The 72,089-nt window shown below is 32.6% G+C and overlaps 3 protein-coding genes, 1 long non-coding RNA gene, 1 other non-coding gene and 3 pseudogenes across 10 annotated transcripts; 3 read left to right on the top strand and 5 right to left on the bottom strand.

Moving 5' to 3' along the window:
• Positions 1–30,917: 30,917 nt before the first annotated feature.
• LOC120144331 lies at positions 30,918–31,678 on the bottom strand. The gene has a single exon (XM_039158425.1). It carries the CDS (start codon positions 31,655–31,657, stop codon positions 30,920–30,922), a length of 738 nt encoding a protein of 245 aa, XP_039014356.1. The 5' UTR covers positions 31,658–31,678; the 3' UTR covers positions 30,918–30,919.
• Positions 31,679–43,109: 11,431 nt separating this feature from the next.
• LOC120144322 lies at positions 43,110–48,356 on the top strand (annotated as a pseudogene).
• Positions 48,357–49,354: 998 nt separating this feature from the next.
• On the bottom strand, positions 49,355–49,454 carry LOC120144344. The gene has a single exon (XR_005518027.1). It is a non-coding gene; the product is annotated as a small nucleolar RNA snoR1 (small nucleolar RNA).
• A 588-nt stretch (positions 49,455–50,042) lies between these two features.
• Positions 50,043–51,353, top strand: LOC120144321 (universal stress protein A-like protein). The gene is made up of 4 exons (XM_039158414.1): positions 50,043–50,289; positions 50,827–50,948; positions 51,046–51,164; positions 51,245–51,353. Exons 1-4 carry the CDS (start codon positions 50,043–50,045, stop codon positions 51,351–51,353), a joined length of 597 nt encoding a protein of 198 aa, XP_039014345.1.
• Positions 51,354–51,941: 588 nt separating this feature from the next.
• Positions 51,942–52,822, bottom strand: LOC120144320 (annotated as a pseudogene).
• Positions 52,823–64,368: 11,546 nt separating this feature from the next.
• LOC120144336 lies at positions 64,369–66,971 on the bottom strand (annotated as a pseudogene).
• Positions 66,502–67,135, top strand: LOC120144337. The gene is made up of 2 exons (XR_005518026.1): positions 66,502–66,593; positions 66,700–67,135. It is a non-coding gene; the product is annotated as an uncharacterized LOC120144337 (long non-coding RNA).
• Positions 67,136–68,506: 1,371 nt separating this feature from the next.
• On the bottom strand, positions 68,507–71,026 carry LOC120144329 (ADP-ribosylation factor 1-like). Of its 6 annotated transcripts, none has more exons than XM_039158417.1 (7): positions 70,872–70,970; positions 70,455–70,619; positions 69,751–69,821; positions 69,376–69,495; positions 69,140–69,258; positions 68,970–69,051; positions 68,507–68,777 (listed from the first exon to the last, which is right to left on the bottom strand). In XM_039158417.1, the coding sequence occupies exons 2-7, from the start codon at positions 70,549–70,551 to the stop codon at positions 68,772–68,774; spliced, it is 495 nt and encodes a 164-aa protein (XP_039014348.1). In that variant the 5' UTR covers positions 70,552–70,619; positions 70,872–70,970; the 3' UTR covers positions 68,507–68,771. The 6 variants fall into 6 exon arrangements, with proteins under 6 accessions (XP_039014348.1, XP_039014349.1, XP_039014351.1 ...); XM_039158418.1 differs by having other exon boundaries at positions 70,936–70,953; XM_039158420.1 differs by lacking the exon at positions 70,455–70,619 and having other exon boundaries at positions 70,936–71,026.
• Positions 71,027–72,089: the final 1,063 nt, after the last annotated feature.

Genomic DNA, 72,089 nt, shown 5'->3' with positions numbered 1-72,089 from the left:
TAGTATTTGTCTTTGTCTTTGTTCTGTCTTTTGGTTGAAGTAATGCAATCCATTCAAGTTTCAATTTGCAGAAGAGTCGCAACGAGATAAATGAAAATCGCAACGAGAGAATGACTGTCGCAACGAGAGAAATGAAAATCGCAACGAGAGAATCGCAACGCGAAATGAAAATCGCAACGAGAGAATCGCAACGCGAAACCAAAATCGCATTGCGATTTTCATTTCGCGTTGCGATTCTCTCGTTGCGATTTCATTTCGCGTTGCGATTCTCTCGTTGCGATTGTCATTTCGCGTTGCGATTCTCTCGTTGCGATTTTCATTTCAACCAAAAGACAAAACAGTGTTGCAAATTTTAGTTTCAAGAATAAACTACTACTTTTTATGTTTATTGTTTTGGTATATCTTCACAGTGTAGTTTTTGGTATATCTAACTTGGTATGTTTATTGTTTTTGTAGAAATTTTTTTCGGCTCAATGACCTTGAGAAATAAAGTCAGCCTGGCCACTACAATTGCTTCGAAGCTTTCACCTGCTCAAAGACAATTGTTTGAGGAAACCTGCTTCGGGCCATGGCTGAGAGTACAGCATCCGGGTGGAGATGCTAATTTGACCCATTTGTGGCTTCAGACCATGACATCAAATCTACCCGACAGTATACACGTGGTGAGGAAGAGATATGGTTTCATTTTCCACCAGCGTATACTTGTTTGGGCGGAAGGAGTTCTGCTTAATCACTGGTCTACGATTCGGACACGATGATGTAGGCCGGTACACTCGTCATATCGCCCGCCCATCATGGTTATCCCGGGTTTTTCCGGATGAGTCAATGGAGAAGCCGAACCTACATGTCGACGACCTGAAGAAATTGTTTAATAAGAAAGCTGGTTTCACTCGGATGGATGACGTCGATATTGTCCGAGTATGCCTTATACTACTTGTGTATGCCGGCTTTTTAGGCAGAGAGGCCAGACAACCTATTCATCGGGAGCTAATAATATTGGTAGAGGACCTGAATGCATGGAATCTGTTTCCGTGGGGTTCGTATATATGGAAAGCTACCTGGACTAAGTTGTCGTCTGCCTTTGATGACCGCAAAAGTTTGCGGGGCGATGGGTCCAAATACACTTTGTCAGGCTTTGTTTGGGCCTTTAAGGTAAGAATTTCTATATAATGTTTCTAAAATTATAATTAATTATTTAACAATTACTAATTTTGTTATTATATTGTTTGTAGATTTGGATATTCGAGGCTTTCCCCAGCATGCGTACATATGCAATAAAAACGTCAAATGATATTCCCAGGGCTATTTCCTGGAAGAGGAAAACTCTGTTGGATTGGGAAGACTTAATACCATATGCGACAATAAATAATGTAAGTTAACACAAATACTTTCATATAATATATAAACAAGTTATTAATAGTAGACGTTTAACTTTGTTTGAGTTTTTATATTTTAGGAGGCCAACATTCCATTACAAAGACTGACACCCACGGAGGAAGAGCTTGCCACTGATTGGTGGTAAGCTAGTCAGAGTTTTTTTGATGGCACGGATGATGAGCAGCATCCACTTCCTCCAATTCGAGAGCCATCACCTCACCTAGAGCCATCACCCGATCGACCCGACTATACACCTCTAGAACGAGAGCCATCACCTATCCCGTCACATCATCGAGCCTCTTCTCCACCATCACCTCATGATAGGCGACCGACAAAGATGCCACGACTCCTATCTCCCTGTTCTCCACCTCCACCTCCACGGGATGAGTCAAGGGAGTTACGTGATGAGGTCAATGCCTTGCGTGAGGAGATCGGTACTCTACGCGATAACGATGGTGCATGGCGTGTGGAGGTGTCAACTTTACGTGGTGAGGTTGCCGCTCTACGTGAGATGATAGTATCGTTGCAGAATGAGGTTCATACTCTACGCAACGAGTAAGTTTAAGATTTTCCATATTTAACTTAATGATAAATTTACTCGTAATTTCACTTAGATTAGCCATTTCACTTAGATTGCTTAGTAAATTTATTCGGTTGCTGCCAATTCTGCTAAACTGTGTATTCTTTAACACTGTGAAATAGTATTTGTCTTTGTTTTGTCTTTTGGTTGAAAGTAAATTTGTTCGGTTGCTGCCAATTCTGCTAAACTGTGTATTCTTTAACACTGTGAAATAGTATTTGTCTTTGTTTTGTCTTTTGGTTGAAAGTAAATTTGTTCGGTTGCTGCCAATTCTGCTAAACTGTGTATTCTTTAACACTGTGAAATAGTATTTGTCTTTGTTTTGTCTTTTGGTTGAAAGTAAATTTGTTCGGTTGCTGCCAATTCTGCTAAACTGTGTATTCTTTAACACTGTGAAATAGTATTTGTCTTTGTTTTGTCTTTTGGTTGAAGTAATGCAATCCATTCAAGTTTCAATTTGCAGAAGAAGAAATAGTTTACTTTCGCAACACGAAACTTAAAATCGCAACGCGAAACCAAAATCGCAACGCGAAATGAAAATCGCAACGACAGAATCGCAACGCGAAACCAAAATCGCAACGACAAGATCGCAACGCGAAACCAAAATCGCATTGCGATTTTCATTTCGCGTTGCGATTCTTTCGTTGCGATTTTCATTTCGCATTGCGATTCTGTCGTTGCGATTTTCATTTCGCGTTGCGATTTTGGTTTCGCGTTGCGATTTTAAGTTTCGTGTTGCGAAAGTAAACTATTTCTTCTTCTGCAAATTGAAACTTGAATGGATTGCATTACTTCAACCAATAGACAAAACAAAGACAAATACTAACTTCAGGGTATTAGTTTGAAACATATTTTTCTTTGTTATCTGATGCATTTTGTGAACTATGATAGAATAATGACTTGGGTGAATACAATGCAAGTTTGAAACATATTTGTCTTTGTTTTCACTATTTAAATATCATGTATGTTTATTTACTGATTTTTGTATTTAATTATTTAGCGGCCCGATAGAGTGGATGCTTTACGTCGGGTTATGCTTGCACGACGGAGTTCACGCATCAGACAGCGTGCACGTGCTATTAAGTCTCCGTACACCCCAATAGTGCGAAGACACCGCAAGAAGAAGCCCGACTCGCCTGTCATCCCTCAAGAGTCCACTCCTATCGTTGAAGAGGCCCCCCCTATCATTCCTCGAGAGTCCCCTCCCACCGTTCAAGAGGCCACTGTCATCATTGAAGAGGTCCCTCCCACCATTCAAGAGCCCGATTCACATGGCGTCATATGTAGGCTTCTTGAGAAACCCTCTGACATGCCGGACATGATGGATTCAAGTTGGCTCTCGTATGAGTTACCGGCCAGTACCATACCGGTATCTGAAGAGGAGAGGGAACAACTACCGGACACAATTCTGGATAACACCCTTTGGGCTAAGACCGCTGTTGATTTTTATCTACATGAGCGGAGCCAGGGGTGTTTCACTGACATATGCAAGCTCACCGATGATATCTATTTGTTGCTTGATCGGTCTTGGTGGGGCGTATTATTAGGGGTCGAAGACAATGGCTATTTCGATGGGGGGGTAAGTCTTATATTTTTCTTATATTTCAATTTGATTAATTTTTTTTTTAAATTTATGTAAGTCACTAATATATGTCTTTTTTTGTAAAACAGCATATCGATGTGTGGGTGACACGTCTTCTAATAATAAGAAAACTTAAGAAAAATAAAAATATACGATATACAATTATGCCGACGTCTTTTCACGCCGTTCACTTGAAGAATGCACGAGATGAATCATTTGATTTGGGCAATGGACAAGCTAAACTTTATCCTGCATGGTGGGAGGTCGATAAGGTTAGTATTTATTTTAGATTGAGTTTAAAGGTTTTATGAAATAAGTGCGCAAATGAATGAATTATTACTTATGATTGCAGGTGTTTATCCCTGTTTGGAACGTAAACATTGGATTCTCGTCGAGCTTCAGCTCCCATCCCTTAAGACAATAGTGTATGACAGCATGATAAATTACATATCATTGGCTGATTTAAGAGATGTTATTAAGGGATGGAGCTCTCATTTGGCTAAATTCTTGGATGCGATCAATTATTGGACTCGTTCTGGAAACAAGAAGCCAAAGAAGCTCAATATTACAGTTATTAGAGACGAGACCGCGCCACAACAAACGAGCGGAGCCAGAGGAGATTGTGGTCCTCTCGTATGCTTGGCGTTGGAGCGTTTGACGACGGGAAGCATCAAGTATCTACCTCCCACCGATAGAGATAGAGATGCAGTAGGCTTGTGGTTTCGGCATTATATGGCTAAATCGATATACGAGACGCTGCCTACCTGCATCCGCGTTATAAAAATGTCCATAAACAATTGGTAAGTTTATATACTTTTGGTTTGAAAATGTTTGGTTAAGTACCTAGAATTCAATAATTTGCTGTTTGTAGGTTTTAGATGTGTAGAAAGTGTTGTTTGAGCAAATGTTTGGTTTCTGCAGGTTAATCTCAGAAGTGAACTGCGTGAAAATGATGTATGGCTGCAAAAGTTGATTCAATAGTTTAATTGATTGTTTTTGATTGTTTAATTGATTTGTAAAAGTTGATTCAATAGTATATGATTGGAAATAAGAATTATTGCTTATTTTTGATTGTTTAATTGATTTGTAAAAGATGATTTGTAAAAGTTGATTTGTGTAATTGATGCGAACATAATTCTTATTTGTGCTTGTTTAATTGATTGAAATGTAATGGTTGATTTTGTTGATTTCAATCTGCATTATGTTGAAGGCAAAAATGACTATCGCAATGCGAAATGAAAATCGCAACGAGAGAATCGCAATGCGAAATGAAAATCGCAATGCGGAAATGAAAATCGCAACGAGAGAATCGCAATGCGTTTTAATTTCGCATTGCGATTCTCTCGTTGCGATTTTCATTTCGCATTGCGATTTTCATTTCGCATTGCGATTCTCTCGTTGCGATTTTCATTTCGCATTGCGATTTCATTTCGCATTGCGATTCTCTCGTTGCGATTTTCATTTCGCATTGCGATTTTCATTTCGCATTGCGATTCTCTCGTTGCGATTTTCATTTCGCATTGCGATTTTCATTTCGCATTGCGATTCTCTCGTTGCGATTTTCATTTCCGCATTGCGATTTTCATGTTGGGATTTCATTTCGCATTGCGATTCTCTCGTTGCGATTGTAATTTCCGTGTTGCGATAGTCAAATGCATGCCTAATAGTGATAACAACTGAATAACAAGAGTTGGTTAAGTCAAAATGGTTGGCCTGAGTCATTAATTCAACTGAAAATGTTAAAAGTTCACACATAAAATCCACATAATACAACGTTTGCATTTAAAAATCACCTAAGTTAATAGTCCCAAAAGGTGAAGCCAATTGTGATTGGGATTTTAAAGATGATTGCCTTTTGCTTGACACCATATGAGCTTTGGATTTTGATGAGGATCCATATTTTGGTAGAGGAAAAGATGATTTTGATGGCACTGGTGATCCACATGTCAACCTTGTATGTCCACTTTCCTTGCACCGACTACATGTCGATCTCTTCTTCTCTTCACCCTTAGACGGTATACGATCGTGACTTTTTGGTCGGCCAGGTAGCCTTCTGTCCATGGCTGGTGGCAAAACTGTTTGTAAGTCATCTGGTATGTCCCACTCAGAAGGATGTGGAATAGGGTAGACAATCTCGGCATAAGTCTGTCGATAAACTTCTGTAGTGTAGCAATCCATAGCGTATGCGCTTGAATCATCTTGGTTTAAATGAAGAGCAACTTTTATAACATGGCTACACGGATAACCAGATGTTTTCCATTTCATACAACTACACGTCTTTGCATTTAGATCGACTAGCGCATTTAAGTTATTATCCAGTACTTGAAACAAAGTGTTTGAACATGGTTCAACTCTCCATGACGTTGACTTCACAACACGTTTCGTTATCTTTTTTTCAGTCCATGGTGTAACACGATGTTCCAATGTTCCTGTAAATTTAAATAAACAATACTTAGTAAAATATATAAATATGATAAGTTACGAATTCAAAGAAATAATACCTGCATGGTTTCTTTTCTTGTAGTACCACTGTTGAATAGAGGCTCGAAAAAACTCCATTAACATAGTAATGGGTAATTTCCGGGAATGACGACTTAGAGCGTTGATTGATTCTGCACTATTAGACGTCATGAAACCATATCTTGCTCCAAGTTGATGTACTCTTGACCATCTTTCAAACCCGACATCTTCTAGTGTTTGAGCACACTGAGGCAAAACACGTCTTAAACAATTTATATGCTTATTGAAATCCACTTCCCGATAAGCTTTTACAGCCTTCCAGTATGTCCATTTGTGCTTTTTTATACCAGCAGACCTTGATTTTAGATTTCTATACAAATGAACACCACAAAGTCCATGAAAAGCATCTGGGAAACACCTTCTAACAGCGTTGTCAATTGAGTTTGCCCTATCGGATATGATTGTCAGATTGCTAATAGGACCTATGCAATCCCTAAGATGCCCCATAAACCATGTCCATGAATCAGAGGTTTCAGATTTGCCAACCCCGTAAGCTATTGGCAATATCCCATTGTTAGCATCCATGGCTACTGCTAATAAGTTTACTCCAAGGTATCGACCTTTCAAATGTGCTCCGTCAACTATAATAACTGGGCGCATGCAAGTAATAAACGAACGAATCTACAAAATAATATACACAAGAAATATAATCATTTAAATGTGAAATGCATGTAACTAACAAAAATGAGTCAACAAAATTATATTGATTTACTAACCGTAGCACCAATGGCGATAAACAGCAACTCAAAGCGTCCATCTATCTGTTTTGATATGAGTTACCGACCCAGGATTTTTCAGCTTTAAATTGTGACAATAAGCCGGCAGTTGGGCAAACGATGCTTCTGGCGACCCCCTCAACAATTCCAAGGCATAACATTTGGCTCTCCAAGCTTGAGAATATGATATACTAATCTTGAACCGAGCATTCATGTCAGTCATAATTTCATGTCCCCGATATACCCTGCCATTCAAAAACATTAACTCAGCCAGAAAACCACCCAACACCTTTTTGTTTGCCTGTCTATGGTGAGGAAAAACTTGGGTTCTTGAACATGTATGTTTATCAATAAAAGTCCTAACTTGAAACATTTTGCAATCTTTTATTCTCTTTGCAATCATACGCCACGTACAGTTTTTGTCAATCATACACCTTGTTTCGAAACGATCTTTGCTTGATTTGTTAACTTTTAGTTGATAGCCATCTTCCACATTTCGTATATAAAGCTATCTTCAAGTCTTCCTTTGTATCAAAACAATCATCTTTCTTGATACGAATAACTTTTGTGTAACAATCAACTGCTTTCTTTATCAACTCTTCTTCCGGTATCTGAAGTAATTCTGGCATATTCCAGTTATACGCCCGTGGCATTTTCTTTTCTTCGGGGACTTTTTCTTCTTCTTTTTCTTCTTCAGGATTATATGAATTACAGAATGGATGTTCAACATGTTCATTCACAGTCGTAACTTCCTCCTCATTATCATCAACAATACATTCTTCGGCAACGGCTGTTTCATCATCAAAATTCGGGTATTGACCAATATCAATATCATTACACGCATGGTCTGTTTCTTCTTCTGAAACATCATCAAAATCCGTGTATTGACCAATATCAAAGTCCGGATATTGACCAAGACCAAATTTCGAATACTGACTAGTACTCACAATTTTTTCTGTTGGCTCATCATCGTCTAACTGGTCAATACGAAAACCGGAATTTGGTGCTGAAAGTTGATTGGGATTGGATTAGAGAAAGGTTGTGGGTTTTGAGAAAAACTTAGTTGATTACTACCCGCTACTGACCCAACAATACTACTTCTAGGTTCAACAACATACATGTAACATCATCTTGTGAAACACTAATGTAAGCAATGAATCGTTCAACATCTTCATTGTCGGTTAACAAATAAACTTTACCATTTCTCTGATAAGATAGCCTAAATCCACTTAGGGGCTCTAAATTCAATTTATTTGAAACACGTAGCATTAGAGTTTCATAAGTTAACTTTTGTAAAGACAATTTTAGTTGAAGATTCATGGGTAAAGGCATATATTGTAAAACACCATGAACATTATCCCATGACCCTCCAAAACACAAATCTATCCAAACATGATCAACATTAGATGATTTCATGGTTGTAAATTAATTTACTAAACAGACGAGCTGCGAAACTAAAACCTGTTGCCGGATTGGGAAGGATGTCGTTGGATATAGGAACGGATGTCACCGGAGAGAGTGATAGATGGAGATGGAATGAGTTGCGATTTAGGGATTTAGTTTATGATTTCAGTGTTATATACCCAAAATTTCAGTGTTGTGATTTACAGATTCTCGTTGCGATTTACGGATTATCGTTGCGATTTACAGATTCTCGTTGCGATTTACGGATTATCGTTGCGATTTACGGATACGCGTTGCGATATACGGATACGCATTGCGATTTACCCATACGCGTTGCGATTTACGGATACACGTTGCGATTTACGGATACGCGTTGCGATTTATGTGTTCGCGTTGCGATTTTAATATTCGCGTTGCGATTTTGGAAACTGATTTGCGATTCTGGGGATCGCGTTGCGATTTTTATTTCGCGTTGCGATTTTGTTGGTCATTTTGGCAAATCCAAAAAAAGTTGGTTAAAATCGTATATTATAACTTTTTTTTTGTCACTGAGGCGATTTTCTCTTTTCAAATTACAATGACAGAATCTCTTATCTCTTTTTCTCTTGTTTTTCTCCCAAAAAATGTGCTCCCTTATAAAGGATGAATGTCTATTTATAGGCTCCCAAAAATTTTAAAAGAAAAAATTTTAGTATATTTTTACTAATGCTAGATACATTAATTAAAAAAAACATAAAATAATAAAAAAATCTCAAATTACCATAAATAAATTATGTATAGTATAAAGCTAAATTTAATTGAAAATATTTAATAAAATTATTGAAAATTCGTAATAAATTAAAATTTTCATATTGGGTCCGTATACAATTTTCTGTATTCAATGTCTTCACTAAAATAAGCATATCTTGACTTACCGATGTCGGATTGAGACATTTCAAAATGCGTTAGAAAGTTAACGGAAAGTCGATCATATTTTAAGAAGACATCATGCCTTGGAAATGCATGAATCTTACATGAAAATTTGTTGCAAGTCGGTTGATGTTTGATGCTTTAAAATCAGCTTCAATAAAAATATTTGCGTCTTGGAAAAAGTAGGACGAACGAAAATTGAATATTGCACTAGAATACCAATTTTAATCATATTAAATAAAATACATGATCTATTTAGAGGTAACATGTTAAATATTACGAAAGAGAAGGTGATATACACTAATGTCACTAAAAGTAGGTTGTAGAAATTAAATCTTTCCTAGTTCTTTTTCTAACTAGATGAAAGAAAAGAGATGATTTTTCTTAGGAGTTGTGCTGAAATTTCTTGTTTTAAACTTCACACTTTTTTTCTCATTATTAGGAAAATTTGAAAACTCTTCATAAATATTTGTATAGTATCCCTAAACACTTCTTATGAAGAACTATAAAAATTAAAATTCCTTTTGAATGAGAAAAAGTTATGATTGACTATTGATGAGATATAAGGAATCTCATAATCATTTGAGATTATACATACTAATCTTACTAATTAGTAATATCTCAAAACTTTGAGAATATAATGAATGTGTAAATAAAATTTGAGTTTGTTAAAGCATAGTTTCATGGTTAAAACTCATAACAAATTTTACTCTATTATGATTATGTATAAGAGAATTTGTTTACACATTGTTCAAGATACTTATGAATTTATTTTTATCATAAATATTAGAAATGTAGGGGTATCTTAAAAGATGATCAAAGTGAGAGAGGAACTTAGTTGATCCATTTACCAATGGTTAAAGTCGAAAGTTGATTCTTGATTCGTCGAGAGGGATGAGTTTAAAGCCCATTGGTTGAGGAATTCATTTTGCATACCCAACTTAATTTCTAAGTTAAATGTGGTCAAACAAAGCCATGGAAAGATTCATAATGTACTTTTCTATTGGCATAATGCAAACAAATACCCCTAACGTTTGACAATATATGCAATTTTGCCCATATTTGTTTTGGAACATTTGACCCCTCAACGTTTCATTTTGGGTCAAAAAGCACCCTCGTTGGATTAAAACCATTAGTCAACTGACGGTCAATGCCTGAAGCTGACTCAGCAAGAACATGTGGAGGGAGATGCTAACATGGCATGTTCATATCATAATAGATGATGACATGGCACATCCACGTAGACTAAATGCTGACGTGGCATGTCCACTTGTGATGCCACGTCAGTAATTTTTTTTAAAAATTTAATTAATAATAAAAAAATTATTTTTTACTAAATTAATAGCAACCAATCAGATGTTGTCACGTGACACATAGATTTTTTTATTAAATTAAGAAAGGAGTGATTAAACCTCCACAAAATTTTGACGCTTAACCACCAGGACAAATCACTTGGTTGTTATTAAATGGCTAATAGCATCACTTAAAGTATATTGTTGCCATCAAAACCACCACTAACACAAGCACCTTTTTTTTAAAATCTAGTTAAATTTATATTGTTAGAATTATTTGAGTCAATTTAAATTCATATTTAAAATTTTAAATTTATAAACTTTAAAAAAATAAAATGATTTAATCTCTAATTTTAAGTTTATTTTTTTATTAAATTTAAATCACATACTCTCTAATTACAAATATATTTCTTTTATAATTTAATCTCTTAATTTTATTTATTTTAGTCTTATGACTAAATGATTAAATCGTTTTATTTTTTTATAAACTTAACACAAGCATTTTTTTAATTCTAGTTAAATTTAAATTGTTAGAATTATTTGAGTCAATTTAAATTCATATTTAAAATTTTAATTAATTTTAAATTTATAAAATTTAAATAAAAAAGTACTTGTGTTAGTGGTGGTTTTGATGACTACAATATACTTTAAATTCATATTGGACCCAAATAATTCTAACAATTTAAATTTAACTAGATTAAAAAAAGTGATTGTGTTAGTGGTGGTTTTGATGGCAACAATATACTTTAAATGATGTTATTAGCCATTCCATAACAACCAAGTGACTATAAGCACCATTTTTTCAGACCCGTTACAACAAACCTCAGCCCACTAGGGTGACCCGGTTCCAGGTCCAAGGATCGACCCGACCCAAAGGGGGATCCGACCCGGCCCAGACCCAATTTCTGTCTATGCCCATACCCTGTTGATGCACACCAACACGTCCACCATTCCTAACCTAACAACCCCATACCTCATGACCATACCTTGCCACCAACAGAGCAGTGATCCACAACATCAAACAATTTTTTTTTTTTTTTGCATTTAGCTTGTAAGGGTATATAACCCGAAGAAGATAAGAATGTAAGGGGAGGATTTTTATCAATAAGAACGAAAAACAAATTTTTTTCAGCAATCCAAAACTAGAATCGAAAGCAAAATATTCAAAGGTATTCTAGCTTTTTACATGCTTTGTTTATTGGTTAATATCTTGGAATGTAACCAAAATATAGTCTAGATTGTAATTTTGTTCTTTATTTTCATGCATTTTTACGGTTTCTAAAACAAAATAAATAAAGGAAATGGGAGAAAGTACCTTGCTACCTTTGGGTTTCGTCAGGGTAACAGTGTCGACGAGGAGGGGTTGAATGGGCGGTGTTGATTTGTGGTTGAATGACCACCACGTAGTGTGGTCCGATGCTTGTTTCTCGGTCGAAGAAAGGAGGGCTAGGAAGGAGATGAGGGGTTGTCTTCGTGTGTTCCCTACACCTTGGAGGGCCCTATCGAAGTTAGAATGACCACCCTATAACGAAGGCTGCTCCGGTTCGTTGGTGAGCCGATCGCCGTGGAGGTAGTGAGAAAAGGGGAAGAAAAGAGTGATTGAAGGCTAGGGATTTATAAATATCGGGCAGAATGAAGAAAAAAGGGGGAGAAGGTTTCTTATATTTATATTTTGGGAAAATCACACTAAAGTCCCCATACCTTTAGCGTGTTTTGAGTTTAGGTCGCTAAATAGTGGGTTTATCACGTATATGTCCTCTCTGTTTAACGTGTTTCACGTTTTAGTAATTAGATTTAGGGTCAAATCACCCCTAAGTCCCCTTAGTCTAGTATTGTTTTCATATTATGGTCACTAGGTGCATTTGTTTTTATTTTGAACTCTATATTTTACTTATTTTTAATTTAGTCATTAAACTGCCATGTTTTTATTTGAATTTAGTTACTTCTTTTTACATTTATTCATTTTCAGTCACTGCTTGTGTTATGTTATTATTTGATTATGATTTTGATGTGATATTTGTATTTTTATGTTTTAGTCATTATTTTATTGATGATTTGTTCACTGTTTTTATATTTTATTATGTTTTAATATTTTATTTTCCAGCTTTATTTATTGTTGTTTTGGACTATATATTTTGTTTTTATTTTAATTAGGTCACTATAATTATTATTTGATTTTAACTATGCATTTTATAATTAGTTTTAATTTGGTTATATTATGTCTATTAATTGCCTTTAATTTATTTGATTTGCCTTTTAATTTAGTTTAATTTCAATCCTTTAATTTTATTACTTTAATTTTATTTTTTATTCTTGTCCTTCATTTTTAATACTTTAAATTTAGTCTTTTGATTAGTGTATTTTATTCTTTTTTTATTTTATTTTAATCCCATGAGTATATATATGCATGTTTCATATTTTATTATATTAAATTTCTTATTTTGCTATCTTGCATTTTGATCCATATGTTATTTATGATTTTATATTATATAAGCACTTATATTTGTGTGATACATATTTTTTGAGTCTTTGCTTTTTATTGTGTTTATATTTTCGTCATTCAAGTTTAAACTTTCATCATCTAGCGTGATTAATTAAATTAGTTCAAATTGGCTTAATTTCTTTCTTTGGTCGAATAAAATTATTTTAATCTTGAATTCTTGGGAGAAATTGTTATATTCATTTTATTTTAGTTGGAAAGAGAAATATTCGACCTAAAGTATTTTAGGGATTATTTTCTCTTCGCTTGGAAATATTGGAATATTTTCTATTTATCCTTAGAATTTTTCGTTCAATAAAATTGCATGGTTGAATTTGGAATAATGGGATCGTAATTTAAATTTATATTCGAATTCTTAGATTTCCACTATTAAAGACAATTTATAATCGATAGGATACCAATTTTGGGCGTTGTGGGGGTGCTTATCCTTCTCCACACGTAATCGATCCTCGAACCTCTTTTTTATTTCAAAAAAGAATGAATCTCTATTGCACGTAGACAGGTTTATCTTTAAAATGTTGTTTTCTTAAAAACTCTTTTAAAAGAAATTTTTTAAGTATTCGACCTACCTGACCCAGAAGGTCGATGGCGACTCCAAAACATTTCAAAACATTTTCAAAGAAAACTTCCCAAGTTGGTATCGGTCTTTCCCCGCCTGGGCAAAAAACGGTGTCGACAGCTTGATGACTCTGCTGAGGACTTAGTGGATCAAGCCCTAAATCGATTATGTATTGTCTTTATAGTTGAATATTGAGAATTCAGTTTTATTTAATTCACGATTCTTTTGATTTCTTTAAAATTTTATTTTATTTCATATCTTTGTATATTAATTTTTGTATTTGATTGATCTTCATATATTGAAATTTTGGATTCATTTTAGCTCAATCTTAGTGTGGTTATTGGTCAAAGATTTGAAAATTTCTCCTCATACACAACACGTGCATTACATAACATAAGCTCTATAATCGAGCTCTTTCCGCTTTATGTGGGAGTGAAAGCGACGTCTTCGTGAGAATTTATTCTCCGTGTCAGACCTAGCAAGTAGCTTCTGGGGTTCATATGCCCTATGTCTTCGTGAGGATTTATTCTCCGTGTCAGGCATAGGGAAACGTGCCCCCTCGAATTGAACTCGATCCGCTTAAGCCTATAATAGGTGAGAATTGAGGGTTTGGCTCTCCCAAGAGGCACCAACAAGGAAAATTCAAGTACCTTTACTCCTAGAACAAAACTCTGTATATAATAAACTGTAGAAACCCACCTGATTTAAGACCATGCTAAAACCCTGTCCATAGGTACCCAAATAAGTGTAAACAAAGGAGAAATGAACTCTAACCTTCGTCTTGTAATTTATTTGATAGATTCTTTTTGAATAATTGCATGTGAACTAGAAATTATGCGGTTAGGGTGTTTTAATTTCCTATGTGTTTTATTCATTGTATTTTATGGTTCATTTACCAATTAAATTTAATCTTTTCATATTTCACTAACATACATTTCCTCTTTTTGATTATTATTTTTGCTAACATTTTTCCTTGTCCTGTTGCTTTATTTTATGCATAAACATGTTATTAATACCCGAGTTGTTTATCAAAATTATAAGGCTTTAAAACGACAACACCACACGAAGGGGAAAATATTTTATCTGCTTTGACATGTTGGGACGTTGTGAGTTCTTTGAAAGTTGTTCTAGGATAATTACCTTGAAATTAACACATGTTTCATACATGTCATGTCATAGAATGTATTGATTCCCAAATTAATAGTTACATTAGAAGGCTTTCATTATGACAATGTCATTTGAAGAGGTAGAATAGAAATGAAAAAACACATCAATGGTCCAGAAGGGTGCTCAAGGAAACAACTGAAGAGGTACATCAAGCTGGAATATAAGAAGCTCAAATGATGTAGTAAAACAAGCTTTTCAATGTTGCTACGACGATGTTGATACAACTAGCCGAAAAGAAATAATATGTTTGAAGTCTTCAAGCAACAATGATAGCCAACACGAGACAGTGGATGATATTAGTCCCATATAGTCGCTCAACAAATGCAATTATGGAAAAAGAAGTCGAAGCTTTGGAATTTTCCATCAAGCCAAGGATAAAAGAATATTTTTTTCTTGCATTTTCGATCAAAATTGAAGAATTCGAGCAATATGACGTGATTTGTAGTTTTCATCTGCCTCGGTGTATTAAGACATTGTGTGTTCTTTGGAAATTGTTTTATGGCTATTACTTTGGGATCAATTCTTTTGTTGCATTTACTTTTTGCATTTTGCATTCCCATTTTTTCATCTTTGCATTAGCATGTATACATTGTGCACTACATGGTATACATTGCATCTCAACGTGCTTTAATCACAGATCCTATGATTTACTTGCGGAGAATCTCGTGATAAAAGTTTTCAAGGTAAGAAGAGGTCACCTCATTCGTACCTAAAAAAGAATTGAGAGCTATGGAAGTGATGTTATTACTGTCTGAAGTTCGAGCCACATCATCAAGATCCGAGGGGCATTGAGAAGCAAGACCCATATTTTGTTTGACCCAGGGGTATTGACCTATAACATGTCATGAGACATTCTAATGCCGATTAGAAAAAATTTCTTCCATTCACAGTGAAACCATATTGCACCGGCATTGTCCTGTTTGAACGTGTTTTTGTTTTTTCTTTGTATACTCAATAAATATTTTGTTTATTGAACTTGTGTCGTTTTCCAAGGTTATGAGCAATAAATCAAGTTTTAATATCATAATTCTGTGAATATCAAATGAATTAATCATTACTTGGTTACTTACATGAAATAACAGAGACTGAAACTTGACATCACTTCCCTTTGAAACAATAAAGTCATGCCATTATCCTTCCCGAGGCACCAAAATCCGTACTTTTACCTTCCCATACGGAGCTAACCTTTCCATAACATTATCTTTTTCAGAATTATGACTTTAAAGTCACACATTTCCCTTCCTAGAAATAGAACTAGCATTCTTTTCCCAACTTTAATAAAACCTGGAGGCATAAATTACTAGATGACTGCGTGTATGAGGACCATTCTTACAAAAAATATAAGATTGAGTGTTACAAATTAAGTTTTTGCAAGAGAAATCAAATAATTAGGGCATACCAGGGGCAAATGGAAGAAGAAGAAAATAAAGGGAATCATTGAAAATAATTATATCATGTGTTAATTACATTATTTTCATGTAAATAAGGTTAATCATGAATACTCGTCCCCATGGGGATACCTTTTTTACAAGGACTTCCATATATGAGATGATGAACGACTTTGTTTCATTTATCCTTTCAAAAATATGTATGTATGTGTGCGTGTATATATATATATATATACCTTGTTGTCCCCTTTTGAGTCTATAATAATTTTCTTTTGATTCAACCCTAACCAATGATCACCCTCCACACTGGGAGCAAAGGTGAATGACATCTGCTCACATGAGTGAAGATCATCAATCCAGATTTTGCTACAGAAGCAAGTCATGATGATATAAAGTGAGAAATAACAAGATACCGTGAGGAATACCAAATACAAAACGCTCGAAGATCAAATCATGTTGACGACACAGAGAGAAAGAAGAAAATATATAGCAAAAAAGGATATAAAAAGAAAAAAAGAAGAGAGAAAGAAAAAAAGAATAAAAAACATAAGAAAGAATAAAAAAGAAAAAGAAAAAAGAGAGAAAAAAAAGAGAAAAAAAGAAAAGAAAGAAAACCGATCAAATACTTCAAGATGAGCGGTTCAAAGATCTAGAACCAATTATCCAGAAGATCAGAGGACAACAAAAGAAAAAAATAATAAAAAGGCTCATGAGCATATTCAAGGCGAGCAAGATAAGATTGAAGACAACAGAACGAACTGATCCTTGGTTCAATAACCCTTAAAACACTTACTTGGGCTCATTTATCCATTTCTTTCATAACCACGAGCCCTAGCCTACGTTACGTGCCTGAAAAGTCCATTCTAATCATACATAGATTTCTAAGTGGAAAGATTATCTTCAGATTTCATTCCGCCCGTCAGGGTTAATTTTATTTGCAAAATTAGTTTTCTAATATTTTTAATGCATGATAGAGAAAAAAATAAAAAGAATAATAAAATGAGGATTCAAGACGTAAAATTTTACATGACGTCTTAAAACCAAAGGAGAATTTGAGTTGAAAACCTGAAAATGCGACTCGAATACGAAGATTGTCAACCACTGTACAGAAGACGATCTTATACATTTTGATAAAGTGTTGCACAGTCCAAAGGCGCTCACGAGGGCTGAGAACCAATGAATATTTCCAGAAGAGAAGCATGACGGCTACTGCATCATATCAATAAACACCAGAATCAAGGAGCAAGAAGCCAACCTGAAACACATTACCTCCCCAAATTAACCTGAAACACATTACTTCCCCAAATTAACCTGAAACACATTACCTTCCCAAGGCATCCTAAGCCTTATATCAACATTAATCTTTACACTTTTCAAATGTATATAATTTTTTAAGGATTAAAAGAGTATTTGATTTATTTGATATTCAATGAACTATTGTGTTACAATTTGTTTTGATTGTAAGCCTGAAGAAAATGACATCATTTTTTAAATTTATTCATCATTTTTTTCACTTTTCTAAAATTGAAAGAATAAGAGAAATATTTTTCAAATAGAACAATCTCAAGTGAAAAAGGTCCTTGAAGCTGGTAAGGCTCATTATGCCTCAATCAGAGAAAAAAAACAAACAATGTTAGAGTAATGAAGCATTTCACAATCTTGAAAGAAAATAGTCTGAGATATCAAAAGAATTGGAGGATAGAACTTTTAACATTTCCTTGTGACATCGTCAGTAATCCATCAAGAAGTAGATGATCGTATTAGTCGAAAGGGGCACATATATCAGCCAATGGCAAAGATTCAAGATATTTCTGTTAGAAGAATTGACCCCTTCTTAAATGTCTATATAATTGTGTCATAATAACAAGAATACCTCAAGTTATTTGATAACATTGATGTTTGGTGACACCAGAGTGAGACCATTCGAGATTAAGATCTTAGCACGAAAAGAGCCATGAGTACCCACGTTGGGGCATTACCAAAACCAGATCTTGTTGAGATAACAAGATTCAAATCAAACAGATATGGTGAATGAGCTTTGTCGTTTGGAATGCCAATGGCAAAATATGAGGACAAGAAGAGTTTACTTCAAAACGTTCCTGATAAAACCATTAAATTAGGGCCAGAAAAGGCATCAAGACCGTATTACTGACTACATGAGAGCATTTCTTCTAAAACTAATGAAAAAACCAAATATAGAAGACAGAAAGACATGATTACACAAGATAATCATATTACTCTTCAGAAGATGCAAGCTTAAGCTGACAAGTTGCCATTGAGACAAAATCCATTCAAAGATGATCAAGTGAAGGAAGATTGAGTTCTCCACTTTGACCCTAAAGAAAAATTGATGATTATTATTTTTGTATTCAAGAATCTCATATTGTACATATATATACATATTTATTGCATTGACACTTCATGGATCAAGGCATATTTTACATATTTTCCAAGAAAAGAAGAGAAAGAAAACTTATGACTCAAGCCTTAAATGAAGGGAGTTATATTTCAAGTGGTAGAACCTCATGAATTGAGGAACCCAATCCAAGAAGAATTATTACTTTGACATGGGGCACGTTACCCAAACAACATGATATTTTCAAAGCAATTTTAAAAGAAGCTAAGCTTAATTTTTAGGGGTTTCTTGATGTTTTCAAATGAGTTTTTAGAAATTAAGCCTGATTTTTAGGGGTTTATTAATGATGATTTTCAATGAGTTTCTAAAAGGAATCCAAGCCTAATTTTTAGGGGTTATTTGACAACTAAGAAACTAAGCTTGATTTTCAAGGGTTCCTTGATGAGTAAGTCCTTCGGGCCATCAGTAAGTCTTTCGAGCATGATGCTTAAATCATTCGGGTCATCTATAAGTCTTTTGAGCAAGATGATAAGTCATTTGGGCCATCCATAAGACCTTCAGGTAGGATGTTTTCAAATGAGTTTTTAGAAACTAAGCCTGGCTTTCAGGGGTTTCTTGATGATTATCTCCAAAGAGTTTTTAAAAAAGGAAGCTAAGCCTAATTTTTAGGGGTTCCTTGACAATTAAAAAACTAAGCTTTATTTTCAAGGGTTTCTTGATGAGTAAGTCCTTCGGGCCATCAGTAAGTCTTTCGAGCATGATGCTTAAATCATTCGGGTCATCTATAAGTATTTCGAGCAAGATGATAAGTCCTTCGGGCTATCCATAAGACCTTTGGGCAGGATGTTTTCAAATGAGTTTTTAGAAAGTAAGCCTGATTTTTAGGGGTTTCTTGATGATTATCTCCAAAGAATTTTTAAAGGGCTAAGCCTAATTTTTAGGGGTTACTTGATGATAACTGAAATGAAAGATTTTAGAAACTAAGCCTGATTTTCAGGGGTTTCTTGATGTTTTTAAATGAAATTTTGAAAGAAACTAAGCCTAATTTTAGGGGTTTCTTGATAACTGTAAATGAATCTTTTTGAAGAAGGTAAATTTATCAACAACAAAAAAAATTACTGGGGCATGATACGCCCATTCACAAGTTAAGAATCACAAGAATAACTCAGGTGTGGCAGATAAAGAAGACAATCAAACCAGGAAAGGAATAAAGATCGCTTTAGTAATGAAGATCAGTATTGCAACAATTTCCAATAGACCAAGAAAACCTTCATGCATACATGAATTTGCATATTTGCATCATACATTTGATCATTTTATACACATGATAAATTTTGATTTCCCTCTCATGAGGAGGCCTGTAAAGTTTATTTTGAAAAACTATTTTGTCCTTCTTAGGATCATTTTTCTAAAGAATTGTTTGAGTCCGTCTTAGGATCGTTTTTCTGGGATGTCACTTGAGTCTTTCTTAAGATTTTTCCCTAGAAGCATTTTCAATAACGTCTTTCTTCAAAATTGACTTTTCTAGGTCACTTCAATGAGAATGAGAAGTGTCGTTTCCAAGATGGAACCAACAAAGACAAAAATTCAGCAATTTGCAACATTAAGGAATTCAAAGAGCCAACAAATATGTCATTTCACGACTTCAATAGAGAATCAATCCATATTTTTCACCATTTAAAGAAATGGATCTCAGTAAAATTCGAGGACCTTTGGGTCAATACCTTCGGGAGCTTCAAACACAATTATTATTGCACATGATAACCTTTTGCAGGTTTAAAACTCTTCAAAGAGAGGGTAAACCAATCAAAATTTCCACTTGAGAGTTCATAATGAGAAGAACTCATCCGATAGAGGGAGAAGAAGTTTATAATGAGAAGAGCTTGTTCGACCTATCACTCGATTCACGACATTTTGAATCAGTGACGCCTCGCTTGAGGGGTTGATATTTAAAATGGAGGGTTCATAATGAGAAGAACTCATTCGACAGAGGGAGAAGAAGTTCATAATGAGAAGAGCTTGTTCGACCTATCGTTCGATTCACAGCATTTCAAATCAGCAACACCTCACTCGAGGGATCAATATTTCCAATTGAGAGTTCATAATGAGAAGAACTCATCTGATAAGGGAGAAGGAGTTCATAATGAGAATAACTTGTTCGACCTTAGCTTTCGTCCATCACATAAGGAGTTGGATCAACATCATCGTTTCGCTCGTCCATCACATAAGGAGTTGGATTAGCATCGCCTTGGATCAATAATCACAGAAGGAGGTGGATCAACATTTCCAGTGGAGAGTTTATAATGAGAAGAACTCATCCGACGAGGGAGAAGAAGTTCATAATAAGAAGTACTTGTTCAACCTTGGTGATTTCATCACAGAAGGAAGTGGATTGACATCCCCAACGAAGAGTTCATAATTAGAAGAACTCGCTTGATCATAAGAAATTGGAGCTCAAGATTTTAGCAGTTCAGGTTAGATAAAAAAATGGTGCATACTATCCTTGCTCTATTCCTGTTCCACAGCAATGATCAAAGAAGGGCAACTGTAAGTACCATTTTTTAAAACCCATTACAACAAACCTCAGCCCACTGGGGTGACCCGTTTCCAGGCCCAAGATTCGACCCGACCTAAAGGGGATCCAACTCGGTCCAGACCCAGTTTCTATCTATGCCCATACCCTATTGTTCCATACCAACACATCTACCATTCCCAACCGAACAATCCCATAACTCGTGACCATACCCTGCCACCAACAGAGCAGTGATCCACAACAACAAACAATTTTATTTTTTTTGCATTTGGCTTGTAAGGGTATATAACCCGAAGAAGATAAGAATGTAAGGGGAGGATTTTTATCAATAAGAATAAAAAATAAAACTTTTTTCTGCAATCCAAAACTATAATAGAAAGCAAAATATTCAAAGGTATTCTAGCTTTTTACATGCTTTGTTTATTTGTTAATATCTTGGAATGTAACCAAAATATAGTCTAAATTTTATTTTTTTTCTTTATTTTCATGCATTTTTTACGGTTTCTAAAACAAAATAAATAAAGGAAAGGGGAGAGAGTACCTTGCTGTCATTGGGTTTCGTCGTGGTAGTAGTGTCATCGGGGAGGGGTCGAATGCCCGATGTTGATTTGTGGTTGAAGGACCACCGCGTAGGGTGGTCTGATACTTGTTTCTCGGATGAAGAAAGAAGGGCTAGAAAGGAGATGAGGGGCTATCTTTGTGTGTTCCCTACACCTTGGAGAGCCCTATCGGAGTTAGAATGGCCACCTATGTAGGGTGACCGAGGCAACGAATGTGCTCTGGTTCGTTGGTGAGCCGGTCGCCGTGGAGATAGTGAGCAAAGGGGAAGGGAAGCGTGATTGAAAGCTAGGGATTTAGAAATATCGGGCAGAATGAAGAAAAAAGAGGAGTAGTTTTCTTATCTTTAGATTTTGGGAAAATCACCCTAAGGTCCCTAGATCTTTATCTTGTTTTGCAGTTAGGTCACTAAATAGTGGGTTTATCACGTATAAGTCCTCTATGTTTAGCGTGTTTCATGTTTTAGTCATTAGATTTAGGGTCAAATCACTCCTAAGTCCCCTAGTCTAGCCTTGTTTTCATATTATGGTCACTAGGTGCATTTGTTTTTATTTTGAACACTATATTTTACTTAGTTTTAATTTAGTCATTAAACTGCCATGTTTTTTATTTGAATCTAGTTACTGCTTTTTACATTTATTCATTTTCAGTCATTGCTAGTGTTCTTTTATTATTTTATTATGATTTTGATGTGATATTTGTAATTTTTATGTTTTAGCCACTGCTTTATTTATGATTTGTTCACTGTTTTTATATTTTATTATGTTTTAATCCTTTAATTTCCATCTTTATTTATTGTTGTTTTGGACTATATATTTCGTTTTTATTTTAAGTAGGTCACTATAATTATTATTTGATTTTAACTATGCATTTTATAATTAGTTTTAATTTGGTTATATTATGTCTATTAATTGCCTTTAATTTATTTGATTTGCCTTTTAATTTAGTTTAATTTCAATCCTTTAATTTTATTACTTTAATTTTATTTTTTATTTTTGTCCTTCATTTTTAATATTTTAATTTTAGTCTTCTGATTAGTGTATTTTATTCTCTGTTTATTTTATTTTAACCCCATGAGTATATATATGCATGTTTCATATTTTATTATATTAAATTCCTTATTTTTGTATCTTGCATTTTGATCTTTATGTTATTTATGATTTTATTTTATTTAAGCACTTATATTTGTGTGATACGTATTTTTTGAGTCTTTTCTTTTTATTGTGTTTATATTTTTGTCATTCAAGTTTAAACTTTCATCATCTAGCATGATTAATTAAATTAGTTCAAATTGGCTTAATTTCTTTCTTTGGTCGAATAAAATTATTTTAATCTTGAATTTTTGGGAGAAATTGTTATATTCCTTTTATTTCAGTTGGAAATAGAAATATTCATCCCAAAGTATTTTAGGTATTATTTTCTCTTCGATTGGAAATATTGGAATATTTTATATTTATCCTTAGAATATTTCGTTCAATAAAATTGCATGGTTGAATTTGGAATAATGGGACCGTAATTTAAATTTATATTTGAATTCTTAGATTTCCACTATTAAAGATAATTTATAATCGATTGGTACTAATTTTGGGCGTTGTGGGGGTGTTTATCCTTCCCCACACATAATCAATCTCTGAACCCCTTTTTTATTTCAAAAAAGAATGAATCTCTGGTTACACGTAGGTTTATCTTTTAAAATGATGTTTTCCCAAAAACTCTTTTAAAAGAAAATTTTTAGGTATTCAACCTACCAAACCCAAAAGGTCGATGGCAACTCCAAAACATTTCAAAACATTTTCAAAGAAAACCCCCAAGTAGGTATCGGTCTTTCCCCACTCGGGCGAAAAACGATGTCGACAGTGACTTATCCTAATGGTTAGGTGTCAAGTCTTTCATCCCCAAGGAGGTTTAATCCCTCTTTTCTTAATTCAATAAAAAAAATCTCATGTGCCACGTGGTAACATCTAATTGGTTGCTATTAATTTAGTGAAAAATAATTATTTATTATTAATTAATTATTTTTAAAAAAAATTACCGATGTGACATCACATGTGGACATGTTGCGTCAACATTTAGTCTACGTGGATCTGCCACATCATCATCTACTATGATATGGACATGTCACGCCAGCATCTCCCTCCACATGTTCTTGTTGAGTCAGTTACAGGCGTTAATCGTCAATTGACTAACGGTTTTCATCCAACGAGGGTACTTTTTGACCCAAAATAAAACGTGAGGGGGTCAAATGTTCCACACACAAAAAGCAGTAGGTAGTCTTGTCCCTATGACAAATAAATGCACATGATGAACTTAATTGATCTTAATAAATTTATAGCTTTGATTTTAGGTGGTCTTAGTGAGAAAGACTTATGGATTTACCTATTTTGGTTGAATATATATTCTTACTAGGTTTATAACCTAATGTTAAGTGGGTAGTCCTGATTGCAAATGAATAAGTAAACTTACCCCTACAGAGGATGAATTTTCTTAAAACTTTTAATGAATTCAAACCCAAGAGTTTGGGTGATCCTAGCGAGAAATACATACTGAATTCACCGATTAACGAGGTTAAATATTTATTCTTAATGATTTCTAATCCTAAAATTCAGGCGGATCATTTAATAAGAACTTGAAGAAATTCACCTTGCCTATTGTGAGGATGAGTTATAGTAAAAGCTCTCAATTATTTCATAACTCAATTTGGGTACATTATATTGTGATAAATCTGATGAAATAACCTACGTAAATGAGAAGGGGTAGCAATCTTCTTTCAAACCCAAGAGTTTGGGTGATCCTAGCGAGAAATACATACTGAATTCACCGATTAACGAGGTTAAATATTTATTCTTAATGATTTCTAATCCTAAAATTCAGGCGGATCATTTAATAAGAACTTGAAGAAATTCACCTTGCCTATTGTGAGGATGAGTTATAGTAAAAGCTCTCAATTATTTCATAACTCACTTTGGGTACATTATATTGTGATAAATCTGATGAAATAACCTACATAAATGAGAAGGGGTAGCAATCTTCTATGAAAACCATTGGGCTATTTTTCTAGTAAACTTACTAGAATCCTAAGGAAAGATGGCTATATATATATATATACACACACACACATTTGTATAGATACTTTGTAGACATATCGAGGACTTCAATGAATGAAGAGGTTAGTTATATGTTATGAGTTTATCCTAATCTTAGAAAGTTCAAAATTTATTCAGTTATCTAAGAGAAAAATTACTCATTATCACTACATACTAGTTCAAAATACGTTTACTAGTGCTTAAGCAATTAATCTCACTATTACTCTTCTTGTGTTTTAACTTTACTACTCTCATTTTTACTAAAGAATTATTTCGCATTAGCAAGAGAATGTGTTAAATGCTCAAAATAGTAAATGTCATTTGCTTTGAAACTCTCTTTGATTTTCATAAACTTATCTGAGGGTTGTTTTGAGTTTTGAGAAAATAGTACCACCAAAGTCCCCTCCATCTTTCGAGTGTATGAAATTTAGAGAATTTTACTAACTTCGGAGGGTTATTCGTCCTTTATAGCGATTACACACATCAGGACGAATTCACTTCTAATGAAGTAGCTAATACCACAACACAATTATCGTTATGATTAATTATTTTATTTTATATTTTCCAATCAATGCTAACGTATCATTTTGCAACATTAATTTTTCCAACAGAGTTCGCTCAATAAATACTTCTCATTAAAATCAAAACTGCTGTCAATTGAGTTATTCAAATTTATTTATAAGATAGATGGTGTATCGTATCAATTCAATTTTTTTCTACCAATTTATTGAGTTAAATAATTTTAATTTCTTGTTTTATGCTTACGTCTTCAACAATTCTAATTACTTTATTTCTCTTCATTGTCCAATAAAATCATTCAGATATTCTAAAAACCAAAAAATATAAATGTATCAAATCTTATATATTATAAATAATATATTTTAAAAATTCACGATAAATACAATTATGTGTGAAAACTGTCAAGGGACCGAGTTAGAACATGTATAGGAGAATCTTGATGTCTCTAATTTTTTAGTACAATAATAATTTAGATTCTTAAATATTTAAATTTTAAATAAATTAAATTTTGTCTTTAATTTTATATGTAATATATTAAATAAATCTTTGTAATTTTAAATTAAATAATTTAATTTATCTCATTATTTTATCTTATTTCTGTCTCTAAGAATACATGGCGAGTCTATAGCGCACGTCGCACACCACAACATACCACTAAAACGACGTATCGAAACGTAACACTAACTAAATTGTTTTTATTAAGTAAATATTAAAAGGATAAATTATAGGTTTAGTACTTATTTACACTTTATTTTTATTTCATTTTAGTACCTAAACTTTATTTCTTTTCAAAACCAATAATGATAATGTGATGTGGCATGACATGTCAATTTCTTTTATTTTTTTTAATTTCCACATCATTTTTAATACCTAACTGGTTGAATAAAATTAATTACAAAATCCTGACAAATAAAAAAATATGATATGGTAATTAAAAAAAATCGACATGTCATGTCACATAAGTATTACCGTTAATATTTAAAAAAATAAAGTTTAAATACCAAAATTAAATAAAAATGATAATTTGGGTACAAAACTATAATTTATCCTTTTAAATAATTATTTAATAAGAATAATTTAATTAATGATATATTTTAGTACGTTACTTTAATAATATATTGCAGTATGCGACATGCGAGTAGAATTTTCAAAAAATAAATATATCATAACTAACGTGACAGAATTGACATCGCATGAATAATCATGTAATTGAGAGCTGCCTCTTTCTCCTTAGGGGAGCTAAATAAATGAGGATAAATTACATCAAACATCAGTAAATTTTAGGTTTATATTACTTTTGCTATTAAAATTTAAATTAATTCAATTATAGTATTAGATTTTAGTTTAGAAGTAACTCATTAATAATTTTATTTTTGAAAATAGAAGTAACTAATTTTATTAAGAAAATGAAAATATCTAAAATTGCAATAAAGTTATATTACAAAAATTATAAACTAAGCACATACTTGAAACATTCTCCTAAAATCATTAAGAAATTAGTTACTCAAGATCATATCATAATCATACAAGAAAAATATGAATTCAACAAGAAAAATTCGAACAATATGTAAATACAAACATATCTGAAACTACGACAAACAAATCACAACAAGAGATTTAGCTATTGAAAAACTACTGACAAAATGCAAATCAGAGTCGAATGTCGTGAGATAACTATCTACGATCGTGGGTTGTGTATTGTAATCTAATTTGAGGGTCCAAAGTAAGAAATATCAGTGGTATAACAAATGAAAGTCATCTTGATTAGTCGTGGTAACATCAGATATAACCGTGAGAAAATAAACGACAAACGATTGAAAAAATTAAAACAAATATGTCAAAAGAAAAAAAATAATATATATAAAAGCAGAAAAATCATGTCACACAAATAGATTTATTAGAAATATAAAGAAAAGAAAACTACGAAATAAAAAATTATCCATAATTAAAATCAACATTAAAGTTTGTATCCTCATCAAAATATAAAAAAAAAAAAAAGGAAAGAGAGAAAGGACAAGGGCGGGTAGAGAAAGTGAGAAGCAAGCACTAGGGTTAACTGAATGTCTCGTTAATTATTGAATGACAATGACATAGTAATTTGATACTTACATCTGTTAATGTGTGTTGATATGAAAGTAAAGAAACATCATCTTTTTTATTAAAATTAGGCTTAATAAAAAAATATTTAAATTATACTTCATTTTTTATTTAGGTGTTTAATTTTTTTAATTAATATATACGTCTAGCGTCTTCAACATCATTATTTAAGTGCATTTGTTGTAATGATCGTTAAAAAATTCAGTCAACTAATTAATATTTGACACATATTTATTTTTATTCCAAAAAAATCATCAATTATAAAAAAACCTAACTTTTTTTCCCAAAAAATCCTTCAAAACTTTTAATTCTAATGTCGATCATCACATTCGACAATCACCCACTCACTTTTCAATTGGAATTTAGAGATTTGTGCTTTTTATTTAGAGATTTTAGGAGATTAAAGTCATGAGTAATGATCGACGATGGGTGACTAGGCGGCTATCAATAGGTGGCAACGGTGGGGGATTAAAGATTTTGACGCTTTTTGAGTTTTTAGAGAAATTATAATTTTTTTCCTCAAAAAAATAATAATAATTTTAAGTTTTTTAAATTATTTTTTAATTTAAAAACGAATTATGTATCATATTCTGAGTGGTTGACGATATTTTTTAAAGGTTCTTACAACGTGGACATTCAAAATAATAATATAAGAAGCGTTAAATATATCTACATTGATTGAAAAAAAAAATGCTTAAATTAAAATGAAGTATAATTTAAATACTTTTTATATTAAACCTTAAAATTTAAAAAAATCATTAAGTTTTAGCCACCATTATAGATAGTCACTCTCTAATGTCTTTATCGATCACCCTGTACACCAATAAATTCGTCTAATCATCCTCTACAATTTTTTCCTAACGTGTACATGAGTTAGTTGTTAGATAATTATTTCACTTTAATTCGAGTCTTATTTTCTACTATAATTAAAAATTATCTTTTTATTTTTATTTATATGTTTATATTTATATTAATTATTTTTTATGTTGTAATAATTTATTTTAAATTCATATAATAATTTTAAAATAATATATTAATACTTAGGTATAATGATAAATTTAGACTCATATATTTACACAAATGACCACTTTATCCCTATTATTTTTTTAGAACCTTTAGTTCCCAACATTTTTAGTTTTTGGTTAAAATAATTTATGTTGGATGAAAACCGTTAGTTGACTAACGATCAATACATGTTATTAACGTAAAATTTTCATATGCGTTTAATTGATGATATGATGTATGTCACATCATCATTTTATGTAACATGATGCATGTCACATTATCATTTTAAATGACGTGATACATTAAATGTCATCAATTGAACATATGTAAAAATGTAAGACTTAATATAAAAACAAGTGTTTGAACTTTATCTCGAAAAACGATTTGATGCCTAAAGAATTTTTCACTAAAAATTGGTGCTTAAAGTTTTTTCACTTACACTTTTAGGTGTCAACTGTTATATTTTTTTAATAATAAAATATTTTTTTAATTAAAAAAACTTAATTTATTTACAAAAGAACCCCCAACTTTTAATGAAATTATAAAAAAATAAAAAACTAAAATATATCATTTTAATTCCATTACCATGGTGGAACACCGGAGGAGCACCAAAGAAGCGATAGTGAGGATGGGTTTTGAGCGGAATTGGATAGTGGTTCGAATGGTGGTGAGGCATGGCATATGGACGTCGGGATTGGTCAGAATCGATCAAAAATAACGATGGTGGCTTAAAATTCTATGAAACTTCGAACATTTCTCAACAGCAAACGCTGGCAGCTTACGATGAAAGGTCACCGGGGATTTGATCAGAGGTTGACTTCAATGTCGATAAGAGTGGCGGTGATGTTCATCGCCGACCGACCGGCGACCTATTGCAGGAGGCAGGGGCAAGGGAAAAGGGAAAGGGAAGGGGAAGGGGGAGAGGGAGCACGCGGGGTGCGTCACTGTTTTTTTTACAAAAAATATTTTTTATTTTTAAATAAATTCTCAAAATTACTAAAACGTGACATGTGTCACTTAACGATAAATTTTAATAGCGGACACCTAAATGTATAACTTTAGAAACAATAAACACTTATTTTTAGTGAAAAAATATTTAGGCACTAAAACGTTTTTTATGCAAAATTCAGACACTTATTTTTATATTAAGCTAAATATAATATGAGTAGTATGTGTTTATTGTTAACAAACAAACAGTTTATATCTAGCATAAATTATTTTAATTAAAAATTAAAATGTTAGAAGTTAAAAGCCCAAAAAATGGAGAACAAAAATGATACGTATACAAATATTACAATTTAATTTTATTATGTCTAATACGAGAGTGTTACGTGAAAGGAAAAGAGAGCGGAAAATATAAACTATACATACAAGGGCAATGAAATTCAGACCTTGAAAAAAAAAAGACGTGAACAACCTAACTACCCATTCCTGGTGTCTTTCACACATTCTTCATGCTTCATTAAAATATCCCAACATTTTGAATGTTTACACATACAATCTAATGTAAATTGAATTAAATTTACATATTTTTTTTAATTTTATTTTATATAGTAATTTTTAAAATTCATATTATAAATATTTTAAAAATACTTATATTCTTCTGATATTTTGAAACATATATTTTTTTTTAAATTAACAACCATTTCTTCCTTTCTAAGCTATATCCTTGACCAAAACGGTGACTTGTAATATATGAAATTTACAAATGTTTATAGTCTATAAATTTTCTCTAAAGTAACTATTACATTCATATTTTTATTATTTTCTTTTGAAAAATTGAATTATCAATTTCTAGATGACAACTATTTGAATATATTTTTATAAATTGTTTTAGAATATTATTTTTTTATTAACAGTTTTATAATATTAATTATTACTATATATACCAATAACTCATTTTTTTTATTAAGCTAAGGTAATTACATAGTGTTATCTCAACTATTTAACAATGAACACTCAATTACCCTATTGTCGTCGTTGGTGCTCGAACCCATTACCTTGAAACAACGATTCCTTTAACCATTGAGGTTTGTGCCAATAACTCATCTTAGTGACAAAAAATCAAGACGATTTACTTAGTCAAAAATCAAGAGAGTTACTAAAAAAATTGTGTTTTTAGCACGAACCAATTTAACTCAGTGGTTAAGGGAATCACTGTTATTCTTAGTGATCATGGGTTCGAACACCAACTGTTGTAACAGAGTGATTGATCGTTTATTATCAAATGATTGAGATTATTTAGAACATGTATTATTCTATAATCATCTTAGTTTAATAAAAAAAAATATGGTATTTTTATTCTCTTCTTCCTAGCATCAGTTTTGAACGGATTTTTTTTTTCTTCTGTTTATAAATAAAAGTTCATTCTATTTTAAAAAAGATAAGTGGTGATTTAACTTTAGTACATTTTACTCAATTTTCTTTGTGGAGGCAATTGTGATTTTAATTTTTCAGTTATTCTTATCTAACACTTATATAGCATTTGTAATCGTGGATATATTGTTAGATCTATTTGATTCTTTTTCTCGGAAAAAAGTCACAAGTGCTTTCATATTAATATTTTTCTAATGAAATTTAAATATTTAAAATTAGCAATAGGTCAATAGAAAAACTATAAAAATGAATTATTAGAGTAATATAGTTATGAATTTTTATATATTTTAAAAACAAATTATTTAGCATAACAAAATTTAATACTACATTATTTACATTTCCAATAATCTGACCTTTTTACAGATATAATTTTATTAAAAAAAAAGGATAACTTCGACTTAAACCTTAACGTTGGCAAAAATCCCAACCAAGTCCCTTCTATACGGTAAATAGGACCGTCGTTTGTCTCCTCCTTTCAACGTCTTATTTCTGACGTTAAATCCTTCGTTCGCCGACGATTTCTCTGCTTTCTTCATCTTCATGGCGTCGCCTTCGCTTTTCTTCTTTATCGTCGGCGTCTTTGCTGTTTTTTCACTCACTTTTTCTTCGTTCTTATCAAAATTCAGAAACGAAGACGAGGCGTTACCGTCACTGTTGCTTCTCTTAAGGAAATCCTTTATGAAACGCCACCGTTTTGAAGATGATGATCCGGTCGACTTACTCTTCTTACACCTGTTCGGCGACGATTCCGCTGATTGTTTCGGTTTCCAAACACAGTACATATCGGTTGGCAGTCCTTCAAGCTCGTCCGCCTCCGATGAAGATGAGGACAGAATATCTCCGTCTCCGATAAGCAGTTTCCTCAACGGAACTCGAATAGATTCTTCCACGTCGTCGTCGTCATTACCACCATCACCGTGATTGAAGATTGGAAAGGACGAGAAGGTTTCAGGATTCTCGTGTAGATTATTGGCGAACTCGAATTCTTCATCATCGGGAACGGCGTCGCTTTTGATGTCCCGGCTAACCGTGGCGGCTATTTCAACGAGCTTATTGTTATCTGAGGAATAGATGCTGAAACTGGGGCAAAACGACAATTCCGAGCTGTCGTTCTGCATCAGAAGCTTTCGGATCATAAATAACAGGTAAAGCCTAAAAGAGAGTTCAATGGTTTTAAGTTACTTTGAGAATCTTGTGAACCTATTTATATACGAAAAACAACTAATTTTTTAATATGAGAACAAGTTTCTAATTGGCAATCTTGAAACTTGCTTTGCTTTATTTACTTTACTGTTGGCTCGCACGTGTGATTCAAAATCTATGATGTTTTTGAGTAAATTGAATTTTATATTTTAAATTTAAATTTATTTATCTAAATTAATAAATTTAAATATCTTATTAGGTTTTAAATTTAAGTATTTTCACATGAATTTTAGTTAACAATTAAATTGAAATATAATTAAAAAATTCAATTGATATCACTGGATTGATTTAAGTGGTAAACAACTTGATTTCACTTAAGTATGATATCATGTTCGAGTCCTTATGTATGCAGAAAATTTCCGTTGAGAGACTCAGCTACTAAAATTAGATGTGCAAAACAGGTCAAACCGAATTAGTTGACCGAGGACAACAAAAAAATTAAATTAATCTTTTAAAATTATTCAGAACTAAACATTAAAATATTAAAATGTATATTTTAACGTTCAAATTATTATAGTTTAGTCTAATAAAGGTAAAATTGAATAAATATTTATTATATTTTAAATATTTTTGGAGAGTAAATTTAGTAGATTTAATCAAAGCTTGTTTCAGTATTTATAGAAAATCTGTAGGAAAAAAGTCCAAGATTTTCTAGATGGTAAAGCATGTAGAAAAGAAAGGCATGACATGACACTTGATGAAGAGGCAAAGGGTAGTTGGCCTGGAGTTTGCGAAGCATTTTTTTATATTAAAATAGCATACATACAAAAACTCTTATATTAAGGGATCATGTTTGATTTATTCATGATTCATTCCGAGTATATTTAGCTGTTTTTTTCTAGATGGCTTTGAAAATTTCATGTCATCCTCAAAATTGTGTAACTGTGACTCTTTTCTAATTTTTTATATTATTTGATTGATTAGTTAGTAAATAAAATATAAAAAATTATATTAGAAAACATGTTATTCGGGGGAGGATAAGCATGCACCAGTAATATCCATGAAAATATTAGCCATCGAATGTTATTTGGGGGCAGAATTGGGCATATAATCTAGGTTGGTGGATTATTTGGTCCAATAAGATAATAAAAAAATTATTTTGGGATCTAGAGTAAATGTTACAGTACTCATGGAAATCAGTCATATCGACGTGATGAGTTTCAAGGGATATATTTTTAATGGGTCGTGTCACATGGGTCTCACAACCTCTAATTATTTTAATATATTTGTAACGAGTCCAATAAAAATATTTTTTTTTCAAATTTTTTAAAAGGATTGAAAAAATATTATTTTATTACGATGAAACTTGTCACGCCGGCGTGACGAGTTCTAAGGAGTATAATTTTGAATTTTTTGATCGTTGGGTTGACCGTTGTTGAACGGATAATTTTTTTTTAAAATCAATGGAACTCGTCACACCGGCGTGACGAGTTCCAACTGCTATGTTCAATTTAAAAAAACAAGCCGTTTATAGCCGTTGGGTAGAGTAGTATAAATATATATTTGGATTAGATTGATTTTTCACTTGGAATCAAACATTCTATTGAGAGTAAAAACTTTTGTCTTGAAGATTTTGTGTTGAAATGGCCCCAAGAGAAGAAATGTTACGTCTTGATGATGTTCATATTTCGTCGATTGAGTTTACTACGATAAATTTAATTCGTTTAAATTCATTTTAGTTTTGACAAAATTATAGTATTAATAATAAATATTTATGTAATTGTATTAAATAATTTATCTTCAAATTGTAGCGAGAAGAATGAGCCATTCATTATCGAGGAATGACAAATGAAGAGCCACATGAGCGGATGGTGATATATTTTTCACGATTCGGATTATATGGAGTAATGTTTCTTCGCGAATTTTAAGGTGATGACGACACTGATATCGTCGTTGATTGAGCGTTGGAGGCCCGAGTGACGATAACATTGGAAGATGTCGTGTATCAACTTGGTGTTCCGATTAATGGTATGCCGTTGGTGCTTCGCAACACTTATTCGCTAAATGATGTTATTTCAAATTTATTGGGAAAGAAGGCTCCAACCAATATCATTGATGGGTTGCGGATATGGATGACGTGATTAGAAAGAGAATTTAAAGTAGATGAACAATCAACGGAGCAAGAGGTGATATATGCAGCTCGATCATATCTTATGAAATTGATTGGAGGGATCTTGTTACAGGAAAAATCGGGTAATTTGGTGCACACCCAATATCTTCCGGTAATAGAGGATTTTGCTGTATGTCACCAATATAGTTGGGGTTCTGTAATTTTGGCTTTTTTGTATCGTGAACTCTGTAAGGCGACCGTAGTTATTAGAGGAAAAAAAGCGGATGTAGCGGGTTGTTTAGTTTTGCTCCAATCATGGGCGTGGTATCGTCTCCCGTTTATGATGCCTATTACATCCGTTCCTATAGAGTTTCCTCTTGCCACAAGGTAAATTTATATATTTAAAGTTTTGATATTTTATAATATTTATTTAAATATTTTGAAAATGGCAATAAATAATGTAATTTTTTAGATGGCGACATCGAATAACCGATACAAAGTTGTCAGTTGCAACCAAAGTATATATTCGGATGAGGATTGATATCGCCGGTAGACATGCGGTAAATTTTAATATTTTTTGCATTAACTTTGAAATTGTAATAATAATTATTTAATTATACAAACATAATACTTTTGACAGTTTAATTGGATGTCTTATTATGATTCGGATATCCAACGATGTTTACTGACAATGTTCTTTGGAGGAGCGGATATATAGTGTGTCGTAAAAACCATTGCCTCATTTCACAGTTGTTGAGATTCATGTCGCCGATAGAATTTTGAGACAATTTGGGTTTCATCAACCGATAGAAATGTCAATATTTAACATTGACTATTTGCATAAAATAAATGCGCGTGGGAAGCATAGAGAAAATTGGCCAAGGAAGCATGCTACATTCATACATCAATGGAAAATAGACATTTAAGATTGTCTAATCGTTCTAAGGTACAACCCAAAGATTTTGATTTCAATATTTCTCCCTACCTCCAAAATTATGAAGCAAATGGAAAACCATACTTGACAATGCCGGAGGAGCGGTCCGAGTGGGAAATAATAAAGGCAAAATATGGAAAAAATCATCATATTCATCTTATGCTTCTACGAATTATTATTCGTCGCAAGAAAGTTATTGTGGATATGGTGCATATCAACCATCGAAGGAGAGTCAACTGGCGTAAGAAGGAAGTGGGTTGGATCAAGTGCCACATTCACAATAATTTTTCTCAGAATCTGAAGAAAGAGGTCCATGGGATCATCTTCTTCATCACGGACAATCTCAATTTAAGGTGATGACATCAAATACCTTGAATACTCCATCGTTTTCACCTAAAGATGTAAATCAAAGTGGTGGAGTAATGTTCAGTACACCGGAACCAGAAGAAGATGAAGGTGGATGACCACGACAAAATCAACGAGCACCACGTCATTACTATTATACCACTCCTCGACATCGGCAAGAATTGCACAAATATATGTAATAAATTTGTTTATTTAAGTTTTTGTACTCAATAATTAATTGTATAAAAAATCATTGATAAGTAATAAAATTTAATTACAAAAATTTCAGTCATATTTAGTGGAGTTTATAAAAGTACAAGTAGTATCGGTACTCCTTTTATGGGTATCGATACTTCCTTTATTATTTTTAAATAAAACTAGTTGTTACTAGTCGTTGGGGTTGACGGTATCAATATTGTGAAAATGGTATCGATACTACTATGTAAAGTTGTATCAGTACCCCTTTGGGTATCTATATCTATTTTGCATTCTGGAATATGAGCAAACTTATAGTATCGATACTACCTAGATAGTATAAATACTTTTTTTTCTTAGGGTATCGGTACCAGATGAACAATATTGATAATATTCATATAATATTGATACTGTCAAAAATAGTATATGTACTTAATACGTGAACTTTGAATTATTTTTTGAAAAACTTTTGAAGACTTTGAACAAATTCAATTAAGTCCAAAAACATTTTTACTTAATTTGTTATATTAAAATATTACAAAACATGGTTTAACATAATACAAGTTAAAAACATAGTTAAAAAATACATAGTTAAAGTACTTAATATTTTGTAACACCTATTTTAGCGTTCAACTCGATATTTTGGAAGATGTGCACAATGTTTTATGTTATGACCTTCATCTCTGCAGTGGCCACAAAGTTTGGGTAGACCTGGATCTCTTTGCGGATCATCCATATCACTATGAATTCGGTTAGATTCAGGTCAACCCCGTAACTTCCTACACAATTGAGGATTTGGCAACCATTCCTCAGAAATTGTGCATGTAGGTCAGTATGCTTCATTTGGGAGGTACATGAACTCACAACTGTAAATGTTGCGCATAGTGTGCAAGTTATATAGTCATCATCATATAAGTATGGGTCAACATTGATGTGTATACATGCAACAACAGTGTGAGCTCATGGGAACCTAAAAGTTTGAAATCGACCACAGTCACACCATCTTTCATTCAGATTACCAGTATATGTTGTAGAATTACCTCCCTCATGTGGTCGAACTAGTGCTTAGACAACGATATCATAATCAAGTCTGGCAAAATTATGGACAAACATCGATGTCGCATGTGTTTGATTCTTTTGTGTTGCCTTCTCTAAATCTAGAGCCCAATTTCTCTCATAGTTGATCATGGCATCAATTTGTGCACTTTTTTCTGCCCATACTTTACCCAACCTAAAGTAAATACCCCTAACAATACTTGCTATCGGGAGATGTCGAGTCGCTTTCAGCACTGAGTTGATACATTCAGCAAGGTTGGTAGTCATATGGCCGTAACGTCGACCCTGAACATCATATGTTTGTAACCATCTCTCCTTAGAGATTTCAGCGGCAAATTCATACACATCATCTCTGTATCTTCTAAAATTTTCAAGTCGTGCACGGAAGTTTGGTTGAAGTAAAGCATACCCTAAAAAGTAATAAATTAAATGTTATTGTGAAATAAAAAAATAACTAAATGAAACAAAACTAATTGATGAGAAATGATTTAATACTTACCCATGTTGATAATCTCCTTTTTGATCTTTTTCCGCTTAAACATCTTCATTGCATTTGACGCGATATGACGTATACAATAGGCATGATATACGTGCGGAGATGTCCATCTATTTTCGGGTCTAGAAATTGTGCTTAACAACCTAGATGATCGATATGATATCATACAAACCCCATCTTAAGTGACAACATGAGAACGCAAGTTGGAGAGAAAGAAATTCCAAGTTTCCTCCGATTCATTTTTAATAATGGCGAAGGCAATGGGGAAAATATTTATGTCTCCATCTTTTGCAACGACTATCATCAAGACGTGTCTGTAGAGCCCATACAGAAAAGTGTCATTGACTTGAATCATTTGTTTGCAAAATCTAAACCCTTCGATAGTTGACTTAAACGACCATAATAAGCCACCAAAATTCTCTTCCCGGGGATAACGTCTCCCTCAAGCGTGACTGCAAGATAAGTATATTACCTAACAATGGTTCCAGGGATGAAAAATTTCATTGCTTGCAGCAGACGTGGTAGCTCATTATATGACTGATCTCAATCACCATACAACAAGGTCATTGCTTTCTATTTAGTCATCCATGCCTTGTAATAAGTCAGCATATAACCAAATGTATTCCGAATAGATGCCACTAACATAGAAACGAGCACTATTGGATTTTTAGAATAAAGAAGTTTATTGTGTAAGAGATTGAAGATGAAAAGTGTGTTTTGTGTGTAAGAAATGAAAGGAGTATGTTATGTATGTTAAATTTTTAGCCGTTGGAACTTCGTCATGCTGGTGTGACGAGTTCCATTGATTTTTTTGAAATTGTTCGTTCAACAAAGGTCAATCCAATGGTCAACAAATTCAAACTTATACCCGTTGGAACTCATCACTCCGACATGATGAGTTCCATCAACAATAAAATAATATTTTTTTAATACTTTTAAAAACTTCAAAAAAATTATTTTTACTATAAAAATATATTAAAATAATTAGACTGTAAGACTCACGTGACACGACCCATTAAAAAAGTATATCATATGTAATTCGTCACGTCAGTATGATGAATTTCATGGGCATTATAGCATTTACTTTATATCCCAAAATAAATTTTTTTGTTGCCCTATTAGGTCAAATAATCTACCTGTCTGGATTATTGGGTTAAAAAAACCGTTATTTGACGAATCAATTTGTATAAAAACCATATATTAATCGCACCAATACCTTAACAAGAACTGTCGGTTCATGTTGGTTAAGCAATAATAACTCGGGGGCCACTTGTATTTTCTATACATAGTTTCTCTTTAATGGGATGGATAGATAAAATGACCGGTTAAAAGTGGAAGATGTTAGGGTCAGAGGAAAAAACTTGTTGGAAAAAGATTTGGGAGATTTTGACTTTGAAGTAGGGCTACATACCACAAACTATTCAAGATCGGCTTGATCAAAGCTTGATAAATATTCAGATTGAATAAATTTGACTCGAGCTCGAGCTCGACTCGTGTTCTTAACGAGTCGAAACGATCTACTTAATATTCGACTCGAATAGCTCGTGAAAAACTCGAAAATATAATATATTAAGATTTTTTAAAAAATAAATTATTAATAATATTAATATTTATGTATTGATTTTTTTTTAAAAATACAGTAAGATTTTTATGTATTTAAAGTTCAGATTCGAGTTTAAACTTTAATCGAGTTAAGTTTAAGAATTTTTTTCATTTCAAACCTTTTCGATCTGCTCACAAATAAATACTAATATTAATATGACACAAATAAATAAACATATAACAATATTTTAATATCAAATAATTATGACAAAATTATTATTAAATTGGGTAAATTGCATCAATTATCACTAAATTTTATTCTCTCTCATATTTCACTCATTGTACTTTTAATTTTTTTCAATTCACTCACTTAACTTTATAGATAAAATATTTTTGTCACCCACTGTATTTTTTCTCTAACAGTAGATGCTGTGGCTTTTTTATTAATATATAATTATTATATTCCAGGTCAGAAAGAAAGAAAATAAAAAAAACTACATAAATATGATTTTACAATTCGAAAATAAAAAAGAAATTAATAATTCAAGTTTGTTCAACAAAATAATATTTAATAAACATATATGAAAAATAATATGTATATATATATATATATATATTATAAAAACATGACAACGTAAAAGTAAATATTAATATGACACAAATAAATAAACATATAACAATATTTTAATATCAAATAATTATTACAAAATTATTATTAAATTGGTTAAATTGTATTAATTATCACTAAATTTTATTTTCTCCCCTATTTCACTCACTGTACCTTTATTTTTTTTCAATTCACTCACTAAACTTTACAGATAAAATATTTTTGTCACTCGCTGTATTTTTTCTCTAACAGTGGATGCTGTGGCTTTTTTATTAATATATAATTATTATATTCCAGGTCAGAAAGAAAGAAAATAAAAAAAAATCTACATAAATATGATTTTACAATTCAAAAATAAAAGAATTCCACGTCTTACAGGTAACTTCTTCTTCTTTCATGACATTTCCTCCATTCCCAAACATTTCCTCCATTCCCAACTCTCTAACATCGCTCGATCTACGATGAAAACTTTTATGAACTTTAAACAAATTTAAACTCATCCCCATCGAAAGCTTGCTAGAGATCTCAAGTGATAAAATCTGAACTTCTTTTATTTATTCACTCGTCAACCTATAGTTTCAAATCAAATCCATAGAAAAATGGTTTTTTATTGTTCTTGATGAAAAAGAACAGAAATAAATGTTTGCTTACGGATGAACAATTAGAATTATTATAAGAAGATGAAAAGGTAAAGCAATCCGAACGACAGTAAATATGGGGGAATCGATATGTAAGAACTAAGGAAAGAGATTAAAGAGTTAAAGAAATAGAATACTATTACTCTTGTATTGTTTTGACATGACTGTTGGCAAGTCTCAAGGCATCCCTCCTCCAATTTAAAGATGGATTCACTCACTCTTTTAAACCATTTGGAGGATGACTTCTTAGGAATTGTAGGAAAGTCAAACTAATATACGATTAATATACGATATTATTAGATATATTAAAATATTTTTAATAAATTTGATTTAGCGTTATCTATTATGTTGACAGACTAATAATATTTTAGGTAGAAAACAAGAAAAATTATTAAAAATTTGGTAACCGGTAAACTTTGGTTATCGGTAAATATCAATACATATATATAAGTGTCCATACTTATTTTAATGTAGAAAACATTAATTTAGGGTTATATTTTGAGTGAGTTTTAAGATATTAATTTAGTAATTATATATGTTTAATGATTTATTTTTATGTTACGGTATATATTATTATTAAGTTAAAAATAATAAACATATATATTATATATTTATTATTATCTTTGGTTATTGTTAAATTTAAATTCTAAATAATTTTTATAAAATATCTAAACAATGAAATAAATTTTTGTGTAAATGAAATTATTAAATTAATATTGTAGGTGGAAAACATAAAGCACTATTAAAATTTTTTGAAATATAAATTACATAACTTTCAACAAAGTATCGATACATGTACAAAAATATCTATACTTTTAACATATCTGGTAGCTATTTACCAGTTTTGTCACAATAAACTGGTTGTCATATTTTTACCTGTTATATTGTAAAGTATCAATACATTTTTATAAAAAGGATTAATCATGTAGCTCTTTACCGGTTTTGTCATAATAAAACTGGTTTTGTCATATTTTTACTTGTTATATTGTAAAGTATCGATACATTTTTTTTATAAAAAAGATCGATACTTTCAACATATCAGGTAGCTCTTTACCGATTTTGTAATAATGAAACTGGTTTTGTCATATTTTTACATGTTATATTGTAAAGTATCAATACATTTTAATAAAATATCGATACTTTCAACATATCAGGTAGCTCTTTACCGATTTTGTCATAATGAAACTGGTTTTGTCATATTTTTACCTGTAATATTATAAAGTATCGATACATTTTTATAAAGTATCGATACTTTATAGGAGCTATTACTGTTTTTCTTTTAAATTCCAAAAGTTTCGATATTTATTTAAATGAAATCGATACTTTCAACATATCCGGTAGGTAGTTTAATGTAATAGGTAGCGCCTATTTTTTTTACCGTTTATATTATTAGCAACCTTCAAAAAATCCGGTAGGTATTTTAATGTAATAGGTAACACTATTTTTTTACCGTTTACAGTATTAGCAGCCTTCAAAAAAACCGGTAGGTATTTTAATGTAATAGGTAGTTTAAATTTTGTTAACATTTATTCCTAAGGTAAGTTTAACATAACTGATAACAAATTAAGTAAGTAATTACCTATTTTGTTACATAAGCGTTATCTAATATGTTATTATGCTTGATAATATTTCCAGTAATTAATCAGTTATGTTATCTTTGGTAACATTTTAAGTGTTTACCTAATGTGTTGTAATAACAAATTAAGTAATTAACCTATTTTATTATATAAGCGTTACCTATTACGTTATATAAGCGCTACCTAATATGTTATTATGCTTGATAATGTTTCCAGTAATTAACCGGTTATGTTATCATTGGTAACATTTTAGGCGTTTACCTAATATGTTGTAATAACAAATTAAATAATTAACCTATTTTATTATATAAGCGCTACATATTATGTTATATAAGCGCTACCTAATGTGTTATTGTGTTTAATAATGTTTTTAGTAATTAACCGGTTATGTTATCATTGGTAACATTTTAAGCGTTTACCTAATATGTTATAATAATAAATTAATTAATTAACCTATTTTATTATATAAGCGCTACCTAATATGTTACTGTATTTGATAATATTTCCAGTTAAATAATATAACCATAACCGGTCTATATTTTAACTGGTTACTTATTTAACAACTCACACCGTTTTTTAGCCGTCTTTTAACCGCCGCACAACATAACTTCCCGACTTCTTAACATGGTGAAATGATCTACAAAACAGCAATATAATCACCTTCTTCAACATTCGGACTACTCAGTTCAATTTTTCAATCTTTCTCATGTTGAGTTTCCGCACCTAGGAATGAGTGGTGAAGGACACTGACGCATTGAAGGTTTTAACAATGTCAGCTTTTGTCATTGTTGAATCTGTTGCCAAGAACAGATGCATACTTCTTTCTTCTTCATTTAACATTTTATGTAGTGAAGTATGGTGATATAAAAATGACGTTATTTTTAGGTCGTAGGCCATGTCATAACGCGATAATTTATTTGATGGTGAAGTGACTAAAATAGAAATAATGTCAAAGTTAAATTAAAAAAATTAAAGGTACAATAAATGAAATAAAAGATAAAATAAAATTCAATAATGATGGGTGTAACTCCATATTTGCATCTAACTTGAGCTTCTTCTTCCTGTACGTTACGACTAATATATTTCCTTTTCCAATTTATAAACTCGGCTAAATCAAAGTTCATTTTGGTACAATAGTAATCAACGGTTTCTAAACTTTTTCGACCAATAATACTGTTGGCTAATGGTTATCGTTTCAGCAGTCTTTGCAGACCCAAAAAGGGAAAAAAGATCGAAATTTGAATCTACGTTTTTGATTTGAATCCGCTGAAACTCTAGGTTTGTTTCTAATCTATGAATAGCTTTAGTTGTCTTCTTCTTCTTCTTCTTTGTTTACTAAATTATATCTGATTAGTTCTTTTTAGATTTTAAGGTTTGGAATTCTAGAGGAGATGCTGAAACTCTCAAGCGATTTTATGAATGCTAAGTTACTTTGATAGTGAGGTAGAATTTGGAGTTACAGTTACAATTTAGGCTAATTTTTTGTTTTGTAATTTAAGCAGGAATTGAATAAAATGTTGCCTTTGTTGACGTGGGAATTTGGAATTGCTTTATAAAAGTTGAAATTTGAATGAAATGCATTGGTCTCTCTTATTCAATTATTGTTTTTGTTCATGAAAGTTGATGGTAAAGAAGAGGTTAAATAATGTATTTGCTTGTTCCAATAGTTCAATCATAGAATATTTGTTGTAATGCCTGATTTTCTTTCCCTTGTTATTAATTAGGAAACTGTTTCTCTATTCAACAAAAAAGTGCATGTAAGGCCATTAACTTGATGAAGTCAATGTACTTGAATACTGCTCCGCGTTAAAGAAGAGAAGATGCTACCAACTGGAAGAAACCCCACATTATATTGACGATCCAATCGTTAGTTGAATTCTTGTTTTTGTTAATCGGAACATCTAGAAGTAAAGAAGGTGGTAAGGGTATGCTTTGAAAAGAAACCATGGAGCGTCCTTTGGAGAAAAGGTATCCAGTCAATGCAAAAGACTACAAGATATATGAAGAAGTTGGAGACGGTGTCAGTGCCACTGTGTACAGGGCTTTATGCATTCCACTTGATGAAATTGTCGCTGTCAAGGTTCTTGATTTGGAGAAGTGCAACAATGATCTGGTAAGTATTGCATTTTGTTATTTGTTTCTTGACAGTCATGTACTTGTGTTTACTTTTACGCTTATCTTATGAGCCCCAACAGTCCCACCACATCAAAAGTTAACATAAAACATTTGATTTGAAGTACTGCATGCGTTCTGTTCACGAGTGATGCAGGATGGTATTCACAGAGAGGTGCAGACCTTGAGCTTGATTGATCATCCAAATGTACTACGGGCACATTGCTCATTTACTGCTGGCCATAACCTTTGGGTTGTGATGCCATAAATGGCTGGGGGTTCCTGCTTGCATATAATGAAATCTGATTATCCAGAAGGTTTTGAAGAGCCTTTCATTTCAACCGCGTTGCGTTAAGTTCTTAAAGCTCTTGTTTATCTGCATTCCCATGGGCACATTCACAGGGATGTGAAGGTATCCAATTTCCCTTTATTTTGTTTTTATCTCATATGTTTTCTTGTTTACTTCTGCTAGTAGTTTAAATATGATAAATGTGGGAAAATTTTCTTCTGCTCTCCATAGACAAAGACTTACACTGATAGTAGCTGTTATTTGTATCTATTAATCTGTAGTTTTATAAGACATATTCTCTTATTAATTCTTTAACTAGTATGATACCAGTTGTGCTACATATGTCAACTTTGTACTGCTTGTTATTTTGCTCTTGTTCTTTCTTCCTTCTATGGGGATTTTCTCTGTTGTTCTTATCTAAATTCCATAACTTCTATTTGCAGGCTGGGAATATTTTAATTGACACTGATGGTGCTGTCAAGTTGGCAGACTTTGGGGTATCAGCATGCATGTTTGATAGTGGGGACAGACAGCGTTCTAGAAATACTTTTGTTGGAACTCCTTGCTGGTATTTGTTTCCCTTCGTCTCTCTACTGTCTGGAATTTTGCTTTCATTGGGGCTTCCATTATGGGAATCCAGTCCTCACTGTGTCTTCTCATTGTTGCTTTTATATCAGGATGGCTCCAGAAGTTATGCATCAATTGCACGGTTATGATTTTAAGTGAGATGATTGCTTTTCTGATCTAGACCTTTTATTTGAACCAACTTTCTTTATTCTCTTCTTATACCTTTTAAATGATTCTGTTTCCCTTTTTTCTTTCTTGTCAACAGAGCGGACATCTGGTCTTTTGGAATAACAGCACTTGAACTTGCTCATGGCCATGCCCCGTTTTCCAAGTATCCACCAATGAAAGTAAATCTCTTAGTTTTCTAATGATTATACTAGTTGTTATTGCATGTATTTTGTTGTAGCTTCATGTTTTAGGTCATTGTTTGATTGTTTGCTTCCTTTTTGCTGCAGGTTTTATTAATGACCTTGCAAAATTCTCCTCCTGGTCTGGACTATGAAAGGATAAGAGGTTCTCAAATGTCTGTGGCTCTGTGCTATTCAATTTTGTCTTACTGACTGGTATCAGTTTGTTGGTATCTGATAGTGTTATGTTCTTTTCTAGTCTTTCAAAGAGATGGTAGCTACCTGCCTGGCGAAGGACCCGAAGAAATGTCCAACTTCAGAGAAACTTTTGAAGCACCACTTCTTTAAAAATGCACGCTCCTACAGTTATCTAGCTCGTACAATTCTTGATGGCCTTGCTCCATTGGGAGAACGTTTTAGGTTGCTTAAGGTCTCTTTCTTACCCTTTTTCTTTAACTTTGTGACCTCTGTTTAAGGTTGGGAATTAATTTGGAATTATTATCTGGTCTTTATGTTCAGACAAAAGAAGCTGATCTTGTCCAGAATAAGGCTCTCTACGAGGACAAGGAGCAATTATCACAGTTGAGTAATGGAAAGCATTCCCCCCCCCATTTTTTCAACAAAAAAAAACCCCAATAGTGCTAGGTTATTTCCTTTATGCACCTAGTAGTATTAAGGGCTTTATATACTGCATGATCCAATCCAATTTCACCTAGTTTTACTTTGACTAAAGAATGCCTATAATTTATTGAAGCATTAGTTTGAATACAAATTACTTTCACCTTGCAGCAAGAGTACATAAGAGGAATCAGTGCCTGGAATTTCAACTTAGAGGACTTGAAAAGTCAGGCTGCACTTGTAAGTAGCTTAAATTTCCCATGTCTTTTCCCCCTTTTTATTTATCTGGAGGTAGTCTGAGAACTGCTTCATGATCTTAATATCAGACTGCATGATCCAATCCAATTGCACCTAGTTTTACTTTGACTAAAGAATGCCTATAATTTATTGAAGCATTAGTTTGAATACAAATTCCTTTCACCTTGCAGCAAGAGTACATAAGAGGAATCAGTGCCTGGAATTTCAACTTAGAGGACTTGAAAAGTCAGGTTGCACTTGTAAGTAGCTTAAATTTCCCAGGTCTTTTCCCCCTTTTTATTTATCTGGAGGTAGTCTGAGAACTGCTTCATGATCTTAATATCAGACTGCATGATCCAATCCAATTGCACCTAGTTTTACTTTGACTAAAGAATGCCTATAATTTATTGAAGCATTAGTTTGAATACAATTCCTTTCACCTTGCAGCAAGAGTACATAAGAGGAATCAGTGCCTGGAATTTCAACTTAGAGGACTTGAAAAGTCAGGCTGCACTTGTAAGTAGCTTAAATTTCCCATGTCTTTTCCCCCTTTTTATTTATCTGGAGGTAGTCTGAGAACTGCTTCATGATCTTAATATCAGACTGCATGATCCAATCCAATTGCACCTAGTTTTACTTTGACTAAAGAATGCCTATAATTTATTGAAGCATTAGTTTGAATACAAATTCCTTTCACCTTGCAGCAAGAGTACATAAGAGGAATCGGTGCCTGGAATTTCAACTTAGAGGACTTGAAAAGTCAGGCTGCACTTGTAAGTAGCTTAAATTTCCCATGTCTTTTCCCCCTCTTTATTTATCTGGAGGTAGTCTGAGAACTGCTTCATGATCTTAATATCAGACTGTTTCACACGCAGATTCATGAGTATGATGATATCCTGAATGCAGAAGATCAAGAGGGGAGCAAGAAGCAAAGGGACATGCATGATGTAGTCGGATTATCACCAGAAAAGCTTGTCATTCCATTGCTGCAACTAGTCAGGAGGTAACATAAAAAATGGTTTCTGTATGATTAATTTGTCTGTGCTTCAATCCTTCTTTGATTCTCTGATTAAACTTGAGCTTCCAAATTTAAACTTTCCTTTTACTTGTTTCAGGAAGGGCTTAGTGGTCTTCAAGATTTGGAGAGTTCACTTGCTTCATTTCCTATTAAACCTCTTCAAGCACTCAAGTATGACATTTTTATGCTTGCATGATCTTGTTATTGCAAGCAATTTATTGTTACAACATTATAAGTTGAATATCATTTTTCACATCCAAAGGGATTATAGATTGCAATTTTTCAAATAGAAAGTGGTACTCTGTCACATGCTTAATCGATCAATTTTCAATTGATCTTTTTGTAGTAACTTCTGCAAATATTTTAAGAAAAAAATATGATATATGTTAGAGTGATTACATTTTCTAGGAAAAAAGAGGGGTTGAGATTCAAATTGATTTCAGTAATTTAGTTTTCCTTTATTTATGAAAATATTTTATGATTGGAGCAGAGGCTATTTTGACGTTGTTGAAGATGACGAGGGTGCAAATAGTCCAAATCAGAAAGGTGTTACCCAATTAGAAAGTGAGTTCATTACAAACTCATCAAGAGCTATGGACCAAGATGTTGGAAGATATGAGGTGAGAATTTCCGGCAAAGTATCTCTTTACCACGTCAGGTGATTCCACAGCATAAAAAGTTTTGGAGCGGTTCACTGATACCTGATAACCTTCCTCCCAACAATGTTACAGGAAATGGGGATAGGTAAGCTTTGTTCTAATTAATCCCGAGGCTCAAAACTTCCACCAAACATGATAGAATGCTTAAAACCTTTGAATTATCACACGTCTTTTTCCCTTTATAAAGCTCTAGATATGATGAGATTTTTAATTCTATAGATTGCATTTTTTTTCTCTTCTTTCATTAGTGTTTTATATTTTTATTTATTCCTCTAGAGGATCCCAATATGTATGATGTTGGGCACATGGACTTTCTTCTTCACTTGGCTCATCGATTCTGCTATTCTATAGTTAAAAGGATAATTGTTGCACTGTATTTGCCATTTACTGGGAAGATTTTTATGTCATCTGTATTAATTCTGGTTTATCAAAAACGTTCCCAAGGGACTTCCTACAGCCTAAATTTCAATCTGAACTCAACCACAGTGGTCCATTGTTGTACCGCCGGAGGAGAGAAACAAATAAGACCTCATCTGGTATTTCCTGGTTTTATTTTCTTCAGTTTCAACTTAGAAGTGATGCTACTTATTTGCAGTCTAATGAACTTAATTTGATTTCTTTCCTGCTTCTTATGTATCAGAGGATGCATTGGAGGGACCAGTTGTTCAACGGGGATGTTTTAAGGTGACTTCAGCTGATCTCAGTCCTAAGGTACAACCTTCTGCTGTTGCACAATAACATGTACAGCACCGTTTGGAATTGATTTATATTGTCGGTACTAATCAGCAGCACAGTTGGTCTCAATTTGGTAGGCATCATGTAGCATGCTGCATTAATACATCCTACACCATTGACTTCAGTATCATATCTAATAATTCTGCTAAAGGGCAATGTCCTTAACAATTCCTCTTTTGTTTCTTCTAGTATGGTTTGACTCATATAAGTACATTTCATGTGCGTGTCCTGCTGGATGCAAGTTATCTAATTTTAATCTGTAATATTCGTTGAAGATGAATATTAAGTATGGAACTTTGCAATTTATCTTTTAGGCAATGGCTTTAAAACCAATGCCATTGTTTTCTCTCATATAGGGACCGTCAAACTGCAGTTTTAGCCCCGCTACTGGAGGTTTAACCAGCCCAACATCTCTAAACACGACAACTAGTTTATTTCTGCCATCCCTACAAAGTATCTTGCAACATAATACCTTGCAAAGAGTATGTTTCTTTTAGTATGTATTGTCTCAATTCTTTCAAATAGAGATTGCTCGACTTAAATGTGTTTATATCGGTGTTGGTTTTGCCTTCAGGAAGAGATCGTTAGACTGATCAAGTATTTGGAGCAACATCTGGTAATGCCACTGTATTTTGATGTCTGCATTTTCTGCCCGCTTAATCATGAAAGAAATTATGATATTAAATTTAACTTCTCTTACTTAAAGGCAAGTTTGGGGACTCAGCTGAGGAGGGCTCGAATGACCTTTCACAGGTAATCAATCAAACCTCTACTTCACACTCCGGTGAACCCTTAAGTGCTTTCTTAAGGTTAATGCCCCATGCTGTAATTACCTGATTATGTATTGATTAATTGTATGTGCAGATACAACCACCTTCTGCAAGGGAGAAAGTGCTGCAATCACAGGTGCTTCAGCAACAACAGAGGTACGAAATGAAAGCTAAGACTGCCGGTTTTCTTTCTTCATGCACGTTTTACGGACTGTATTTCGGTTTTCAGCATTGGGAACCTTTCTGAGGAATTGCAGCAGCAGAAATCGAAAAACATGCTGGTTTGTGAACGAACTCGCTCTTGTTGTTTCGGTTGCAATAGATATTCCATTTTTGTCTACCCACTGGGAACCAAATTCATTTGTACTTCCCGTAATCACCTTGCAGTTAGAGAAACAATTAAATGCATCAACCGACAACCAACAGTGAAGGCAAGAGATAAATTTGGGGTGATGATTTTCTATATATGAAGCTGCCGGATTATTTTGTCTTCAGTGCCAGGGTTCGTAAGGTTTCAAAAGGTTGAGGCATGGAAGTGTTTCATTTTAATGTAATTTGTAGTGCACCATATCCATGGCCAAGGTTGAGTTTTAAGCTGTACTTACAAATTGAGATCCCATTGCTTGAATCTCAAGGTACTTGAAATTTATTGACGCTATATTGTAATACGATTACAATCTGTTTATTGCAATATTCGCTCTTTGAACATGAAAAAAAAAACAATTGAAAGCTTGATAGTCGAAGAACTTTAATATATACATAAAAAATCGAAGTATAATGTTAAACTTCAAACTGGGCTTCAATAAAGTTTGAAGAATAGAAAGCTTGATATTTGAAGGGCTCAGAGAGTTGCTGTTTCTGCTCAACGAAAATGCTTTGAGAAAAGCTTCTCTCATACAAGAGGTGTCAGAAATTATAAAGCTCTCTTCACCTTCGCCCTCTTACCAATTAGAAGAAGGAAAAAAAGACTTACGAAATTAATCAAAGAATGAAGAATGGTGGAGAGGTGAAGCAACGGAGCTCATGTCGGCTTTGAAGATTTAGGGTTTTCTGGCTTAGACTGTGAGAATTGTTGGATATTAGTAGCTTCATTTATTGGCCTTTTGGGGCCAGCAGCTGTTGAGATTAATATTTGGGAAAAGCCTAAAAGGGCCCAAATATTTTAGTTTTGGTGCCGAAAAGGCTTTTCTATTTAACGCAATAGTTCTGAATAAATATTAGCATATATTATTTTTAAAAAATTCTTTTAAAATGAAATTATTGCCTAGACTTTTGAGATTTATCCTTAATATTTTATATCCTAGACTTTTAAGCAGGGCTCACCGGTTATTGTAACTGCCAAAGTGCACAATAGCAATCCCTGCTAAATTTTTATGTAAATTGCGCGCTCTCCCACGTTTTAACCTCTACCTCGCTGAGCCCTTTTTCATTTGAGTCTTGAAAAGATAGACAGTTCCAAGAACAGCTTAGAGAGACAAACAGAAATCGAGTGCCGAGTAGTTATTCAGTGAGTAGGAAGTAGAAAAATGGCAACAGGAAGCGCGGCAAATGTGACTCGGATAATGTTGGCAGTGGACGTGTCAACTATGGTTGGTTACCCTATCGCTTGCATAAGTAGCTTAGGAGCTTTTAAGTGGGCTATTCAAAAGATCGTTCGATCGAACGTTTCTGATTTCGAGCTTCTCCTCCTCCATGTTCCATCTGATCAAGCTTTCTGTAAGCGCGTGATTGTATTAGGGTTTTCTAGACTATGTGATAATGCTGTTCGTGTTTGTATGCTTGAATTTGTCGAAATCACTTTGATTTTCTGATTTATGAATGGCGGATGTTAGGTTTGATTGATCGTTTCTTGAATCTTTTGATAGGTTGTTTGGTTGCAAAGAAAATAAATTGTTTGACCACTGATAAAAAGAAAACCAACGTTTGCACTGATGTTAAAAGCATGCAAATGCATTTTGGAATAAAATACCGATCGTTTCTTGAATCTTTTCAAAAAAAAAAAATTGGCTTGATAGAGTTGCAGATACTAGTTCAAAGTATAGCAATAACATTTATAGGCTTGGCATGTTTAAGCTTCGGGTCTGAAACTATGAACTCCCATGGGAGGGCAGATATTGTACTGCTTCGTTTGGTTACAAAGAAAATAATCTGTTTGGAATGAACTCCCAAAGAAAGTCAAAAGATTTTTCATTCAATAAAGAAATTTTGGAATGAATTGCCGATTGTTTCTTGAATTTTTAGAATCAGCCAATGAGTAATGATAGGTACTGAAGTTATGGTTTATTCTTTCGACGTGTTCTTTTCCATCAGGTGGCGGCGACATTGGCAAAATATATACGTCTCCCGAGTGTTTCGAGACCATGGAGTCCAGAGACCATGCGAGAGGTCTTCATTTGCTGGAATACTTTGTCAAAAGGTGTAAAGAGATTGGGGTAATCTTTCATTCCTCAACAGATTATCATTCATAAGTATAACTAAACATTTGAATGTTTTAGTTCCCCCGGTATGATAAAATTTTGCCCACTCTAGGTTGCTTGCCAGGCCTGGATCGTGACAGGCGATCCGAAGACTGCTATCTGTCTCGAAGCAAGGAGGATCCAACCTGATCTCCTTGTCATGGGTAGTAGAGCACTCAGTCTTGTCTATCTGTACGTTTTCATCCCTTCACTCTCCAATATTCGAGATACTTGTCCCTAGAAGAAGTTAATTTGGTGTTTGGTTTGTCCAGGTCTATCGGTACATCTGTGAGTGACTTTTGTTTGAAGCATGCTGAGTGCCCCGTTGTACGCATCAAGCGCAGACCAGATGAAGCACCACTAAACCCTCTATATGACTGAATTTGTTTCAAAGGCTGTGGATTTTCTCATTGTCTTTACAGAATTTGTTTCAAAGGCTGTGGATTTTCTCATTGTCTTTACAGGTACCCTGTTAGACGAGTAAATTTGTTTCACGGTGGTAGTTTTGAGTTGATGAAATTGCATAATCCTTTCTGATGCTTTACCTAAGCTTATGCAAGGCCATGGATGAGTGAATGGTAACAAGAACTAAAGGACCATGCCTATATCAATATATAGAATCCTAATTCATGTAACACCAGATGGCAAACTTCAACATCAATAAAATCTTATCAGCAGGTAATATCCTTAAACCAGAGAATAGATAATTAGTAAATAGAAAAAAAGGATGCAAGTTACTTTATCCAACGTGTCTTTATACCTCACTCTGTGCTTCGGATTAATTTCTGAGGACACCATTTCATGCTGATATCTGCATGTGGTCATTCATGAACCCTGATGGTGTTCATATATTTTATGGTAGTTACTTTTAACATGTCTAGCATTAATGCGAGCTTCTTAAGTTTGCATAGACAGACGTTGTAATCAGACACAAAGGGCATTTAGATTTTGGATAGACAAGAGATTGTGATTTGAAGAACAACTCGAATTTGCAACCTTATCCAATAACGAAATATCAAACTAGCAATGTCCTAGTTTCATTTAGCCAAGTTCATCCGTAAAGGAGGAATTCAATTGAGCATTTTAACAAACAGAACTGACGCAAAACAAGATGACCCTCGAAAATGTAGACTCTCTACGCAATAGAAAATTTAGCTCCAGCTTCTTCAAGCTGTTTCTTGGCATCGTCAGCCTCCTCTTTCGAAACCCCTTCCTTGAACTTCTTGGGCAACCCTTCAATCAGCTCCGTCGCTTCTTTCAATGCCAAACTCGTCAGACCCTAACCGCTTTAATCACCGCAATCCTCGCATTGCTGGGAACCTCCTCAATCACTACATCGAACTCCGTCTTCTCCTCCACAACGGTGGTTCCAGCACCGCCTGCATCAGGGGCGGCAACCGAGACGGCGGCAGGGGCAAATGCAGCGGCGGAAACACCGAGTTTCTCCTGGAGGAAGTCAACAAGGGTCCGAGCTTCTTCGAGGGTTAGGTTGGAGATTTTGGTGCCGGGCTTTTCGATCTTTTCGGGAGCTGCGGTGGCGTTGAGAGGACGGAGGTGAGGCGGGCGAGGTTAGAAGGGGCGGCGAAACGGAGAGGGAATTGGAGAGAAAGGGTTTTAGGAAGGAGAGAAGAAGAAGAAGTAGTAGTAGGTGGCGGATAAGACGGGGAACGGAGAGAAAGAGATGAAGCGTTGAGGAAGCCATTTTTTATCTTTTCCTCTGTTTGGATTGAAAGGAGATGCAGAGGGATTCGGATAAGGTTGAAAGGAAATGGGGAGTGAGTGTACAGTGAATATAAAGTGAAACAACTGTTGTCGAAAAAAAGAAAATAAAAGGCAAAAACAATTGGGGGCGTTCAGAGAATCGAACTCGGAACCTCTCGCACCTAAAGCGAGAATCATACCACTAGACCAAACACCGGGCTTACTTTTTATAAACATTTTTTATATTTATATTAATATTTGTGGGGGATGGTCAATTATTGTGAGTATATTTATGAAAATATAAACCTCCAAATTATAATAGTATGATATAGATAGCATTATCCAGTGATTTATTTAAAATAAAAAAAAATATAAAAAATTGAATAATTTTAAATTTTACATATAATATTCTAAAATTTATGATTTTTATAAATTTCATGATATAATAAATTATGACATTATAATATAATCTATTTATATCATATTCTTTCGAATTCAAATTATTACAATATAAAAGTGACAGGGAACAAAAGTTTTGATGAACATATAATTTTACATTGAGTAACAGCTTTGAATAATCAATTGAAAAACTGCAAAGCAATCACAGACAGACAAAATTTCAATGCTATCATTGGAACAAAGATGTTACAAACGAAATATAAAGTAGCTCAATTATGGCTGAATTTTATTTATCTTATTTTGTTTGCTTTCTACAAATATCCAAACATGAAAATAAAAAGATACATTTCTTTTAAATATTTGAAAAAGCAAATTAAAGACCCACAAAAACGAAGAAATCGATTTTATTTCAGCAATATGCAAATGCCGCTATTGATGCACCCAAAACAATGCATATGGTGGAAGGGCTTTTCCACGGTAAGGCCATAACTGCCTTCTTCAATCCGAGATTTTAGGCTCGGATCAGGGGTGAATCGAAGGACTTAGGTGAAAGTGATCATCTCTTAAAATTTTTATGATTTTATATATTTTTTATTTTTTAACTAAAAATATATTTTCACATCCCTAAACTTTTATAAATTTCTTTTTTTTTATAGAAAGTCGTTAGTTTGATTAACAATAAAAAATATCCAAAATTACAATAAAGATTTACAAGCATAACCGGTAAACCTAAAATATAATTATGATATTTTCCTATTATCATTCACAAAAAAACAAACCACCTAGATCACATAAGGACTAAAGAAAGAAAATTTTTAAAAAGACTCGAATAAAATGAATATACGAACAAATTTGACTGCATCGGTAAACGAACCATAAAAGGGTATGAAGCTACTGAAACACCACCGACAAATCGCAAATCAGAATCAAGCGACGTGAGAAAACTATTCACAAACACAAAACGCGTATCCAAATCAATCCGAGAGTCCATAGCAAAGAAGATCATCATGATAAAAAAAAAAAGCGTTATCTTGATCAGTCGTGACCATGATGTCAAATCCAACACTGAGAAAAAATAAAAACAACGACAAAAAATCGTAAACAATAACAAAAAATCGTAAAATACTAAAAAAATATAAAAACATGTCACAATGACAGAGATAAATATGTCATAAAAGCAGAGAACATGTCACAAAGACATAATTATTCTTATTAAAAAAATTAATATTAAAATTGATATCTTCGTCATTTAAATAAAATAAAAAATAAATTAATAAATAAAATTAACACAAATTATTAATAAAAAAAAAGAAAGCGGCTAGTTTAACTATTAATATTAAAAAAATAATAAATTTAGTCTCTCTTAAAACTTAATAAATTTATCTATTAACATCAAATATTGCGTCGGTCCCTGATTTAAATTCAGATTCGACTGTTTTCAAAGCAGAGTTTGATACGCTGCTAGATCCTCAACCACTGTCACCCCTTCTAAACTAAAAGCAAACCAAAGTTAGCCCATTTTGATGAGGTGTCAGCTTCTTAGACCCAGGCCCCATTTATGTCCAACAAGAAGTCCGACCCATAATAATAATAATAATTATTATTATTACTATTTTCAAGATTCTAACTGAGTTTAATGTCATCATATACTAATTTATTTAGAAATTATTAATTTGTTTATATTTAATGGTATAAATGTATAATATATTATTTTAATGGTATCTTCATTTTTTTTATATCTCTTATATAGAAAATTAAAAGTCACTACTTAGGAACTAAACATGTGACTAATAGTGGATTAAAATATAATTATTCACCACTATGGATAAGATTTTTATGGAGTAAATAGAAGTAATAATAATAAATAAAATCTCCATAACAACTGAAACAAGAGAATGCTTTAGAATTTATTTTTGGGTTCATGATTTTTCCGAAATGAAAAAGAAACGTTTATTTCTACAAAAATGTAACATTTTGTGTCCGTTTCAAATGGAAAATGTCACAATTAGATAACGAAGCTTGAATGAGACTAATAAAAAATCAATCGAACGTTTATTAAACATATCGAGTACACAATCAAGCATTTAAGACAATTTTGTTCATAACTTAGAACCACATTGATCAAAGAAGCAATTAAACCAAGCAATGTACACTACTCAAACAATTCTGACATTTTAAGCCCAGATAGGTAGCTCTATACTTTGGATTGATACCTTGTCTAGGAGTATCGATATTTGTAATTTACCATTGACATATACAAATATCTAAGAGTATGGATATCCTTAATTTACTCTAGACATACAAATAGCAAGGATGAGTCTGCAATGCACCTCACACACCGCAATATACCACTAAAGCAACGTACTGAAACGTATCACTAATTAAATTCACTTTATTAAGTAAATAACAAAAGGATAAATTCTACGTTTAGTACTTACACTATCATTTTTACTTCGTTTTAGTACCTAAATTTTCTTCTTCTTTTTTTAAATCATTAACGATAATGAGATGTGGCATGACATGCCAATTTTTTTAATTTCTACATCATTTTTTTATTTCTCCATTAATATGTTTAATTAATTTTATTCAACCAATAAAATGGTAACACGTGTCACCGATTATGAGGATAAAATAAAAGATATTATTCTTGCACTTAGCATGAATTGAACCTAGGCATGTTACATGAAATGCAAGATACTCAACCATTGAATTAAGCCAATTATTTTTATTAATTTTATCATATTTTGTATTTAACTTATATAATAATATCACCACAAGATCAATATTTTCCGATGATTACAACATTTGAGTACGAGACACTTTAAATTAATGATCGAAAGTTTAGTCATTCATCTATAATGTGAATATATTTTTATTAGAGAAAATAACCTCAGTGAAAAAAAAATGTCTTATAATATACGAATTTAACCAACTTTTTTTGGATTTTCCAAAATGACCAACAAATTGGCAACGCGAATTCCAATTTCGCAACGCAAATATGTAAATCGCATTGCGATTTTCCAAATTCTCGTTGCGATTTTCCAAATTCGCGTTGCGATTTTCCAAATTCGCAACGCGAAAGTCAAATTCGCAACTGAATTTCAAATTCGCAAAGCGAATTTAATTTCGCAACAGGTTTTAGTTTCGCAACACAAATGTTTTGGGTATATAACAACGCAGCAGCAACTCATAACCTAAATCCCTAAATCGCAACTCATTCCATCTCCATCTATCACTCTCTCTGGCGACATCCGTTCCTATATCCAACGACATCCTTCCCCATCTCTATTTTTTAACATAATTTTATTTCTATATAATTTTTCAATGATTTCTCTCCCAAATTATCAACTATCAACTTAATAAAGGTATGTTTTTCTCTAAGTTAGTGATGATATCTAGTTTATAGCTCGTTTGTTTAGTAAATTAATTTATAATTTTTAGAATGAAATCATCTAATGTTGATCATGTTTGGATAGATTTGTGTTTTGGAGGGTCATTGGAGAATGTTCATGGTGTTTTACAATATGTGCCTTTACCCATGAATCTTCAACTAAAACTGTCATTAAAAAAGTTAACTTATGAAACTCTAATGTTACGTGTTGCAAAGAAATTGAATTTAGAGCCTCTAAGTGGATTTAGGCTATCTTATTTGAGAAAAAGGTAAAGTTTATTTGTTAACCGACAATGAAGATGTTGAACGATTCATTGTTTACATTAGTGTTTCGCAAGAAGATGATGTTACATTATATGTTGTTGAACCTAGAAGTAGTGAAGTTGGGTCAGTAGCGGGTAGTAATCAACTAAGTTCCTCAACCCAAAATTTAATGGTTCCACCACAATTTCATCACCAAGCAAATTTTGTTTCACCGCATTTCCAATACCAAACACAGGCGCCTCTTGAATGATGATAGGTGCATCAGGCTTATTCTTACGGAGTCTTGGCACTAGTGGGGTGAACGGAGACGTAATGGTACGTGCACGACGTCTGATGCGTGAACCCTGTCGTGCAAGAAAAACCCAACGTAAAACATCTACCTTAACGGGCCGCTGAAAATAAATTAATATATAAATCAGTAAATAAATAAATAAATAATGTCGAAAAAAAGTTATTTGCATTTTTAGTATAGTATTAAAAAAAATTTACCTCATTGCGTAGAGTATTAACCTCATTCTGCAACAATAAAACAATCTCGCGTAGAGCGGCAACCTCATCACGTAAGGTAGATACCTCACCGCGTAGCGCACCATTGTCATCGCGTAAAAAATCCACCTCACCACGTAAAGATCGAACCTCATCATGCCATGCACCATTATCTTCACGTAAAGTACCAACCTCATGACGCAAAGTACCGACCTCATCACGTAATTCCCCTAACTCATCCCCGTGGAGGTGGAGAACAGGGAGATGGAGATAGACGGAGCCTCTTTGTCGGTCGCCTATCATGAGGTGATGGTGGAGAAGAGGCTCGATGATGTGATGGAATAGGTGATGGTGGATGTGGAGAAGAGGCTCGACCAGGTGATGGCTCAGGGTGTCGAGCTATAGAATCGACCCGATTGGGTGATGGCTCTCGAAGTGGGGGGTGCTCATCATCCGTCCCATCAAAAAACCGCTTACTAGCTTGCCACCAATCAGTGGCAAGCTCAGCATCTGAGGGTGTCAGCCTCTGTAATGGGTAGTTGGCCTCCTAACAATATAAAAGCTCAAACAAAGTTAAACGTGTACTAGTAATAACTTGTTTATATATGGTAGTATTTGTGTGTTAACTTACATCATTAATCGTCGTATATGGGAGTAAGTCTTTCCAATCCAACATGTGTTTCCTCTTCCAGGTAATAGCCCTAGGAATATCATTTGATCTTTTTATCTCATATGTCCGCATGCTGGGGGAAAACCTCAAATATCCAAATCTACAAACAATATAATACACAAACATTAGTAATTGTTAAATAATTAATTATAATTTTGGAAACATTATATAGAAATTCTTACCTTAAAGGCCCAAGTAAAGCATGTCAAAGTGTATTTAGAACCATCGCCCCGCAAACTTTTTCGATCCTCGAAGGCAGACGAAAACTTCTTCCAGGTAGCTTTCCATATATATGAATCTCACGGAAATAGGTTTCATGCATTTAGGTCCTCTACCAATAATATTAGGTCCTCAGAGATTGGTTGTCTGCCCTCTTTGCCTAAAAAGCCGGCATGCAAAAGTAGTAAATGGCATACTCGGACAACATCAAGGTCATCCATCCGAGTAAAACCATCTTTATCAAATAATCTCTTCAAGTCGTCGACATGTATACTCGGCTTCGACTTTGCCAGCTCAGGAAAAACCCGATATAACCATGATGGGCGGGCGATATAACTAGTGTACCGACCTACATCATCGTGTCCGAAGCGTAGACCGGTGATTAAGCAAAACTCCTCCCGCCCAAAACAAGTATACGCCGGTGCCGGAGGAAAATGAAACCATATCTCTTCATCACCACGTTGTACCCCCTCGGGTAGATCGTTAGTCATGGTCTGAAGAAACAAATGTGTCAACATAGCATCTCCACCCGGATGTTGTACTTTCAGCCATGGCCCGAAGCAAGTATCCTCAAACAATTTTCTTTGTAGAGGTATAAGCGTCGACGCAATTTTAGTGGCTATGCTTAATTTATTCCTTAAGGTCAATTGAGCCGAAAAAAATTTCTACAAAAACAATAAACATACCAAGTTAGATATACCAAAAACTACAAATTATACACTACAAACAGACATGATATTAAACAGTGAAAACAAAGCCAAATATGTTTCAAACTAGCATGGTATTCACCCAAGTCATTATTCCATCATAGTTCACAACATGCATCAGATAACATTCCAGAAGTAAGCACTTATATAAACATTTAAAAGGACAACATATAGGTTTAGTGCAGGTTCAAGGACAACATAAAGAGTAGTAGTTTATTCTACAAACTTAAATTAGCAACACTGTGAAGTTAGTATTTGTCTTTTTTTTGGTTGAAGTAATACAATTCATTCAAGTTTCAATTTGGCGAATAAAAGAAGTTTCTGAAACTTAAATTCGCAACGCGATTTTAGTTTTGCGTTGCGATTTTCATTTTCGCGTTGCGAATTTGGTGTTGTGATTTAGGGTTTCTTCAACAAAAAGACAAATACTAACTTCATAGGGTTAAAGACTAAACAGTTTAGCATTATTGGCAGCAACTGAATGAATTTAGCAATCTCAGTAAAATGGTTAATCTAATAATCATATAAAAATTTCAAAATAAAAATAAGAGATTAAAAAAACTAACCATCGGTGGTTGATTTTCCATTTCTGACCGTGAATGGTTGTGAGGGTTGATCTGAGAGATGGAGATAGACGGATTTCGTCGGAAATGGGGACGGATTTCGTCGGAGATGGGGACGGATGTCGCCGTAGAGAGTGAGAGATGGAAATGGAAATGTTTTAGGTTAGAGATGATTTGTGATAATATTGTTTACATTTGTGTTGCGAAATTAATATTGTGTTTCGCGTAAAAACATTTGACTTTCGCGTTGCGAATTTGACTTTCGCGTTGCGAATTTAGAATATCGCAACGTGAATTTGGAAAATCGCAATGAGATTTACATATTCGCGTTGTGAAATTGGAAACTGGGTTGCGAAATTGGAATTCGCTTTGTGAATTTGTTGGTCATTTTGGCAAATCCAAAAAAAGTTGGTTAAATTCGTATATTATAAGGCATATTTGGTGACTGAGGTTATTTTCTCTTTTTATTTTATCAAACTTAATACTTACTTATATCGTTATTAAATTAAAGAATCATCTTTCACTTTGTTTGGAAATAAAAAAATAATTAAATAGTTACTTTTATGTACTTATAAAATTTATATAAATTTAAATTATGAAAATATTTTAAAATATTTATTTATTTTACATTTATTTATTTTAAATAATATTATTTTTAAAATATATATTTAATTTTAAATAATTGTATACGGAACCAAAGTGAACGAACTCCAAATTCTCTACTCTTTCAAAGTCAAGAAGAAAAGGAATAAATAAGAAGGATTATTCTTTTAGAACTTCGGTGACAGTAGGATGGGGAAAACGGTGCGGATTGCAATCTTTCAGTTTGTCAGTAAGAATATATATATATATATTTGAAGGATACTTGAAATCATTTCGACATTAATTGTTTAATAATTTTTCATTAATGATGTATTAATAATAATTTGATTATTATCAAGTACATTATGAATAGAATTATAGAAATAAAGAAAAATTATAAGTACAACTTTCTTTTGTTGTCCTCTCAATTCTAAAACTTTGTTTTGATTAATCTGAACAGACACGCGTCGTACACTTGTTGTGATCTTTGATATAATATTTGTTCTTTGAAGGAAAAAAAAAAGGAAACAAGACGTGATCTTAACTTTGCTTGTGCAATTTTTCTTTATATTGTGGTTGTACTTGATAATAACCCATATTATTATATTTATGGTGGTAGAATTCCTTAATAGGACATAATCAAATAATTTTACATTTTTGATATAAAAATTTTGTTATTTTTAACTTTTTCTTTTAATCTCAATCATCAATTTTATATTTATCTAATAATTTTGAATAAATGTAAAACTAAAAATTTGTACAATAGATAATTGAGTCCCACCTCAAATATATATTATTTAATACATTGTAGATGTTTCTCTTAACAAGTGGGGTTTAAAATTATTGTATGCCTCTTTTGTTCATTTTTATACTTTTAATATATTTAATTACACCATAATCTCTTTATTCTTAAAAAAAAAAAAATAACTTTTAATTTATAAGATAATTATTTGATATGCTAATAATAGATTATTTACAAATGATTTAAATTTATTGTTATGTATTTTTTAATTAATATTTAAATAATAATAAAAGATATATCACCATGAAATACAAGCACTGGTATACAGAAAAACGCGCACCATTAAATGAAATAATAATCTATATAATATTGCCGTCAGCTTGTTACCTTCCATTTGAGATCATCTTAAATGATACTCCATTAAAATTACTTGTCGGCACCGGCTGCTAGCTTATTACAAAACTGCCACAGATTTAAAAAAAAATTAGCTGACTCTATTCTCATATATAATGGGGTAAGAGAGGTAGGGAGTAGGCTGCCCCCAACTCAAGTTAAGAGCAGTTTTCGTGAAAGACCTCATTATGAATTGCCCTTAGTGGGACTTTATCCCACGGCCACAAACCCCACAAGTGTATGCCAATTACTCTATCGACATCCAAAACGCAAACCCCCACAAAACATGAAGTTGACACAATAATTTCACATTTGATATAATTCAAGGTATCTTATATTTTAAAAATATTGATTTTTAAAGTTTGTAATCATCCTCTTAATCATAATTTCAAATTTATTTTTAGCTTAACTATATAATATATTATTATATTATTATTTAGTATTTATTAGTAAATTAATTTATTATCGATATATCTCCTATTAATTTATTGTCTATGATACATAACATAGCTCAAATATATATTAGAACTTTGGGTATTTCATTTTAAAGCTTGAGAATGAATTATTTCTGTATATTGTATAAATATTCATTTGTATAGTGAAGTTTATATGTTTTTTTAATTATTGAATGATTGAAAATAAATAATTGAAATTAATAATAAGAAAAAATATTTTTAATGAAAAACAAAGAGATTATCTTAAATCTTTAGTCTATCGTATCATGAGAGTCAAATCTTTAAATAAATGTTTTTTTTTTCATTATAAAGTAGTAGAATTTTCCGTTACACATTATCCAGTTGGAAACGACGGATGATGAACACAAAGTAATCATGAAAGAAAAGCATTTTCCAAAGCAAATCTTTGAAACATGGCCGACCGATCATGTGATTTATTTCCTTGCAATTTCACATGGAGTTTCTCCCTTTCGCTGTTTTGGTGATTTAATGCATATAAAACATGTGATGAAATAAAACGAATGGCTGAAATTTCGAAATGATTTTGGAAAGCAATTAAAGCTCGTGTTCTTTAGTTTCATTTATTTTTTTAATTATTTCCCACATAAGACACTGCAAAATTCCAACGAATGGTGTGCTGGAATCGTCTTCCTAAGCCTTATTTCGGATAAAAGGTTGGGTGCTAAAGTGTTCAAGTTTGGCACATTGCAATTTCTCATCCATTCGATGCCACTCCAATCGCCTAACTTCATGTACTCCAATACCACTGATAAATTAAATTATCGAATCATATAATTTAAAAAGAAGAAGAAGAAGCAGTGAGCAACCACCATAAGCATTGAATTCAATAATTATACTTTTAACTATAAATCGATCAATATCGATACATTAAAGTAGTTCGTTTTGTTTGTAGTCGATGAGCTGTTAGGTATGGGATAATTACTACTCGAGCTGATGGGAAAACAAGTTATATGACCAGCAGTTCCTGAATCGATAAATTAGGCTTGCGAATTATATAAAAGACCATGTGGTGGCATGTTGAGCAATCGACGGTGAAATATATTATATTTTATATTATAACAACGGATCCAAAAATATTTTTGAGGGTGTGCATACATGGGTTAGCAACACAACATTTTCGAATGGGTGGATACAACTAAAATTTCAGGACGAACACTATCATTAAAATAAGAAACTGATCGAAAAAAATTCGAATTTCAAGATGAGCACGTGACTATCTTCAAATATACGTGGCTCCGCCATTTTATATATTTGTGAAATGAAAAAGGCATGTGAGGGTTTCCTTGCGGCCACTGCAAGAGTTAGGCTCTCGTCGACCTTCTAGTTTGCATGGCCATGTACATAAATGGAAAGCAAAGTTAAAAGATTGCTATTTTCCCACGAGTTTCTTTTGCCTTACCAATCAAATACACGTGTCGATTTCGTATGGCTTTAGTTAGGTCAATCATATGTTCAGATCATAAATATGTGTACGAATTGGATACACACGTCTATTCAATATCATTACCTTAAATTACAGTTACAACTTACAAATGTATTTTCGATTTTTGATTATAGATATAATAACCGATCACTTGATAGTGATTTTTTTTTAAAAAAGTTCGCATGATTTATCGTAATCATGTTATATTAAATAGTATTTTTAAAATAATATATGGTATTATATGATTTTTTTAATTTATTTTGTGGTATATTTAGATTCGAATTGAGAAAAAATAATCTAGAAATATTTTAATTTTTTAATTTTTATACGTATTAAATATATTAAGTGTTTAAAGGTACTCGAACTTACAATTTTTATATTATTGCAACAAATAGTGTCAACTAAATTTAAACTTTATCAATTATATTTTTTTTTATTAAACTAATTGCATAAAAATGATACAGTGAAGTACGGCTCATGTTTTTATAAGGAGAATGAGAGAAATTATTCGAACTCGATCTTGAGATATGATATTAATCAAAATTAAAGCGATGTTTTTTTTATCAATATACTATATGTTGGATCGACTAAATTATTTTTTTCTTGAAACAACCATTTAATATAATTTGTTAATTATTAACATGTTCGCAATAATACTATAATTAGCATACAAGGAAGTTTTCGTATGTAATACCCTTACAAAGTTGAATTTAATTACACAAATAATTGAATTTCTTTCGTAAATTAATTTTCTTAGAGAGACTAGACTATAAATTCCAATTCTTAATAACTATCGTTCACATAAATCTCAAAGACACGACGAAAGCGAAATTATTATATACCATATAAAGTAAAGACATTCCATGTTTGTCTCCATCAAATATTTGTCTTTGAGCTAGGTAATAGAAATCCCACAAAATGTATTATATTAATAATTAATTATTTTTTATGTGTAGGTTTAGGAATTGACATAAACATTTTTTGTGCTTTTGGATGTATCATGGATCTTTGATGGAATCTTTAATTTTTTTTTATTAATATTGAGGTTAGAAATTCGAATGTTAATATTATAAATAGATAAAATCATTTTGAAAGATTAGTTCCTATAATAAATCTTTATAATTTGATTTGAATTAGTTTATCAAAAGTTAGATATTCGTGATATAAAAACATATTTTTACTTTAAATTAGTTCACTAGTAGAGAAAAAATCATCCTAAGCTGATAATACAAGGTTAAATTAATATCATATGGTACATGTGACTTCAATATATACATAACTAGATAAATTAATATAAAAGATTTTTTATATTATATTCTTAATTCACATATCAAGATCTTGTTTATTATCCACAACTCAAAGGGAATTTACAAAAGGTTGAGCAATTACTTGAAAAACTCTCATATATATAATCTGAAACGACATATATTTTATGGAACTATAAGATCCTATTGCAAGCCACACTTGGTCCAAAATACCATATAAGTTCAATTCTTAACCTGATATATAGACAAAACCCTACCATTAATCATCCAAATTAAACCTGGTTAATTTGGACCGATACCGATTTAAATATGTATTTAATCACCATTGATTATTTGCATGGCCAATATCCTCCATGTTCCAATAGTAATCTTCATGGTTCGATGAAGAGTCGACCATCATTTGTTGTTGCTGCTGCTGCTGCTGTCCGTAAAATGTTTCCATGTTGTTGCAGTGGTTGAATGATGCTAATGGAGAATATGATGTTTCCATGAAGTCTGCATTTGTAACATTGCAAGGCAATTGGCTTGAGCTTGCGTGCTGATGAAGTAACAACTCACAATCACTTTGATTTGAATAGCAAATCTCAGGTGGTTTGTTCATGTGCTTCTGGATCCTTGTTCTCCAATAGTTCTTTATTTCGTTATCCGTTCGTCCGGGTAAATGCTTCGCTATTTTCGACCACCTGCATGAAACAATTTTTTAACATTCAAATTCGAATCATAACATAAATAAATATATATATATACTCCATGTTTTGATGTAAAATTGTCTGATTTAATTTTTACATAAATAGAAACCCACTTCCATTTATGGCCAGTTCAAATATGTCCTGTCAAATAGATACTTGTTCAATCCAAACAATTTTTTTTTCTCACTTTCTTGAGAAATAGTCAATAATTCCAGAACAAGATCACACAATCGGATTCTTAATTTAAATATGAAATAAGGGAAAAGCTAAAACACCAGGTCTAAATGCCACCTTTCGGTAGATACATAGGTATGTATTAAATAAATACAGCAGACATTGAGCATTTATTCTTTGGATCAATCATGATGAGTATCGAACACAAATTTTCATCTTATACAATATTGTTATCTTTAAAAATAATATATTCAAAGATCATATACATATCATAATATATAATCGTCATTAATATTTAAAAAAATTCGGGTAACAATCACAATCTTTATGTAGATATAGATTGAATGAAGGGGCGGCCATGCATGTGTTAAAAGCATCCAAAATATAAGGTTTATGTCAATTTCAACCAAGAAAAAGAATGCTTCTTTTTGCCTTCCTAAAAGAGTACCTAAACATGAGTAGAATTGGGAAAGGGTTGAGCTTAAAATGGAAACCTTTTATTGCCAATCTGTTTTAACGAGCTGTATAACTTTTATATTAATTTGGAACAGTAATAATTATACATATTATTACAAGTTTCTTTCTTTATTATATTTTAATCCATAATATTAGTATAATAAATCTTGTTTACGACATATAGGTGAAAATAATAACATATAGGTCTCCTACAGAAGCTGCTCTCAACTTGGTGTTGGGGGCAGCCTACTATCTTACCTCCCCTTATCCCATTACATGTGGGAACAAGGGACATCCATTTATTAATTACAAATCATTGGAAAGGAAGAGATCACAAAAGAGCACTTTTATGCTGAATAAGGAGATCTTCCATGTAAAAACTATGGTGGGTAGGCCCAATTTCTTGCAGTATAATTTCCACATGTATGGTACTAAAACGTTCATAAATATATCAACAAAATTCTGGGAAAAAAAATTATCAAGGAATTTTGGTAGCCATGGAAAAATCAAGAACCAATGGGAAATTGTAAAACAAAGAATGAATTTTGATGTCCACAAATGTTGAGGAGATGAAAGTTGGCATGTGTTTGTGAATCAATTTGGTGGCTTAAAATAATCCAAACCCCACATACTAAATCCTCGAGAGAGAAAAAAGTGCAAAAAGTGGGCAGTTTTGGATTGGATGAACAAGTATATAGGCCATGGAGAAGTGCACTTTTTGGCTTCTCAAGTTCAAGGCAATGAAGTCATCATATCACCATTGAAGAGAGAGAGTTTGTTCTTCGTATTTCTTTCTTTTGAAAAATTTCGAATCGTAAATATAATTCATGTTTATCACTTATTCTATATGAAGAATGTAAATATGTATGTGTGCAATATTGATCGTAGTATAGAGAATGTTAACCTGTTTCCCCACTTAGCATGCAGATCCATGATCAAGAATTGTTCTTCTGGAGTGATATTACCTCTCCGAACATCCGGTCGGAGATAGTTTAGCCATCGAAGTCGACAACTCTTCCCGGTACGTTTCAACCCTATAAAAAGATTATCATATATCAAAATCAAAGCATCACTACTATGATCTTCATCAAATAAAAGTTCAAATATGTTTTTTTTTTTTCATTTAGGTATCGATGAAACAACGTATGATGATGACGATGATTATAATTTACCCGCAGCTTTGGCAAGAGAATTCCAAACACCTTCACCATGGTTGGCAATATAGTTGATGAGAATCAATCTTCTTCCATTGTCCATGGACCTTTTCTCACTTCAACTTCTTGATATTGCATGGTTGTTTTTCCATTATTTTTTCTTTTTTGATCAAAGAGAAGGATAGCAAGAGTATTGAGAGATAAGAGAAAATAAAAATTTATCTTAGAAAAAGGGATGATGAAAAGAGAGGGAGAGAATGTGAAAGAAAAAGAAGGTAATATGGGGATTTTATAGAGAAAATCTGAGAAGATTTGTCCTTGGTAATTCTTGATGCCAAAGAGAAGAGCTTTTAACCTAATTATAGTGTTAACGAAGGCATGGATGCATGGTTAAATACTTTTGCATGCATGCCCCCTGGCCACATATTATATTTTATATTCTTTCTTTTTTATCTCATGCATATGCATGTGATATTTTTCTTCACGTACCTATTTTTAATATATTATTATTAGATATAATAATACTTGATTTTTTATATTTATAAATAATATAAGTTACATAAATTGAGATTAAAAAATATAGTAAATAAAAAATAATTTTATTGGCGGATATTTTTTAGAAGTCTAGAGAGAAAGTATAACATGCAAAAATAAAAGAAACAAACAATTTAAAATGATGGAAAAAAATGGGTAAACATTATGTAATTATGTATAATTAACTTCATTTTTCCCTAAGGTGAAAATAATTAAACAAATTATGTAAGAAAATTAATTACTTATACATAATATCAAATCAAATTGTGTTGCAACAATATATATATATAAGATTCATTTATACAGGAAAACTTTTTTAAATTTTAAACTTTTAATTGAATTTAATAGTTGACTAAGTTGAGATTAAAACTTTTAAATTGATTATAATCTATTTTTCCGTAAGAATATTTATATTTTCTTAATCATTTATTTTAATTCATCAAACGATCAAAAAATTATAAAACTTAAAATTCTATTATCGTATCAACGAATTCTACCTACAATTGAACATTGTATATGAAGGGCACGCGAGAAGGAGAGTTTCAGTAATATTTGTTGGACTTGTTTACAAATCAATTCCACTTCTCTCAACAAAATCAGTCTAAAGATCGAGTTACTACCTCGGCCCGGTAAGATTGAGTTTTGATTAGCTGTTTTAATCTGGACTCAATTTAACTTAAAACAATTTTTTTAATAATATACTTAATATTTTTAAATTATAAAAATATTTTTAATATATTTTAATCCATGTTGTTCTTATTGAAAACCTTTTAAAAGTAGAGCACAGCATGGTTTAATTCATGAACAAGACTATATAATCCTGACCCCGTTAACAATTCTCCATTAAAAGTAGTAATTCCTAACTCATAATTAATCTCCGGAAGAAAATATAGCGAAAGAAGTTTCATTAACTGGGTTTGAAAAGCATCAGTTGTTTGGATTCTTATAAATTTGAGTAATATTAATCATGATCCAATCCTCGCTAAGCTTTGTTGTACGATCTAAAAATAATGAATTCTTTATGATTCTTTAAAGTATGAGTTTTTATACTAATTTAATTGTGAAAGTATAAAATATAGATTTTTAACCTGGATTAGGAGAATGTAAGATGAGTGGTTAGAGTCCAAAGTACAAAAGTGGAGGACCATTTCCTTATTAAGGAATAAAAATTGTGTTTTGCTTTCCTAATCATGGAAACTTGAAAAGGGCAAAACAGGAGAACTTCTCAACAACATAGATAGACGTGTAAAATTTAATCAACTTGGCTCAAGAGCCAATAATATTCATTCTGTTGATATAAATAAATAAATCTCAACCATAATAAAAGTTTGTAGCTAATAATTGGATTAGGCCATGAGAAAGCCGATGGACAAGAACAACCACCATGTTATTGCCTTAATCACTCATTGCTTGTAATATTTATCCTAAAATTTAATGTTGTGATGGTATTTGCGTGTCCAACATATTTGATTTTACATGTCTGATGAACAATCAAACAACGATCCTCCCTCTCATGCCTGCAAAAGAAGGAAACACACCGTCGATAAGGAAACAAAACGTCGATGCTAATTATGACTTATCTTTATCTAAACCGAATCTGACCTGTTATTCTAATTTGGTAGTATTGAAATGGAGTGTTTATTATATGACAGAATAGCTTTTAATTTTTTATTATTATTCTACTTCGATGTTGTGGTTTATGCACTTGCCTTGCTAGCAATGTTGTTGGAAAGCCAATCGAGTCCCTCGTAGATGCCCTCCCCAGAAGTTTCACATGCACTCTGGATATACCTGCATCGGACGCCAAACCACATCGGAAAATTGCACAAATAGTATGAGCGTAATATACTCTTGTGGTGAGGAGTAAGGTGAATTTTACCAGTGGCGCTGGCGGAGAGAGTGAAGCCCGAGCTTATCGGTTATTTCAGCAGCATTCATTGCGTTGGGAAGATCTTGTTTGTTGGCAAATACAAGCAAAACAGCATCTCTCAATTCATCCTGAAAGGAAAAAAGAAAAAAAAAAGGTTAGCATCAGCTTATTATAACATTTCGTTCCTGTGAGATAAAGATGAAAAAGATTTCATTGGGTTTTCCTTATTTGACTACGAAGCATACCTCATTCAACATCCTGTGCAATTCATCCCTTGCCTCAACAACACGGTCCCTGTCATTGCTATCCACCACGAAAATGAGACCCTGAGTGTTCTGGGAATAGTGCCTCCATAAGGGACGGATCTGTGTTTGAAAGAAAGGAAGTCGATGACTATATAGATTTTCAAATTAAAATAGTAGCATGAATTATCACATGGAGGAACTGTATATCCGAATGGGTTCTGCATTCTTGAAAATAATGCTTCATGATTTATCATTTAAATGTCACGATAGTGTCGCATGTTCCAGGACATATGAGATGAATCTGAGTAATTCACAATATATTTTATATTGTAAGACGAACCTCATTGCACTCCATTAGATTTGTAAGACGCATACTTTGTCTTGACCACCAACATCCCAAACGGTGAAGCTGACGTTCATGTATTCCACTGTCTCGACGTTGAATCCTTAAAAAAAAGTACAAATAGACCTTTTATATTACATAATTTACTAAACGACCAAAAGCCACCTCGATATAAAATCCATACAATATTAAGAGGATCAATCATCTCTTGGATTGGCAATGCCTAATGATATTAAACCTGATGCAACTCTTTACTCAATTGTTTTAGGAGTCAAAACCTTATAGAATAGATAACAACTAACCACTCAACCAATCAAAGAATTACATTTAATAAGCCCTCGTCTCCAAAACTGTAACAATACCATCAAAAGTTCAAATGAACAAGCAGAAAATCTAACTTCTCTTCCAGATCTGCAAATCATAAGAAGTTGGGTTCATCGAGAAGTATTTTTCCCTCCAAATAAAGATAAAATTACATGGTTCAAACAGGTAAACAATAAAACAAAGACCAAGGTCACAATCAATTATCAATAAGATAATAAGATTTCACATACAACAAGCAGCAGAATCGACTTATTTGGTTCACAATCATGGTCAATTGTCAATAAGACAAAAAGAATCACACCACAGTGGAATCAGACTTAAGTACAAAGCAAAATGAAACAATTTTAACCATTTCTTTTGATTCGTAGTTACAACCAAGGGATCGTAGATCAATCCAATTAAGAACACACACCGATAGTTGGGATTGTTGTGACTATTTCACCAAGCTTGAGCTTGTATAAAATCGTGGTTTTACCAGATGCATCAAGACCCACCATTAAAATACGCATCTCCTTCTTGGAGAAAAGCCGACTAAAGAGCTTTGTAAATGTCAGCCCCGTCTCCCTTTCTCCCCTTTCTAGCTCACAACATTGATTTTCACATAAAAGGTCAGCAAATCAAACATTGAAACACATAAAAAACCAAGAGAAACGAAATTTGAGACGAAATAAATCTACAAGAAAACACCCATAAAATGAATCCTAAACTCAGAAACAATGAAATAAACCCATAAAATTAAAAACAGATATATATCAAACCAAACCCTGAACAAATGTTTAAAAAAGGATTAAAATACTGAATAAATCACTGGAAATATACAAGTTTCTACCTGCTTTGATCTCGATAGAAGAAAAGCTTAGATATCCAGAAAAATGGAATTTAATTAGGTTTACCTTCGGAGATGGCTTATAAGGAGGATCTGAATTTTATTTCTCTTCAGTGTGTCTCCGTTTATTTCTATGATTTTTTATTTAGTCCGTTGCATGTAAAAAAATTTGCTCAAATATCTTCCATTCAGGGACCGTTCCTTGAATTCAAGGTTTTCAAGGGGTTTATAGTAAAAATAAATTTAATTCTTCTAAGGTCTATATTTGACCTAAATTTAACGTTTACTATTTCACTATTATTTTTGTAACGCACCAAAACTTGAGTTAGTAGTTCGGATCAAATCGAGATTCATAAACATAACGTAAGGATTCAATAGAATGGTTGGATTTAGCTAATCAAGGAGTGAACTTGAGTTGGATCCAAGATTTAATGATTATTTTAATTGATTTTGGAGTCAAAGGGATTAAAAGTGAATTTACTTATTTTTATTTGGAAACTGAAAACCCCTTCTCATGTTATATGATTTATGTGAACCAAACCCCCAAGTATCTCACCAAACACTCTTATTCCTTCTTCCATTTTATTCTCTTCTTCTTCCTCTCACAAATAGAGATTTCAATTATTTCAATTCTAGTTTAGTTAAGCCAAGGTAATAATGTGAATCACTATCCTTTAAGCGTCAATTTAAGCTCCATTTTGTAAGATTTTAGCCATAGTTTCCAAAATGCGTTTTTGATAGGTTTAATATAATCTAAAGATTCTACGTTATTTTGTTAGATTCAAGATGTAAGAAATGTTCTAATCTTTATTCTCACTATATAGATAACTTAGAATTTTTTTCTTACCCTTAAATAGTGAAAAAAGTGGGAGAAAGTTCAAAAGCTAATGAAAAAAAGCACCTTTTGGGTGAGTTGGCTTTGCTATTAGCCAAGAAATTCAAGGTAACCACACTTACAACTAGGGTGTATTCGGTTCGGTTCGTTCGATTTTTTACCAAAAATTGAACCGAACTGAAATAAACGGTTTTTCAATATTTAAACCGAAACCGAATAGTTAAAAATCCAAAAAAACCGAAACCGGTTTTATCGGTTCGGTTCGGTTTTTTTAACGGTTCAGGTTTTTCGGTTCGGTTCGGTTAGGTTTTTCGGTTTTTCAATGAAAAAATCACTTGAAACTATATTTTTTTTACAAAAATTGCCTATTCGGTTCAATATGGAAC

This window comes from Hibiscus syriacus, unplaced genomic scaffold, assembly GCF_006381635.1.
Source record: "Hibiscus syriacus cultivar Baekdansim isolate YM2019G1 unplaced genomic scaffold, ASM638163v2 tig00110888_pilon, whole genome shotgun sequence".
Lineage (NCBI taxonomy): Eukaryota > Viridiplantae > Streptophyta > Magnoliopsida > Malvales > Malvaceae > Hibiscus > Hibiscus syriacus.
Note: the sequence above shows the minus strand (reverse complement) of the source record. Positions and strands in the feature narration are given on the sequence as shown.

What these genes read in the sequence shown, in the direction of transcription:
- LOC120144329 (XM_039158423.1), bottom strand. Translation starts at nt 70,551, where the DNA reads ATGCGTATTTTAATGGTGGGTCTTGATGCATCTGGTAAAACCACGATT. An exon ending in TGCACAGGATGTTGAATGAG is followed by an intron (nt 69,259 to 69,375) that starts GTATGCTTCGTA and finishes TTTTCCTTTCAG; the next exon opens with GATGAATTGAGAGATGCTGT. An exon ending in TCTCTCCGCCAGCGCCACTG is followed by an intron (nt 69,052 to 69,139) that starts GTAAAATTCACC and finishes CGTCCGATGCAG; the next exon opens with GTATATCCAGAGTGCATGTG.
- LOC120144321 (XM_039158414.1), top strand. Translation starts at nt 50,043, where the DNA reads ATGGCAACAGGAAGCGCGGCAAATGTGACTCGGATAATGTTGGCAGTG. An exon ending in AAAGGTGTAAAGAGATTGGG is followed by an intron (nt 50,949 to 51,045) that starts GTAATCTTTCAT and finishes TGCCCACTCTAG; the next exon opens with GTTGCTTGCCAGGCCTGGAT. An exon ending in GCACTCAGTCTTGTCTATCT is followed by an intron (nt 51,165 to 51,244) that starts GTACGTTTTCAT and finishes TGGTTTGTCCAG; the next exon opens with GTCTATCGGTACATCTGTGA.
- LOC120144331 (XM_039158425.1), bottom strand. Translation starts at nt 31,657, where the DNA reads ATGATCCGAAAGCTTCTGATGCAGAACGACAGCTCGGAATTGTCGTTT.